This window comes from Watersipora subatra, chromosome 2 (assembly GCF_963576615.1).
Source record: "Watersipora subatra chromosome 2, tzWatSuba1.1, whole genome shotgun sequence".
Taxonomy (NCBI): Eukaryota; Metazoa; Bryozoa; class Gymnolaemata; order Cheilostomatida; family Watersiporidae; genus Watersipora; species Watersipora subatra.
The window spans coordinates 56,316,355-56,384,588 of NC_088709.1; the positions used below are offsets into that span (position 1 = coordinate 56,316,355).

The 68,234-nt window shown below is 32.6% G+C and overlaps 1 protein-coding gene across 1 annotated transcript; it reads left to right on the forward strand.

Moving 5' to 3' along the window:
• The first annotated feature begins 32,952 nt into the window (after window positions 1-32,952).
• On the forward strand, window positions 32,953-42,671 carry LOC137388350 (E3 ubiquitin-protein ligase TRIM56-like). The gene is made up of 9 exons (XM_068074837.1): window positions 32,953-33,116; window positions 33,494-33,650; window positions 35,094-35,277; window positions 36,186-36,382; window positions 37,259-37,429; window positions 38,954-39,062; window positions 39,604-39,660; window positions 42,198-42,272; window positions 42,571-42,671. Exons 1-9 carry the CDS (start codon window positions 32,953-32,955, stop codon window positions 42,669-42,671), a joined length of 1,215 nt encoding a protein of 404 aa, XP_067930938.1.
• Window positions 42,672-68,234: the final 25,563 nt, after the last annotated feature.

The following is a 68,234-nucleotide window of genomic DNA, read 5'->3' on the forward strand; positions in this document are numbered from 1 at the left end:
TTGCCACTGTGTTGTACTTAGTAAACTTCTGGTTTAAAAAGGTAAGTACTTCTTATTCAATGTTGGGTTGTCTACAAATTGTCACATTTTCACTACTTAAACATGTGGCATTTGCCACTGTTGGTGATAGTAAACACGTTCATTTCCTTCTACAGACGAGTTACTCTTATTTCTTTTTCTAGCTATGAGTACTACAGCTATTACAGAACTTGCACGGGTACTACTACTGCATTTTATCCGCTAAAATTCTACTTAAAAAAAGTACTCATTCCATATTGTATTGTCTACAAATTGCCACATCACCACTACTTAAAACGTTGCATTTGCAACTGTCGGTGGTAGTAAACACATTCATTTCCCTTGGCAGCTGATTCATTTTCATGTTTTTTACCTATGGGTACAACAGCTACTACAGAACTTGAACAATACTGATACTGCATTTTACTTACTAATTTTCTACTTTAAAAGGTAGGTTTATCTCATTCAATGTTGTATTGTCTACGAATTATCCCATCTCTACTACTTAAAAACGTTGCATTTGCCACTGTTGGTTACAGTAAACATGCGTATTTCCTTTTGCAGCTGGATTACTGTTTTTCAGGTACGAGTATTACAGCTACTACAGAACTTGCATGGGTACGCCAAGCATTGCGATAGACGATGGTAAGAAAAAAGAGAGCAGCAGGTATTGACTTACTGTCATCCTGTTTTGTCGAAAGGCAGCTGTATTTTGCCTGCTCAAAACTAGGCACAAACTAAAAACTGTTTGTTTATACACCCGACAGAAAAAACAAAAAATGCTGTCTACCTGCAAGTAATGCATTGAATAATCATTGTGTTACTGTTATGTTATGCTATGTTATTCATATTCTGTTGTTCCTATTTATTATCCAAATGCACCATTTTGTAACAAATTTTCTAGTACATATATATATAATTTTTTTCATGCATTCGTTTTCCTTATTGTATTTCATAAAGAAGCTATCATGTTGGTGTTATATTTAATTATTGTAAGGTGATAATGCTGTGTCTGTTTTAGTATCATACTGTCCGTGCTGTTATACATGTAAAATTTATTAACACAACCATATTACTGCCGCATTGTTTTTATATACCATACAATATGAAAACACAGGCTCTAAACAAACTACTAGTTAGCCATGATTAGTGTTTTAAGCATGTAGAACTCTCCATTCATTAAGTGCTAGCGATTGAAAAATATTTTGAAGAATTCTTAAAAGATGCAAATTTTTTCAGTACAGCCTGTTAGAAGAACTTCAGTAGACTACATTGAGGACTAGCTGTAAAACATATTGCAGATTTCCATGGTTCTCCCCAACACTATTGACATGTATGTTTGGATATGTATACGCATACTCTGATCAGGGCAACAACTTCAGTAAACTGCATATTTTGAGTAGTTTTGCAGTATTAAAAAAAACTCTCAATAAACCCTTTGATGTACATAAATCTGTTCCCGTAGACAGGTAATGCAGCTAGTATATTTGGTTATAAATTTATATTTAGGTATACATATATAGTAACTAAAACCAGCTGCAAAAGCATATATAAAGAGAACTCTACGCTAAAAACCCACCAAACATTTAGTGGAGTAAGAAATATTTAAAAAGATATTAAGACGAAAGTAAACTTTTAGTAATTGTGCTACAAATTTGTTTCCTATTTTGGGGTTGGACTAAAATGTATTTCACTCTAATCGCGTCTGATGAGTGCATTGCGCAAAACAAATTTGTTGCACATTTACGAAAAGTTTACTTTCTTCCTAATTTTCTTTTCAAATATATACATGTATATACATGTATATGTATTTTTATGTGTATATACATGTATATATATGTACGTGTGTGTGCGTGCGTGTGTGGGTGTGTGTGTGTGTGAAACAGCTTCTATGATGATGTTATATAACAACTGGGAATGTTTTAACAAGTTCTTACTTTTTACTTCCAGAGCCTTTACATTCATAAGTTTTAGCATTGGAAGTTGTCTTCTTGTTGCTGTATTCATTTCTGCTTCCATATTTTTAAATGCTCTCACTATATCAACCTAAAATTACAACCAAATCATTCTTCTGTCAACAATATTAACAAATTGTTATTTTTATACTTTCATTTACTATGAAGATTTCTAGTAACTTGCTAGGCTAGTCTATATTTTATTCTAACAGTACTAGTAATAGTAATAGTAAATTGTAGCATAAGCTGTTTTAAAAGTTTTAAAAAACTCAGTCAGGTATCGGTAAAATTTCCAACATTTTTTGTTTGTAAATTTTAAAAAAATTAAACAAAACTTTACCAAACTTTGTAAAAAAGGAAAATAATTATGATAACGCACACAGAAACTTTAACGGTTGACTTTATGTTAGGTCAATCAACTATGGATCTGTGTGCTGACTAGCTTTCTAATTGACCTAGAGCTAGACACTGCTTCTAGTGCTTTCTTACATCTGTATGTTTTACATAACTTATGTTTATTGACAGCTGAGCTCACGCGCAATTAACACCATACAGTTCAGGAATTCCAGTAAAATTTGAAAAATAATATTGATAATTTAGACAAAGGCCTCTCGACTGTTATTAAATGATTAAATTACAAATTAAATTTTAATAAACTAATGAATATCTTTTACCAGGACTGCTGGTACCAATACTTTAACTATGAGAACTAGATGATGCAAACTTCCCTTAACTGAGAAGCACTAGACTGCAAATGCCAGCACCAACCATAGATTACCATCTCTGTAATCTGCATAATATGTTATTATATTGTGCCTATTAATTATACTATATAAAATTATATACTACAGTACTATATACTATAGTATTGTCTAAATATTAGTTTGTTTTTAGTTTTAAGAAAGCCTCATTTCTCACTAAAATGTAATATGATGTAATATGTCTTACTTTTGTTACAAGCAAGACAGATTTTTGTGCTGGCTTTAATAATGTTTCATATATGCAAAAGCATGATTATGATCTTCGTAATATAAAATAAAATGCCAATCTATTTAGCAGCATTCTCCAATACCATCAATTTGAAAAAGATGCAAAAAACCAAAGACTGTTGTTCTGTTTTTTTAATGAAAAGAAGTTAATTACAAAAATAAAATACGAACAGAAAAAACAACTGATAAAGCAAAAATATGAGTAGGATGTCTTCTAGAAGACCTGTATATTTGATTGTAACCCAGTTAGGGTAATATGCCTCAAAGCTTAAGTTTAATTTGCCTAAAGGAAAATACAGTTTTGGCTGTTCAGAAAATTTCAAGCTTGCAACAAGTTTTTGCAGATAAAACAAGCAAAAGTACAATTTCTTTTTGGTTTAAAGAAACTAAAAACACTTAACAAATTAACAATTTTACAGAAAAGTAACTGGGCAATGCTTCAGAAAATTTTACCTTATGGTCGTTCTTAACTTTTTTCGCTATGTCTGTCCTCTGACTGCTGATGTTAGCTAGTCTGATACCAATTTCCTCCTCCGCAAACACTGCCATTTTCTCATAAGTTTCTCTTCGTGTGGCAACCAATTCTTGTTCCAGTTGATTGTATTTTGCTTCAATGGCACTGATCTATGCATTATAGAGTAAAGGATAGCAATATTCACTGCTCTCATTTCATTTCACAATTATTGAAATGCATACTGTTACATAAAAATACTGGCCTTACTGATTTTACCTAACATCAATTTTGAGATTCTACATTTTTCAGACATCCAACACAAATGTTTTTTGCATTGCTGCTTGATTTAAATACAGATTATAGTCATGAACTTTTTTTCCATTAGAAAATTTGCCTACAAATATTTGCTCAGGTTTAAAATTTACCATTTTTAAAACAAACCGGTTAGGCCATGTTGCAATGACATTATATGTTTTTATGGTCTTTTGCAGCCTCATCCGCATTCACAAATGTTTAAGTGACTAGCAAGTAGAACAAGCATAGTATTGTAAAGGATTCGCTGTGAGCTTTTGCTGCTCCTCGAGGAACGTAGATTATATGAATTCACTATATGTATTTTCACAAGAATATAAATATTGCAGTTTGTGTATTCGTTCGGTTGATCTTTCATCTGCCAACTCGGTAACAGGTCGATCTTCATCTCAACTGGCTCAGTGGTTGGGCCGGCTATCTTTACGAGCAAACGACTGGCCAGCTAAATTTTTTGGTCAAGTCAATGACCAGTTTGATTTTTTTACCTTTGTCTGACAGTGCTCACAGCAGCACTTTTTAGCCTCATGACTACCACCTCGTGACGATGCTCTTCTTTGGATATGAACCCAATTGTCTATCGCCGCAGTATTCCAACAACTACGAGTTTATCTAAATAATATTTAATCTAGACTACATCTATCTTCAAGTATCTCACAATGTTGACATTTATGTCTCAACTTAAACTAAATTTAATAAGATGCAAAAGTTTGATTAGCACAATGCTGGTATAACCAACAAGTTCTTTGTCATTTTTTCACATAATAGCTTTCTTCACACATCAGCTTTCTAAAAGTGTGTAATAAATTTACTCTAAACAAACGTACATGAGTATTGCAATGCAGTTTTGAGTAATTTCACAAAAGTATAAAATTAGTTACAAAATAGTAAACCAACTATTAAAAAAACATTTCAAGAACCTGTTCATCACGAGTTGTATGTAACTCCTCTAGCATGTTTTCGGTGGCTTTTTCAAAATCAGACATTTCTTTAGTGGCTTTCTTGAGCAACAGGGACAATTTCTCTTCCTTCAATCTCATTGTCTCTTTCAGTCTGTTGATTTTTCCTGTCAGTCTAATGACAAGCTCGTTTAAGTTGAGCAGCTTGTGGGACATCCCTACAGTCAAGCAGTAATTTCAATTTTATTTTATTTTAACATTATCAAACAATAATACATTTTTGAGTTACACTGAAGAACTATCTTGAACTAAAAATAAAGCTGACAGGTTTTATGTACAACAGTTTATTTATATTGCTGTTCACAAAGGTAAAAATTACACTGAGTTCAAAGCTTGTAATTTTAATAGCTAAGAAGCGCTTAGCTTTAATAAAAACTGTATTAGCTATGCTCATTTTTGTTTTTTTTCTATAAGTATCTTCTATTGTTGTGGAGCAACAACAGCAAATGAAGCAACTAACCCCCATAATCGCTGTTTATAACTAGGTTGATGATGAACATATCAACTGGTATTGTCCTCTAAACTGATAAGTTGCAACTTCATTTCTGCAAGTTATATCTTTTGTTAGACATAACTGACCTTGTTTACAAGTGTTTCCAGGAGAGATGCAACTTAGACAAAACACCTGCATGCACTCTTCACAGCCCAAACTGTAAACTTGAGTTTTGTGGTGAGCACAGTTCCTTGTTTCTAATTGGCCAGCTCGCTTAGTATACTCAGTTATAGTCATTGACACATGGTCTTCATGGACATCATTGTGAGACTAAAATACACACATTTGGTTTGTACACTGTTTACTACTGTTAGATTTAGCACACAAAGGTTAGTTTGCACTGTGACGTAATTTTGGGGTTTCATGCTATTTTAGTGCATCGTGCAAAAGTTTTAATAAGTAAATTGTTTTCAATAACCTGCACCTCAAATTCTACAGTCAAACTTTTGAACATAAAAGTTAACAGCCAAAATTATTTCGCAAACTCTTTACTGTTCCACATGAAACCAACAGCTTAGAAAACTCAAAATAGCAGGTCTGAATTAATTTATGCCTAACAACCAGCTTTGTATATTAACTTTTAAACTAGTAAATGCAGAGGTTTTGTGCAAATCTTTTGGAAGACTGTTCCATTGTGATGGTACACTGTAGTTGATTTTTTTTACCTGAAGCGGTATAAAATAACGGTAAGGGTAGGTTGGTTTCTAAAAATCTGGTGTAATAGTGTGAATCATTTTTCGTTTTGCCATCACTTGAATAAAGTTTTGCATGACCTATCAAGATAATTTTATACTGATATTTTTTATCAACAGGAAACACACACTGCTGAACAAATGGGGACCACGATGAAGTTAGTGATGGTTTATTAAATATTATGCGCACTAGACAATTTAGGGATATTATTGTTTTTCAAATAACAAAATTTCCCAAAGTAGTTCCCAACGACTCAAGACAGTAACTAATTTTTGAGTTGATAAATGCTTCGTATATTAGTTTCATAATAATTATAGTATCTAAGTAAAAATTTAGAACCTCTGCTAATCAGTTCTGATATAGATCATATCTGCTTACTTACCTTATTGATGTGTGTAGATCATATCAGGTAACTGTCAAAATAAATCTGTGAGAATTTTTATCAAAGCTGTCTGTTTTAACTTTAGATTTGATATTTTTTTAGATTTCTCTAATTTACTTTTTTTGATGATTTCTTATTACAATGTTTATAGTTTTGTCCATGTTTGCCATTAATTTATTTGTATTACACAATTGCTAAATTTTTTAAGTTCATTATTGACTATATCAATGTCATTATTCATATTGTTAGACTCAAAAAATAAATTGGTTATGTCAGCATATAGAATCGGATTTAAAAGTTTAGTAGATAACATAAGGTCATTAATATAAATTAAGAATAAGGCTTGGCCCAGGATGATACCGATGATAGTGTGATACTGATGCGACAGAGGGCCATGACCAGAATCGAAAAGACCATATTTTTGTCCACCATGGTCACCAGACTGAGCCTTTCTGCCATCGAAAGTAGCTCGGTAATCAATAGGACACTTGGACAACTAAGTTAAATAAACAGAAGACCAAGCATAAATAAATAGAAAGTGGGCAGAGATTAATAAATGAAGAAACATACAAAAAAGGAAGACACTATTACTTTAGCCGAGTCGTGTTGCGGATATGCCATTAGCGTCTACGTTCATGGTTTATGGCTAGAAATTCATGTATATTTGTATATATTATACAAATATATATACATTGTTAGATTAAACTTGGTGTGTGATTACTTGAATGTCTAGTAAAAGTAAATGTAACTGCAGTTTATTTTACACTGGTGGCAGCAGAGAGGTCAAGAATCTCAGCTCCACAAAACTTAGTCTAGCAGGAGAATCTCTGACCACTGGTGGGCAACGTGCTAGAGACAGTTTTACTGTCTCTTGGGTGGCGGTGAGCATTTGCTTGAGTAAGTGGTGGAAAAATATTTGCCCGAGCTTGGGATGCCGCGTTGCACAAGCAACACTGCCAAAGATTTTGGGAGGTTTTTCAATAGAAAAATAATTTCCTTGAGCTCGCTAGGCTGTGTTGTGTGATCATTGCTGCCCTGAGCCTGGTGAGCTTTTTTCTAACAGAAAAAAAGATTTTCGTGAGCTCGGTATGCTGTGCTGCATAAGCAGCACAGTGTCGCATAAGCTTCAAGCAGTGCTGCATAAGCAGCACTGCTCGAAGCTTGGCGAGTTTTCACTAGCAAAATATGAACAGCTAACACCCAATAAGCGCAGATCGAGAAATGGACTAGCTGGCTGATGTCCTTAATTGGCAATGACAGACTAGCAATGACTTAAGCTAGCAATGACAGACTCCTATAAAAACAATGGTAAAAAACTGTTTTGCAGCTCGATCCACCATGCCGATTTGCAGAGACACCTCCTGGCCATGCCGTGGCTACTCTGACAGAAGCGGTGCTTGTCAGGACAAAGTTTTTACAGATCAATGCGTTTATAGAAAATAAAGTTTGAAATAAACTTCTTTAAATTGTTTGCTAAAATTGTCACACAAATATGGGATATGTTATAATTAAAAATGTTAGGTACTAATACTTTGATGGGGCTATGTCCCAGATAAGCCAAAATGATGTAAATTTTTGAAGAAAAAATAAATTTTGTTTTTAATGATGAGCAACCACTTCAATGCTTCTGAAAATATAAACTAGTTTTTGAAAAAACTCAATTAATGCACATATTAGCGCATGTAAATCTTCTTCCTTAAGTACATCTGGCATACATACTTACAGCATTGTACATAATATATTGAATCCTGTGGAAGCTCAATAAAAACTGAACAAAACAGCAGGGCTGGGATAAGAATCAGTCAGGTAAAGAAGTCGAAGTACTCTTATATATTATTTAGTCAATCAGCGTCAGGTTAGCAAAGTGATGAAAAGTGATGAAAGAAAAAAGGATTGTAAGATATTAGGTAATAGTTAACAAAAAATGATAAGCTATTTTTGTAAGGTATCTATTTTTACCACCGGCACCAACCAGTTCATTGCGAGGGAACTCCCATAGGAACAGATCTTGAGTTTAGCATTTATGTTTTACTGATGACAGTGCTTTGCTATTCGGACACAAACTAAGTCAGCTGTCAGTAAAGGCAACACCCTCGTCTCACAAATTGACAGTAAAATTAACTCTAGTCCTGTACAGTGTGATCGCTCTTCGATTTGTTCTTTTTAAAACAACAAGGTGGCTAAATCATTTAGACATCATTTTAAAAAAAAGAATGAAAGGATTACTATATGTAATCAAAATATTTTATTAATCTATGCTAATGGCACAGAGCAGACTTTTCTGTCATTACATATTCTGTCATTCATGGCTAAAAAATTTACAGCTTAAAAGGGCCTGTAGTTCATTTACCTCTTGATGATCTGCACAGTACTTCTTTGAGCAGTCACTGCAGAAGATAACTGCTGGTTTAACGCTCTTCCCTTTTTGAATACATACATCGCAGTCACTCTCACGTCTGCCACTTTCATAGACTGGTAGGTTGCATCCTCGAATACCAACTGATTTACTACAGGTAGTAACATAAAATGCAAACATAAAGCAAGTACCAAAGCATAATCATCTGCTACTTAGAGGTTTTATTTTACTGTTGTATAAATAAATTGATATCTGTAGAAAATCATTACGATTAATAGTCATTAAAGCCATGTTACTGGACAACTACGGTATTTCACAGCATTCATTGATATTCTAGTCTTGATCCAACTTGTTAGAAAATTTGCAAAGGGTATCATTGAAAAATATTCTACCTTTTCCATAAAAAACTGAAGCAAAAACTTGATCACTATTTTTGCCATAGAAAATTGAGTTTTAAAAAGATATATTATTTTTGTTTAACTTTCACTCAGAAACAAGCATGATTAGTTACAAAATGTGACTCACATGCATTCTTTGCACCAGACTTTTTTCTTATCTTGTTGGCAGCTAGCTAAACATTTTCTGCAGGCAAGATGAGAACATGGAAGAACTCGAGGGTCCACTAGTTGCTCGCCTTTAGACAAGCAAAGCACACATTCCACATTCTGCAGTCTGCCTGCTTCCGCCATCTTTCTAGATTGTTGATCAATAAAATACTGTTTAATAATTTTAAAATGACAGACTTAAAGTGTTCACCAGCTTTATGGTGTGCAAATTTATAAAGTCCACCATATTAATCTTATTTCCTCTCTACAATAGATATTATGCAACAAACTTTATGTATTTCTAATGCGGAAAATATCGCCGAACATTTGTGTGTTATGGTCTGCCATTTTTAATGACTTCAAATTTTTTTGGCATCTGTTTAATTTATTAAAATTATCAAGTATTGTAGGAGGTGTCATAGAGGTTTGCTGTCTTTTCTTGTTTTGGTAGTTTATCATTCAAGCATCTAAAATGTTGGACATTGTGAAATTGTGCAAAGTGTATATGAATTAGGCATATATATCATTTTCAAGAAGACATTGGCAACCCCTTAAAAAGGCAATAAGATACAGATTATTAGCTCAAGATAAAGTTCAGTCTAGCAACATGTGTGTTTTTATTTAATATCTAAAACGAGTGTTTTATTCAGTTATCATTCATTACTTTTATCACTAGCTTACGAACTATGTTAGCTATGATTTTTTTTCCTTTTCGTATGATGAGAGCTGCTCATGGTTGACCTGACAGTTTGCAATATTATACCTAATTTGACTACATGTGACTTATACATTAAAAGCCATTAAAAGTGAAATAACAGTAAAACAAAGTCTATAAGATCTCAAGTTACAGACAAACTGTTTAATGACTTGCAGCTTGTTAACAGATTGAAGACGGTGCATCAAACGATAAACTCATCATTTTTGCAGTGAGAGGTAACTTATGGATTTAGAATAGAGGATTTTATTTAATATTTTGTCTTTAAGAGCTGTTTTATTTCGTCATTCAACAATGTTTTAGTAAATAATGCTCTCTTGTATGGATCCCTACCTCTCCTAGCTATTTGGTATTTGATGTTTTAACAAGCACATTTAAAAATGTTCAATCGCAATTAGATTGTTTCTATTTACTACATTATGGCAAACAATTCAATGCATCTTTTTTCAATTTCTTTCAAGAAAAATTGTCTATCTGCCAAATTTATTAGGTTTATTAAAATATTAACAGTATGTAAGTGTATTTGGAACAATTAAAAACATCCTTATAGCACTCAAAATCTATAATAAACCTAATCACGATTGTTTTCTGCTATTGCCTAAACCTCAAACCACATTTATCAATTATTGTATTATTTTAGTGTATCCCTATTTTATGAATGTTCTTTGAGCATTCAGAGAGATTTTAACATGAATGTTAAAGCACCTAAAATATATAATTTTTTTTTATTATAGTTCAATACATCAGAGTCTTGGCCCTCGAACGAGCCTATATTCAAAAACGAAGAGTAATAAAACTATAAAAACAGAGGGTTAAAAGTAGGTCTTGCAATACAAAAACACTTGGTTGGGTTTCCCACAATGTGATGTAATAATTACTATTTAACCTTAGGTAGTCCGATCCCTTTCGCTGCCATTGAGGCTGAGTTTTTCTGACAATCGGAGCACTAATAATAGACTAGGATTCTAGATAATCAACAATGACAGGGGATCATGCTAATGCCTGACCAATGCTAAACACATGTTCTGGGCTAATTAATTATGCTTTAATGAACATACTGTTGCTGGTAAAGGTAATGAAATCCCATCAATTAAATTGTGACCTGCAGCTGCGTGGCCTTAGGACTATATGTCAATTACACTTTTGGGAGATCATGCAATGCTTGAAATTAATCAGTCTCAGTCGTGCTCTTTAACATCACAATAAAAAGAGAGGGCTAGTGCATAATATCATGGGGAAAACATAGTATGGTGCTTGGAATCTGCGTTATTCATCATGGAAATAATCTGTACATAAAGAGCTAATGACACTGATTCCTTTGTCACATTCATTGGTTCTCTGGAGATGTTCTACCTTTGCCTGCCACTAGCATCATTATTATAGTTAATAAATATAAGTGGTAAGCAATAAAATAAGCAGTAAGAGCACACAACACTAAATATAAAAATTTAATATAGAATATATAATTTAATACAGAAATTTAATATAGAATATATTTAATGATATTTTCATATCATTAAATATGAAAATTATGACCTCCCAATTTTCAAACCTATACCATTGAATATTTCTGTGGTAGAGCTCTGGGGAAGTTCTACAAACACTAACCAATGTCTGTTTCACCATGTCACACAATGGCAATTCAAAAGCAAATGACTATTTGATATATATGATAAAAAAGTATGTAATTTATGTGTTTTAAATGAGTTTGATTGGAGTCTTTAATTAGTCAAGTTTTGCAATTAAAATAGCATTTCTCACCTAATTGGGTAGAATACCAATATTAAAAATTTTACCTTTGGCTTGCCATCAGATGAGCAAATTAAACCAATTCAATATAAATAGTATCGCACTGTATTTATAGACCACATGACTTCTATTTGCGAACTGAGCAAGCTTTGTCATTTCTCTAAATAATGTGATTAGCTGTTTATCTATATATATATTTCTCAAAGTCCGTATGTCTGTATGTCTTTTAGAAATCCGGCTATAGCTAATATTCGAACAGCTGAGCTGTACAACAATAAAAACTCAAATTCATAGAATTTCATGGAAATTCATGGAATTCTTACTGTCATTGGAAGCCTATCCTTATTAACTAGCTTAGTGGAGTTTCCATTGGCAATATGCCAGGCCACTAGCTTGAAAAGTACAGTTGTTTGACAAAGTTTTAAAACCTTTACAGTCGTTTTTATTTCTCTTTTAATTTATTTTAACTACACGACACACTTATCTCATGATATGTAGTTTGAAAGTTAGAATGGCAAATGTTGTTATATGTTAAATACATATCAATTTTCTGTCCAAAGACTCTTCTATTACACGGGCAACGCCAGGTGGCACAGCTAGTCTATAAATTAAATCTCAAAGTATGTCATTTGATTGTTCTAGCAATAGCTATTAAATTATAGCAATAAGGATAATACATTCCTCAATTCCGTCATTGGAAATGTGCTAGACTAATTGCAAGTGACATGCAACTTATTTACCTGTTTATATGCTTCTTTTAACCCTTTCACAAGTATATTAATTAATCAAACCTTTGTGTACAGAGTGAATATATTTGCAAAACAACTAGCAATTTGTACATAGGGATACATAAAACGTCATAACTTTTTTTGTTTACAGGAATAACTACATGAAATTTAAAATACATGTAACTCCCACACATACAAGTCACTACTTTAAATATTTCTTGAAGCAGTCACCTTTGTATAACTCCACCGTCGTCGTGGATTATGACCGTAGGTACGTTCAGATTCATCACTATCGCTACGGGTTTCTGACTCTACATTGAAATCATTGGTATCAATATCGCTTCCACTGGAACAAGATTCATCAGTTTCAACCACGTATTCAGCAATATAATTCTCGTAGTTGCTTCTAGTAGCAATTCTTTCAACACGGTCATTTTGTTTGACTTGCCATTGTTTCGTTTCGATAGTAGTTTTAGGCGTAGTAGTGGTTTGCGATAGAAGATGTTTCAGTGGTAGTTGATTGCCGTAGTGACCATTAGAACTTTGTTCTTTTGTTAAGTTTGACTGACTATTATGGCAAACACAATAATATTATGTTTAGTAATATAAAGCAAAAAAAATATTTGAAGTTCTAAACAAAAATAGCCAACAAAAAACGGCTGACAAATAATGGCTTTTGGGATTTCCCAAACGACATAAATGTCTCTTTGCTCAAAACTCCGAGGGACATTAATGTCGCATCACTTACGAAAGGGTTAATACCTTCTAATATATTCTAAAAAGATTTTAATGCATTTAAAGACATTCAGCTAGTTTGTCCATATATATTAACATCATCAGAACTAAAACTTGCACAACCAAACAGAAATGTCAGTGAAAGGTATGAATACCAAAACTGTAAAATCAAGTTTTCAAGTAGCATAAGAAAAGAATCATTTGTTAGAACCTTTGAGTAAAAACAATAAAGTGAAATTACATAAACCAGTATACAGGTATCATATTATACATATATACAAATAAACCTTTGGGCATAAAAAATTAATGCCTACAAGTACACTGGACTTTGGTGGTTTCCCCATTTTTTGGCCGTTTGTCACAATTTGTTTTGGCAAAGACTCAATTATGCAGAGCATTATCAGTTTTCAGCATCAATCTTTTATCAGCATTTCTAAACTTGTTTTCATGTTGCTCCATGTTGTTCTAGTCATTGTTTTCATGGATAGTGCCTGAAGCTGCTGGCTAGAACATATGGCACAAGAAGGCAGAAACAGAGCTACATAAAATTTAGTTGAGGTCATTAATTGAGAGAGAGAAAAAGAAAGAGAAAGGAAAAAAAGAAAAGGCTAGAGAAAAAGAGAGAGGGAAAAACAGAGAGAAAGGGAAAGACAAAGAGAGAGGGAAAGACAGAGATAAGGACCGAGAGAAATAGAAAGAGGAGAAAGAGAGGAAAGAGAAGAGAAAAAGAGAAGAGAAAAAGAGAAGAAAAAGGAGGAAGAGAGAGAGAGAGAAAGAGAGAGAGAGAGAGAGAGAGAGAGAAGGAGAGAGAAAAGAGAGAGGAAAAATAGAGAGAGAAAGAGATAAAAAAGAGAGAGTGACAGAGATAGAGAGAAGAAAGAAAAAGATAGAGAGAGAAAAAAAGAAAGAAAAAAAAAGAAAGAAAGGAAAGAGGGGAGAAAGAGAGAAAGAGAGAAAGAGAGAAAGAAAGAAAGAGAGAAAGAGGAGAAAGAGAGAAGAGAGAGAGAAGGAGATAAAAAAGAGTGAGCGAAAGAGCTAGATAGAGGAAAGAGAAATAGAGAGAGAGACAGAGAGAGACAGAGAGAGGAGAAAGAGAGGAAAGAGAGGAGAAAGAGAGAAGAGAGAGGAGAAAGAGAGAGAGAGTGAGAGAGAAAGAGAGTGAAAGAGAGGAGAAAAAGAGAGAGAGGAAAAAGAGAGAGAAAAGAGAGGAAAAGAGAGAGAGAGAGAGGTAAAAGAAGAGGAAGAGAAAAGAGAGAGAGAGGAAAGAGAAGAGAAAGAGAGGAGAGAAAGAAAGACAAGAAAGAGAGAGAGAGGAGAGGGAGAGAGAAGTACAGAAAGAAGTAGAGAAAGAAGGAGAGAGATTGAGAGATAGAGATGGGCAAGAGAGGGAAGGAGAAAGGAGAGATAAAGAGAGAGAAAGGAGAAAGAAGGAGAAAAATTGAGAAAGAACAATATTTTGAGCAACTTCTAGAAATACTGCAAGTTTGCTGTTTTGGAAGAGTGAATATATTTGCAAAACATGTTATTAGTTGTCTCAAAGTCTCTTTCATATCAATTTTACTTCACAACAAAATATTAACTCTTTGATATACTTAAATTTTGCTTGTTTTGATGCACTGGTAACTTGTAAAGTTAGGAACCTAGTGAAAGATTACCTTAATCAAAAGCTTTACCCGCTCGGTCTTAGACACATGTGGTAACATATTTAGTTTAACTGGTATAAAAACTATAAACTTACCAAACACCATCAGCTTTGTCAGCAATAAATGTGGAAGTGGTCTGATTTTTACAGCGCTTTGGGCTGCACTGATTTCATCCAGTACTTTTTAAAGAGTGTTGTTTGATGGGGACCTCCTAATTGAACAAAGAAAATCAATTTGCGCTTGATGACTTCTATTCACAAGCTGAATGTCAACAAAAGTTTTTATGTTATTCTATTCAATGCAATTTGTGTTTACCCGCACAATGAAAAAGTTCTTTTATGCACCTGCAGCACTTCAATTGAATTTGCTCAACGCATTGTCAATACATGTTTTTCAAAACCAACAATATAGGCTGTATCAGTAGTTGATGTAGTCCCGATAGGCCCGATGCATCTAAAGTCAGACGGTTGTATTGAGTTTGATGATGACTTGGTTCCATTTTGTTCGCATTCAATGGAAACTAGTTTCATATAATAGCCCATTAGCTCTTGAGGGATTATGACAATATTCTTTTAAAAACACAACTGTGCATACATGTATAAGAGCCAAACTGTTCACGTTTATTTATATAAAAGCTACTATTGCAAATTAGAACTGTTGCCAAAACATATCAGATCATTTTGAAGATAATTAGTTATGTTAAACCTTTTTGCTTGTAGTATGAATTATGCCATGAACCTGAAATATTTTCGGTGTTAACTTTCAGAGTATTTCTCTTGAGCTAAGCCTACTAATGTCAATGGCTGTTTATATGCTGTTGTTATTACAAGTTTTCAACAATTTATATTACGTAAAAATATGTTGATGATTTTTCAGTATCATGCATAATAGTTCAGTGGAATTCCATATTTTATCATGCCGATGCTGTCTTGTTAATCTACCGGTTTTATGAGATTGAGAAAATTTTTAGTAACTTTGGTATAAATAAAGTTCATTCATAGCGCAGAGTTATTTTCTCCTTTCTTTTCTCTTCAAATTATCTCCCCTGCCCTGGTGTAGTCAATCTGAATAATTTGATGGAGAAATAAAATTAATTATTGTTTACTTGTGGCCAAAAATTTAACAAACACAATCTTTTTTATCCAAACCCAATAGAAAAGTCCCTACAAAATGGTTTTGCAACTTTTAAGCCATTGTGCAAAGTATTCATCATGTTCTAATTTTCTTAAAAACAGCTGTACAAATTCCATAGTTTTTTTTGCATTTTTTTCATGTGTTTATTTTGATATTATTTTTTTGAAAATGTAATTGCATTGTAGATTAACCGGTCAACGTAGGTAACGTTTCTCTTTTAAAATTGTTGTGAACATTCGAAGATATTGAGTAGTATTTAAGTAAATAGTATTTGAAGAACACAGTATAGTTTATAGCAGTACAGCTAGTGTCTGCTGGTCAGAAGTCATAGTAGTATGTGTTTTCTCTTCAAACTACTCAATATTCAAATGCATAGAACTTATGTCTATTCATGTCTATGCATAGCCTCTTGTTGAAGTACATCACCATTCACATGTACCAACATATAAGGTCAGCACATTTTCATGTTTATTTAGTTGATTTGTAGTCTTACTAGTGCAAAATTGATAAGTTCAAGAAAAAAAACATTCAATTGCAAAGAGAGGAAGAGAGGGAAAGAGAGAAGAAAAAAGGAAGAGAGAGGGAGAGAGGGAGAGAGAGAGAGGGAGAGAGGGAGAGAGAGAGAGAGAGAGAGAGAGAGAGAGAAAGAATGAGAGAGAGGAAAGAGAGGAGAAAGAAAAAGGAGATAGGAAAGGAGAGAGAGAGAAAAGAGAAGCAGAGAAGGGAGAAGGAAATAAAAAAAGAGAGCAGAAGAGATAGAGAGAGGAAAGAGAGAGAGAGAGAGAGAGAGAGAGAGAAAGAATAAGAGAAAGAGAGAAAGAAAGAAAGGAAAGCGAGAGAGGAGGAAGAGAGGAAAGAGAGGAAAAAGAGAGAAGAGATAAGAGAGAGAGAAGAGAGAGAGGAGAGAGAGAAAAGAGAAGAGAGAAAAGAAAAATAGAGAGAGGAAAGAGAAATAGAGAGATAGAGCCAGAGAGCAAAGAATGAGAGAAAAGAGAGGAGAAAGAGAGAAAAGAGAGGAGAAAGAGAGAGAGAGAGAAATAGAGATAGAGAAAAGAGAGGACAAAGAGAGAGAGAGAGTAGAAAGAGAGAAAAGAGAGAAGAAAGATAAGAAAGAGAGAGAAAGGAGAAAGAGAAAAGAGAGGAAAAAAAAAAGAGAGAGAGAGAGAGGAAAGAGAAGAGATAGAGAGAAAAGAAGGAGAGGGAGGAGAAAGAGAGAGGAGAGAGATAAGTAGAGAAAGAAGTAGAGAGAGGAGCGAGAAGGAGAGATAGATATGGGCAAAAGAGGGAAAGAGAGAAAAGAGATAAAGAGAGCAAAGAGAAAGAAGGAGAAAAAAATGAGATAGAACAATATCTTGAGCAACTTCTAGAAATACTGCAAGTTTGCTGTTTTGAAAGAGTGAATATAATCGCATAACATGTTATTAGTTGTCTCAAAGTCTCTTTCATATCAATTTCACTTCACAACAAAATATTAACTCTTTGATATACTTAAATTTTGCTTGTTTTGATGAACTGGTAACTTGTAAAGTTAGGAACCTAGTGAAATATTACTTTAATCAAAAGCTTTACACGCTCGATCTTAGACATATGTGGTAACTAGTAAGCCATATTTAGTTTAACTAGTATAAAAACTACAAACTTACCAAACACGTGTCAGCTTTGTCAGCAATAGATGTGGGAGTGGTCTGATTTTTACAGCGCTTTGAGAAGCACTAACTTGAACCAATATATTTTAAAGAGTGTTATTTAATGGGAACCCCCTAATTGAACAAAAAAAAAATCAATTTGCGCTTGATGACTTCTATTCACAAGCTGAATGTCAACAACAGTTTTTATGTTATTCTATTCCATGTGATTTGTGTTTACCCGCACAATGAAAAAGTTCTTTTATGCACCTGCAGCACTTCAATTGAATTTGCTCAAAGCATTGTCAATACATGTTTTTCAAAGCCAACAATATAGGCTGTATCAGTAGTTGATGTAGTCCCGATAGGCATGATGCATCTAAAGTCAGACGGTTTTATTGAGTTTGATGATGACTTGGGTCCATTTTGTTCGCATTCAATGGAAACTAGTTTCGTATAATTGCCTATTAGCTTTTGAGTGATTATGACATTATTCTTTTAAAAACACAACTGTGCATACATGTATAAGAGCCAAACTGTTCACGTTTTTATATATAAAAGCTACTATTGTAAATTAGAACTGTTTTCAAAACATATCAGATCATTTTGAGGATAATTAGTTATGTTAAACCTTTTTGCTTTTAGTATGATTTATGTCATGAACCTGAAATAATTTTGGTGTTGACTTTCAGAGTTTTTCTCTTGAGCTAAGCCTACTAAAGTCAATGGCTGTTTATATGCTGTTGTTATTACAAGTTGTCAATAATTTATATCACAGAAAAATATGTTGATGATTTTTCAGTATCATGCATAATAATTCAGTGAGATTCCATATTTTATCACGCCGAAGCTGTCTTGTTAATCCACCGGTTTTATCAGAATGAGAAAATTTTTAGTAACTTTGGTATAAATAAAGTTCATTCATAGCGCAGAGTTATTTTCTCCTTTATTTTCTCTTCAAATTATCTCCCCTGCCCTGGTGTAGTCAATCTGAATAATTTGATGGAAAAATAAAATTAATTATTGTTTACTTGTGGCCAAAAATTTAACAAACACAATCTTTTTTATCCAAACCCAATAGAAAAGTCCCTACAAAATGGTTTTGCAACTTTTAAGCCATTGTGCAAAGTATTCATCATGTTCTAATTTTTTTAAAAACAGCTGTACAAATTCCATAGTTTTTTTTGCATTTTGTTCATGTGTTTATTTTGGTATTATTTTTTTGAAAATGTAATTGCATTGTAGATTCACTGGTCAACGTAGTTAACGTTTCTCTTTTAAAAATGTTTTAAACATTCGAAGATATTGAGTAGTATTTAAGTAAATAGTATTTGAGGAACACATTATAGTTTATAGCAGTACAGCTAGTGTCTGCTGGTCAGAAGTCATAGTAGTATGTGTTTTCTCTTCAAACTACTCAATATTCAAATGCATAGAACTTATGTCTATTCATGTCTATGCATAGCCTCTTGTTGAAGTACATCACCATTCACATGTACCAACATATAAGGTCAGCACATTTTCATGTTTATTTAGTTGATTTGTAGTCTTACTAGTGCAAAATTGATAAGTTCAAGAAAAAAAAAACATTCAATTGCAAAGAGAGGAAGAGAGGGAAAGAGAGAAGGAAAAAGGAAGAGAGAGGGAGAGAGGGAGAGAGAGAGGGAGAGAGGGAGACAGAGAGAGAGAGAGAGAGAGAGAGAGAGAAAGAATGAGAGAGAGGAAAGAGAGGAGAAAGAAAAAGGAGATAGGAGAGGAGAGAGAGAGAGAAAAGAGAAGCAGAGAAGGGAGAAGGAAATAAAAAAGAGAGCAGAAGAGATAGAGAGAGGAAAGAGAGAGAGAGAGAGAGAGAGAGAGAAAGAATAAGAGAAAGAGAGAAAGAAAGAAAGGAAAGAGAGAGAGGAGGAAGAGAGGAAAGAGAGGAAAAAGAGAGAAGAGATAAGAGAGAGAGAAGAGAGAGAGAGGAGAGAGAGAAAAGAGAAGAGAGAAAAGAAAAATAGAGAGAGGAAAGAGAAATAGAGAGAGAGCCAGAGAGAAAAGAATGAGAGAAAAGAGAGGAGAAAGAGAGAAAAGAGAGAGAAAAAGAGAGAGAGAAATAGAGAGAGAAAAGAGAGGACAAAGAGAGAGAGAGAGAGTAGAAAGAGAGAAAAGAGCAAAGAAAGATAAGAAAGAGAGAAAGGAGAAAGAGAAAAGAGAGGAAAAAAGAGAGAGAGAGAGAGAGGAAAGAGAAGAGATAGAGAGAAGAGAAGGAGAGGGAGGAGAAAGAGATAAGAGAGAGATAAGTAGAGAAAGAAGTAGAGAGAGGAGCGAGAAGGAGAGATAGATATGGGCAAAAGAGGGAAAGAGAGAAGAGAGATAAAGAGAGCAAAGAGAAATAAGGAGAAAAAAATGAGATAGAACAATATCTTGAGTGACTTCTAGAAATACTGCAAGTTTGCTGTTTTGAAAGAGTGAATATAATTGCATAACATGTTATTAGTTGTCTCAAAGTCTCTTTCATATCAATTTCACTTCACAACAGAATATTAACTCTTTGATATCCTTAAACTATGCTTGTTTTCAAGAACTAGTACATGTAACTTGTAAAGTTAGGAACCTAGTGAAATATTACTTTAATCAAAAGCTTTACACGCTCGATCTTAGACATATGTGGTAACTAGTAAGCCATATTTAGTTTAACTAGTGTAAAAACTACAAACTTACCAAACACGTGTCAGCTTTGTCAGCAATAGATGTGGGAGTGGTCTGATTTTTACAGCGCTTTGGGCTGCACTAACTTGAACCAATATATTTTAAAGAGTATTATTTAATGGGAACCCCCTAATTGAACAACAAAAAAATCAATTTGCGCTTGATGACTTCTATTCACAAGCTGAATGTCAACAACAGTTTTTATGTTATTCTATTCCATGTGATTCGTGTTTACCCGCACAATGAAAAAGTTCTTTTATGCACCTGCAGCACTTCAATTGAATTTGCTCAAAGCATTGTCAATACATGTTTTTCAAAACCAACAATATAGGCTGTATCAGTAGTGGATGTAGTCCTGATAGGCCTGATGCATCTAAAGTCAGACGGTTGTATTGAGTTTGATGATGACTTGGGTCCATTTTGTTCGCATTCAATGGAAACTAGTTTCATATAACAGCCTATTAGCTCTTGAGGGATTATGACAATATTCTTTTAAAAACACAACTGTGCATACATGTATAAGAGCCAAACTGTTCACGTTTATTTATATAAAAGCTACTATTGTAAATTAAAACTGTTGCCAAAACATATCAGATCATTTTGAGGATAATTAGTTATGTTAAACCTTTTTGCTTGTAGTATGAGTTATGCCGTGAACCTGAAATATTTTCGGTGTTAACTTTCAGAGTTTTTCTCTTGAGCTAAGCCTACTAAAATCAATGGCTGTTTATATGCTGTTGTTATTACAAGTTGTCAATAATTTATATCACAGAAAAATATGTTGATGATTTTTCAGTATCATGCATAATAATTCAGTGAGATTCCATATTTTATCACGCCGAAGCTGTCTTGTTAATCCACCGGTTTTATCAGAATGAGAAAATTTTTAGTAACTTTGGTATAAATAAAGTTCATTCATAGCGCAGAGTTATTTTCTCCTTTATTTTCTCTTCAAATTATCTCCCCTGCCCTGGTGTAGTCAATCTGAATAATTTGATGGAGAAATAAAATTAGTTATTGTTTACTTGTGGCCAAAAATTTAACAAACACAATCTTTTTATCCAAACCTAATAGAAAAGTCCCTACAAATTGATTTTGCAACTTCTAAGCCATTGTGCAAATTATTCATCATGTTCTAATTTTTTTTAAAACAGCTGTACAAATTCTCTAGCTCTTTGTTGCATTTTGTTCATGTGTTTATTTTGGTATTTTTTCTATGAAAATGTAATAGCATGGTAGATTTACTGGTCGACGTAGTTGACGTTTTCTTTTAAAATTGTTTTAAACATTCGAAGAGATTGAGTAGTACTTAAGTACATAGTACTTGAGGAACACAGTATAATAAATAGCAGGACGGCTAGTGTGTGCTGGTCATAAGTCATAGTAGTACGTGTTTTCTCTTCAAACCACTCAACATTCAATTGCATAGAAGTTTTGTTTATTCATGCCTATGCATCGCCTCTTGTTGAAGTACATCACCATTCACATGTACAAACATTTAAGGTCAGCACATTTTCATGTTTATTTAGTTGATTTGTGGTCTTACTGGTGCAAAATTGACAGGTTCAACAAAAAAAGCATTCAATTGCAAATAGTTCTAAAACTACTTCTTTGTGAACACAGATTAAAGTCAGGCCGCAGTCAGAGTCGCTGGGCAGTTACTGCTCCGCGTTGTGAATGTGTGGCCAAGCCTTTAAAGATGAGCTTGTAAGAAATTTTAACAGTTTTCTTTAAAAATTATCAGCGTACTTTTCTTTCATATTAATTTTTTTTATGTTTGAGGTGATGATTGCTTGAATTTTTTAAGATTGAAATTGAGAACCTTGGTTCTAGTCAAAATGCTCAGTTCAAGCAAAAATGTGATTGTCAAATCTTCGTGTATATTAGCAAAGAGATTAATCGAATTAAAACGTGTAACACAGCAACTTGAATGCAATTGCCGATGTGTAGTACAACAACTGATATTACAAGTAATATTATATTATTTTAGTGATATTTTTAATAGTTTAGTAACCACAAGTTTGGTCAATTTGAATCTCAAAACATCTTGGCATTCAGATCACCTCAAACAGCAAAAACAACAGCAAATGATAGGGAAATAGTCATGTTTTCCAAAAAAACATCATATAATTTTGTTTGATAATTTTTGTTAGATACATGGGCAATGTTTTTACTTTGCCTTAAACTGAAGCTATCTAGTTTTTGCCAGCTGCAACCTCTAAAACAAAAATGTGGCAAAATAACTTATGCAATTTAAGAGAGACTTAAATATTAGCTATGATTTAACTTTGCAGATTTAATATATCAGCTGCAGGCTGCAGCTGATATATTATATCTAAGTTATGTTGTAGACTAAGATATATGACTATATATCAATAAAATAATAACATTCAAGAGGAGCCTATTGAAAGCCTGAGAGACGTGAAAACGAGATGTTTTATAGGGCATTGTATAGCCTTTGGATTTTACTCAGTGTATTATTCACAGACAAATAAGAAGTTCATAGTTACTACTGTGCTCTATTCTGTATACAGTCATATAATACCAATGCTTATAACTGCAGAGGTATTCATGGAAACAGTTGGTTGAAGTCAATAACTCATGAGGGTGAGTTAGTTTTATTGTTTCAAGGCTTGTTCCCAATACATTGCCGTATGTCAGTGTTAATCTCACAACACTTCAGGGATTGTCTGTAATGCCATTGTTTACACCATCCCAATCCCAGTGACACTTACTTCAGAAAAAATTTCACAACATAGTGTTCTTGTATTAAATTACGGTTGCAGAAATGATGAAATATTTTTGCCACATGAACGGTCATAAAAGAAAATATAATTTTTGTCATTTTTCATGACCAAATACCATTGTCGAAGTGGTACACATTACACAAGTTTTGATCTTATCCTTGATCTTTGACCTTGTCTATATTTTTAATAGTCTTAAGAAGTTGGTTCCAAAACTGGCATGCTAGAAATCCACTCCAACAGGATCCACTAGTTATCCAAGAAAACCACTCCAACAATATTCTTCCCGATGGCCTGCACGAGAACAAGAATGTGAAAGATTTAGATAGGAACTTTAGCATCGGGTTTGATGTTTTGTGCGAGGGATGTAATTGCAATAAAATTCATGCTGGGCTAAAACTATAATGCGGTATGAATATAATGATCTAATATGTAGTATGGATGATGATTTGAAAGAGGTTTGGTGTAGGTGCGATGGTTCTTTTTTTTGTGAATGGCTCTTATCATGCACCTTTGAAGTGTTATCAAGTTTGTATGATGGGTGGGAAAGAGCGTTGCCCCATGTTTCAAGGCATTATAAAAGTTTGGAACTAACCATAGAATTGTATAGTAAAAGCAAACGTTTGTGGGGTAAATATTAAGATTTGCGGTAGAGTAAGACTGATAGGGGTCTCAGTTGTTTAAGCAATTATTTGAGGTATTTTTTCTAATTGAGATTAGAATAAAAGAAAATAACTAAGAATTTTGTGTAATCTTTCAAACCAAATGGTTGTTAAAAATTAAAAAAAAAGATGATTGTTTGCTAAATGAAATTTTTTTTGAGGTTTTTTAGTAATATGAAATTAGTTTTATCAACATTTAAGGTGAGTTTGTTAGAAGTGCACCAGTTTTGAATAGCATAAAGTTTGTTAGTTAAACAATCTATGTGATCATTGATGTTAGAGGATTTGAAAAAAAAGATAATCGTCATCTGAATAAAGCGAAGAAGTGAAAATGTTGGCGACATGTGTTATATCGTTTATGTGATTAAAAAAAGAGTTGGACCAAGGATGGAACTTTGATCTGTACACGACATGTTAGATCTAGTATGGAAGATAAAGTGTTACCAATAACAGTGTGCTGTTCACAGTTGGTTGGATAGTTTTTAATCCAGTTAATTGCAGTGATGTCAAAATTAGAATTGTTGAGTTTTGTGTACAATCTATCATAATGTATTATGTTGAAAGCTTTACTAAAATATAGAAATATGCCAAGACCGCATTTGCAATCGTTTAAAGACTTTAAAACACTGTTATTCAATTTATTTAGTGCATCCTAGCTGCTGGGCTTTCTCCTAAAATCATTTTGCCTATCGTTAAACAGTAAACTAACCTCAAGGTATTCCATAATTTCATATGTGTTAGCTCTTCACGGTTACGGTTAGACCTTTCAAAATTTTGTTTTAGGACAAACACTTGGAAGTGAAATAGTTATTAAATTGTTGGATCTATCAACTTCGGTAATCAATTCATTTTCATTGCGTAATATGAATTTTGGCGCTGTTGATGATTTAGTTTTGCCAATGTCATTAAATTTGTGGCAGAAGATTTTTTTATTAGAGAATCGAATTAGTTTGATTTGGCGTTGCAAAGCTTCATGGTTATTTGATTCCTCACTTTCTTATATCAATTTTTTAATTTTGAGTTAAGTGGTGAGTTAAGTGTTTGAGAGGAGAGGTAGTCTCGCTTTAAAATAAACATAAATATATGAGCTGAAATCTAGGGTTTTCTGTTAGTTGTTTGCTTGGGTGAGGAAGGTGTATTAATTTAATGAGCATGCTTGTTGCAAATTGTTTCGAAGATGTCTGAGAAAGCAGTATACTTTTTTAGTAGAATTTGTTTCATATATTGAGTGTCATATGGTATTAAAAAGTAGAAGTAAAAGCTTGTTTGTCAAAGGTTTTTGAAAGGTCCATGATATGAATGATTGTTTGAGAAATTTTGTCTGAAGTTAGTGGGGTGTAGAGCAGTAAAAGTTGGCAAATGGTCACTTATTTCAGTATGAATGGTACCGCTCTGTATAGAAAGTTTTTCAAAGTATATGATGATGTGGTCAAGACATGTTTTATACCAGTAGGAACAGTGACAATATGGAGATAGTTGGAATACAGTAAACTGTTATTATACAATTTACTCACCTGAGTGAATTTTAAAATTTATTTTTATTATACTGAAAATAGCTTTTGAGCTGTAAATCAGCATCTTAAAACAAAATACTCAATACACTAAATGCGGTCACTCTTGCAGGGTTCGTAATAAATTATTTGTATTAGTGTGTGTGCTAAGACTGTTTCTGAAAGCATTTTCTGCCACAAGTAAACTATTATTTCTAATCTATAAATTGAGCTTTTATAACAAAAGTAAGATATCAGTTGCCTTTTTTGAATAATGGCATACAATACGTGAAAACCTTTTCAACTGCAATCCTAAATATTTTCCTAACTAATAAAAACAATGGGTGTAATTTAATCGCAACAAAAACATTTGAAAGCATAAAATTTCTAAAGCATAACATTTCAATTATTTTTCAACTAAATATTTAATGTGATTTAAACAATATTAAAAAAAAAGCTCAGAGCCTAATAATACAAGCCAATAAATTTAAATGTAGGTGTCTTTGACATCAACATTTTATACATAAAATATGATATTCATTAAAATAAAAATCTGTTTAGTGGTGATTGCAAAAAAGCAGCAAGTTAAAGACAAGTTAAAATTAAAGAAAAAGTTGAAGTTTGTTGTATTAATCAAAAAAATATAATGTAAAATTCTATCCGGCGTAAAAAAGAGTTTTGCAGTTTTACACAAACTGCAAAACCCTTTCAAAGATTATAGCGAAAATGTTTTTAAACGGGTGACCCTAGCATTTTCTATTTGTCCGTAATTGGTTCTAAGACACAGTAAAATCTGTGACAATAAAATTTATAATCAACTTACAACGAGCTCAATAAATCACAGCATATTACCCAATAAACAATCAAACAATTCTTGTTCAGCATAATTAAAAAAAGATGGCAACAGTTTTTAAGAAATGTAAAATAAAATCTGACCTGTGCCTTCATTTAATTTAAACAATATTCCTTTGCAGCATCTTTATCAGCATATTATATATTATATATTATATTATATATTATATTATATAACAAGTATATTTCTAAGTAGAATTTTGTCCAGCTCAAGTTCAGTTATAAAATTGGTAAATAAGAGGCTAGCGAGGTGTCTTTACTTATTTACTTAGTAGGCCCATTCAGGGCTGTTATTGGTCAAACAAAGAGGCCTCTAGATGCAGAAACAAATGATGAAGCTGTTTAAATATAAATGTACAGCTACTTATTGTACTAAAAAACGGCCAAGTTCAGTGAAATATTAATACAGCTGCAAATACAACATTTTTTGGCCAAAGTTTATTTTGTTATTGATAAGTTGAAACTAAAAGAAATATATTACCGAGAGTATGATTGAATTGTTTTTCCTGATTTGATTTTCCTTTGTTCTAAAGTATACGTGCTCCAACTTTCTTTTAATAACTTTATTTACCTATAATGTATTCTTACCACAATGGAAAAATTGCAGCAAAAACATACAATTATTTATTAACACCTTGTTAATCTAGCTCTTAACATAAAACTCAGTTTTATTGATTTATTAAGTAAGTTTTTACAGTTTATTTATTGCATTTTAATGCTGTATGTTATGTAAAGTACTTGTCATCAAATTGCATGGTATTTGCAGAATGTATTAAACATTAGAAAATTTGTCTTTATGAAAACTTTTGCTCCACATACAATGAGTTGGAAACATAGCACTATTGTCAGAAGAGATTAGGGCAGTCACATTTTTGTTCCAAAATGATAAACAATGTTGAAAATATTTGCAATAGTAATAATAATTAAATTAAAATTAAATTAAATTATACCACAAACACGGTCGTAAAGTTTTGTGTATTCTATTCGTGTAAATATTGTAATCATAGTTGCTAAGGAATTAGTTTTTTTGCGTCATGTGATTGACGTAAGCGCTGTGCTTGATGAGATTTTTGATGAGATTTTTTTCTGACTCGCATAAATTAGACTTGCAACTATTATTCAACTGTTAGTGATTATATATGTGTATATATAAATCTCAAAGTATGCATGTCCTTTGGTATGGCTGTGAGTATTAAAATTTTAACTTAAACAATCTGGGTGACAGACGATTTATTTTGCATGCTCCTATTCACAGCCCAATCTCTTACCAATTAAACCACACGATCTTTATGAATTCATTGGGCAATGTATGTCGCTACGTGGAGAAAAACTTTCTACCGCTCCTTGATATAGCGCAACTTCATTTAATGTATTAGTATTACTTAAATTAAATAGGTTCCTAAAAACTTACCTAAATTGTTCATTGGCAGTGTGCAAAGAGGGCAGCAAATGACATTGTTTAAAGGCTGAGTTTATATGTGTACGACTGCTATCACTGTTCATAAGCTGGCTGTTAATAACCATGCAACTTTAAGTATTTCACTAGTATACATGTATATAGACTGTATGTGTATATATATATATATATATAAATATACTTATATATATATATAAATTTATAAAAATTATATAAATATTGTATCTGGATATCTGTTGGTTTTCTGATATATATATAGGAAAACCAACAGATATACAGATATACGACGACAGACCGACTTGTAGAAATTTACATATATAATTATATATATATTTACATTTATAAATGCATACATATATACATATAAAGAATTATATATATAGATCTATATATATATATATATATATATATATATATATATATATATATATATATATTGCTACAAGTCCATCTGTCGTCGTATATCTGGATATCTGTTGGTTTTCTGGCTATAGTTATTATTACAACAATGGAGCTGGACAACAATTCAGACAACAAAGCAGAATGGTAAGTCATGGCTTACCATCATTGGAAGCCTCACCTTATTACCTAGCTTAGTAGAGTTTTCCATTGGCAATATGCCAGGCTACTAGCTTGAAAGGTACAGTGGTTTGACAAAGCTTTAAAACCTTTACAGTTGTTTTTATTTTTTTTTTAATTTAGTTCAACCACACAAACCACTTCTCTCATGATATGTAATTTGAAAGTTAAAATTGGAATGGGTGTTATTTGTTAAATACAAATCAATTTTCTGTCCGAAGACTTTTTTATTACCCAGCCAATGCCGGGCAGCACAGCTAGTATATAGTATAGTATATAGCTAGTATATAGTATAGTATATTACTAGTATATATATGTATACATATATATACAGTCAAACATGGATAACTCGGCCACGGATAGCTCGAAAACATGGTTAATTCGAACAGTTTCTTTGGTCCGTTCCCACGTAATGATAAATTGCTATAGATAACTCGTACTCAACACTGTTAATTCGAACTGTTTTTTTGCCCAACGGCTACCGAAACGGTTGTTATCGCTTTAGAAAATCACTTTATTCAAAGCCATAGAGGTAAACCTCATATTTTCGTAATTCATAAGCGTTGTTATTACCACCATCGGCAAAATAATTTTGTCAACGACTTTTCTAAAGGTTTGGTCCAATTTGATTTATACTGCTATACGATTAATAGCACGGGCTTGCCGGGTCACGCGCGCTAGGATATTCGCCACGCACATACAAAACAAAAACAGCATGTTGTTTTGTATGTGCGTGGCGAAAATCCTTGAGTGCGTGACCCGGCTAGCCCGTGACGAATAATTTTCCGACGTTGATTCCGTGTTGAATCAACGTCGGAATGTTGAATGTTTAAAACGTCTTAAAATTGTTTTTTATTAAACGTATACGTTGTCTTAGCTAAAAAAACTATTCATCGTTTGACCTAAACACAGAATACGTGTGTACATTCAACAAGTATCCATTCAAAAAGCGTGAGTGATATACAATGTACCGTTAAACCTCGTAAAACCTTTAATTGAACTGCCTCGGAGTGTTGCTCCTAACGAATCCCAGGTAAAGTAAGAGATTTTTCTTTGGTAACTTTTTCTTGAAGTTGCATTAACTTCAAGAAAAGTCGGCAAAATTGATCGTGGGTAAAACGCTCAAAAGAAAAAGATGTCTTTTCTTTTGAGCATTTCAACAACGATCAAGTTTGCCAATGTCAATCTAAAAAAACGTCCTGGCAATAACATCACCTCAAACAACAAACCAATCTCAAGTGATAGAAAAATCTCTATACTTTTTGATAAAAACGTTTTAAACTTTACATTAGAAGCATTTAATTTGAAACAAGCCATTTGTGCTTTTGATTTATATTATAGTTTGCATATGTACATGTATCTACTAATAAATAAGTAAATACATGGACTTGTGACAGTGCTCTGATAACTTGAACGCTCTGATAATTCGAACACTTTTGCTCGGTCCCGTGAAGTTCGAGTTATCCATGTTTGACTGTATATATATATATATATATATGTATATATATATATGTATATATATATATATAAATATATATCTATATATATATATATATATATACATGGAACCAGCTATCATCATATTATGTACATATAAATGAAGAAAAAATTGAAGTGTTAAATATTGTGGATCACTAAACTATGATATGCAGTTCATTAGTTTGTTGTTTTAACTAATTAATTAAGCTACTTGACCATATTTCAAAGTCTCAGAAATATTGTGGCAGTATTTGTTTCATGTGCATTGTGACAAAAAATGCCAACATACCTACGGAAAGACAAACAGAGAGCAACAAAAAAATAATAATATAAATGATATATTTAATACTTTAACTAAGTTCGGACTCAAACCCGTAAAACTCAGCTTATTAGACTGATAACCTAACCAACTGAGCTAATCATCTATTTTTAGGGACTTCAAATTTATCGTACAAATACTGATTATCTGGGTTTGTGACTAAAAAAGAGCAAGCACTTGGATGGTCATTTAAATGAGCAATTTCAAAAATGGATGTAGATACTGTTATGGCTCAAAACTTTTGCCTCTCTTTCTTTTTTGGCCAAAATCACCATTGAGTGTGAAGTACTCTTGGAAACACCTTTGTGATAAGTTAAGCTCTCTGCAATAAGCAAGTCTCTCATTCCATCTGGCCATCATATCTGGCTGAACTCCACAGTTTGGAGTGGATGGTCTCGCCTCATCACTTATTGAGAGTTCATTTCTGAAGCAATTACCAGTGTAGTCCAATCATAGTATCTCGTGAGTACCCGCCCTGGAGAGACTGTCTAGTCATCAGGCTATAACATCTGCTTGGACCATCAGTGTATAACTGCTCATTATTACATGTATATAGCGCTTAGTGGGTAACTGTCTCAAAGGACAATTGCTGGAATATTAACACTTAGTGAGAGTGTTAGCAATCCTTTGCATATATATTGCGATGTCTGCCTGGCTGAGGGTGTGCATGTAAGAGCTTTATGGCACAAAAATAAGCTTTGTGATATTTGCTGAGCATGTATGACTCCAGTGACAAATGAATGTTGACACTGGAGACGTGCCTACTTACAAAGAGCAAATTAAGGTTGGATGCCATTTCAGTTGCAACCAGAGGCCTTTTTAGGGAGTAGAACCTTTACCTACTGTTTGGAGGCCATGTGTTCCAAACCACTAAGTCATAGCTGCTATTTGATGGTGCTATTAGGAGACGACAAGGGAGTTGTGGAACAAAAAACTCGAACATATCATTTAAAGGCTGCCAATTTTAAGGAACCTCAAAATTAAAGGTTTTATGGGTATTTAAGCGGAAATCAACATATAGCTTTTAAAAGACTGGTGGACCTATAACAAGGGGCTAGCTTTCAGTTACATAACTAAAACATATAGATAGCTGTTTGTCTTAATGCCTATTTCTATTATAATTTAAAACACAATTCGCAATAAAACTTGCTTGCATTGAAAATGACAAAAATATAACAAGTTTGGTGTACTCTACTAATCTAGCCAACCATAGAAGCTTTACTGCTAGTTCTATTAATGTACAATATAGTGTGCATGTTTAAAAGATGCAGTTCCAAAGCTTCCAACAGACTAACAAGCCACTTCGTGACTAAGCTTTACTTGTGAATGGGAGTCATTGAGTTTGTTTTAGTAAAGAGATCGAGTTTCTTTTCTTGTCTATTTACTCTGGGAAGAATTCTTTAGCTTGTAATCAATTGGCCTTTAGTGATCAATTGATCTTTAGTAGGACTAAAAGCTTATTTCAATGCGACATAGCAGGGGGTATTCTCTGACCATTCAACCTAAACAATGATTAAATAATAATGGCTATCAGCATCAATACTTCAAGCAATAGGCATAGTCAGATGACTACAAACTACATTGTTGAGAAGGCTGGCAGGTGCTCCGTAAGTTGTAATCTTTATTCTTGTTACAAAAATTGCTGTTAGTCTTTCTATTTAAACATTATGTGTGCTTAAGAGAGGGTTTCTTGCATCTTTTATTTGATGTGATACATTAACTGGCTTTACATTGACTGCATTTGAAGCTTGTCTAACTGGTCTATGACTTGACTTTGGTCAAGCTTGTCTACCTAATGTTTAAATTACGACGGTGAGCTAACTGTATTTCAGAAGTTATAATAAATGATATTAACAAGTACTTGAAACAAATAGTTCTTGTTTATAAATATTAGGAATATAAAAATATTGAAACCAACTAGTAACTGTCTCCGTAAAAATGTTGATTTTGTCAGATTAAAGAATAAGAAGACACCATAATGTATAAACTACACAGCATAGTTATCATAACAATCTCAATAAAAAAATATCAGTACTAATGTTAGATAGTTGATATCATAGAATAAAATAGCATATATAACATTTGACACTTTTTTCCTGTATATAAGGCCTGCAGTGAGCTGTAGTAGCTCCTACCAAAGTTTATTTCCGGTAAAAAAAAACGTGTACTACACTTTTAGTAAAGTTTAATCCAAGTTTTTTGGTATTTTTCTATCATTTGCGATTCATTTGTATGTTTGAGATGGTCTGATGGCCAGGATGTTATGCAATAAAAATACATAAAAATTGGTTTGTATTAAAAACCTTAGATTATGCATATGTGTGATTATGGCTTTTATTGTTGTGAAGAAAGTGACAGAATGGAGATGCGTAACGCTGCAACGTAAATGCAATAGCCTATTTTAACAATAGTAATGATGTGAACTATTCATTTCGTGCTGCTTATGTTTCGGTGCTTTAATCAACCGTAATTTGCCAATTTTGATCATGAAAATCCTGGCAGTCAGATAACCTCAAACCTCAAAAGCAATCGCAAATGATAGAAATATATCGATGCTATCTAATAAAATTTACAAATACGTTGCTCAAGTTAGTTTAAACAAAAATATTAAAATCAGATGATTATCGGCTTTATTTGTAAATACAAGCAAAAGCAAGTTATCCAATAACAAATAAAACCCTATAAAAAGAAAACAATAACGCTAGAGGGTTACTCAAATAAAAAAGGTTCTGAAAGCACCATTTTAAGACTTTAACATATTTTCTATGAGAGGTTTGTCAAGGTTGTTGTGGTTCTGCAACTGTTTAGGTAAAATTTAATAGTGGCTGAAGCTTCCCAAGATACTATCAGTAACGATTTTAGGAGACAAGCTTCATACATCTGCTTTAAGAACAAAGGCAGATGCAATAAGTTCAAACAATTTGAAAACTGTATTTATCGTAAACCCTCAGCAAATGTAAATTGTATTCGTTGCGTTGATAAATATATATTGTAAATTTTTAGATAAAACTTCTGCTGAGAAATTTTTCTTGTGCTGTGCGTGTGCTTAGACTATGAATGATAGTATGGTTGTCTAAAAGAATAGTTAAAGACAAATACTTCTCAGTCAGTTGCAAATTGCTTTATTTGAATTGCAGATAACAAGAAAATCCTAGACTTTAATGGTGATGAATTATTTAAACTTATCATTTCAAAAGGTCAAATAGTTATTCAAAATTTTATTCCCATTCTAGAAAGATGGCCACGGCCAAGAAACTGCAGAATTTGGAATGTGTATTTTGCTTGTCTAAAGGCCAGCAATTGGCTGACCCTCGAGTTCTTCCATGTACTCATCTTGCCTGTAGAAGATGCTTAATTGGTCACGTAGAAGCCCAGAGAGCAATCAGGTGCAAAGAATGCAAGTGAGTCACAATTTTTTAGCTAAACATGTTTGTTTCTAAGTGGAACTTAAGCAAATAAAATACTTTTTTCTATAAAACTTGAACTTCTTTGACAAATGTAAGGATCAAATTTCTGCTTCAGTAGCACATGGGAAATATAGAAAATATTACATCGATTTCCTTTACCTCTTTTATTAACAAATGGTACTACATGTATAACAAGAATAACAAATGACACTGTAAACTATAATATTAGCTCATTTTGGTATAAATTTTTCTTCCATTTGTTCATATTCCATTTGCCATATATTTTTGAACATTGCAATAATAATTTGAATCTTAACAGTCCTGTGACTTGATAGTTCTCTATTATTTATGCTTTGTGTTGCTGTTTGTAGTGAAGCGTTTCATGTTCAGGTTGACAACTTACCAGCTCATAATTCTGGTATCCCTGAGCATGACTGTGATGTATGTATTAAAAAGGGGACAAGTGTCAAGCCAGCAGTCATTTACTGCAGAGACTGCTCAAAGAAGTATTGTAAAGCTCATCAAGAGGTAACTAAACTGAATGGTGTATTTAGATAAAATCCATAATGTTTTTGGCAATGGCTGACAAAATATTTAATGACACAGCATTCAGTTATACATAATTGACAATGCTTGATAAAATGCTGGTCATACTTAGTAAACCCGTTTATGTTGGTGTGAAACTCACACATTCCGTATCTGGTTTTTACTGCCCCACAGTGACCTTCGCAGTATTCTGTTATTATTCTTTCAGGCTTCTTCCATGTACTTCACATGAGGAACCTTTCAGCCAATTTTCAATGCCACAACTTTATACAACATGCTCCTTTCTTTTATAGCTACCTTCTTTTTAATCAATTCTATTAGAGTCTGTCCATTTACATGTACAACCCACTCATTTACTACCCGCTATTAATCATTTTTGATAAGGCATCTATTCACCACTTGTCTTAGCTCTCTAACATTATTGATAAAATGATTTCAATGTCTGTCTTGGCCCTTTGTCCTTAGTGATTAAATCATAAAGTTAAGTGGCATAAATGTAAGAACATCAGTATGTAGTATATATTAGGATACTAACTATACAAATTGTCTCATCACTAGAACATTGTTTCCGGTATCATGAATTCTTGGCCTCTCATTTCTAACCTTGTCTTCCATTTTTATACTTCTACTATTTTCAACTCATTGTCATTGCAAAGTGTTAAAGAGATTAACTATCTAGATTAACTTGAACGGTTAAAGACAAGGAAGCTACGACAAACTCTTTGGGTTGAGTAAGATGCAATCGATCAGAGGGAATTAAGAAACAAGAGGATTTGGTTAACCTTTTGAGTTAACCGTATCTCCTATGTCTTTTCATTGCATCTGATCAAATCCAACTACTGCTAATCTTCCATCTTTTTTTTTACTGGCTCGAGCTATGATTTTCTCTGAATCCTAAATTTATTGCATTCTTGCCTCTTTGACTGTATCTTTATAGACCTTATTGATAACGCCTCTTCCAGATTATCACAGTGCTTGAGCAGCATAAATATATGTTCATTGATTGTCCTAGGTTTTAAGAAAGAACTTGCCTAATGCGTCAGAGTGTGTATTGGGAGGACTTAATTTCAAGCCCCTATTCCTTTCAACTTATTAAACGATATTTAAACTGTAAACGCAGCTTTGGAAAAATGCACTGCTATATTATCACGTTTTAAAGCTATTCATGGGTATCAGCTGATGTCATCTTAAAAGCTAGTCTTTATTAAAGACGAGCTTGGTATGGTAGACTATTATTTTTATTAAAAACTTTACCGTTAAATAATTCACAGCACCAACTTCTTAAAACCATAAACTATCACAAATAACTTCTCTAATCCTCATTCAAATAGTATAGAAATCATCAATAATCTCGCAATATCAACTAACCTTCATCTCCTAAGTTTTTTATAGTATGTGAACACAGAATAAATGCATATATTTTAGTCTCACAATGACTTTCATGAAGACCATGTAGCTGTGACTATCATTGAGTATACCAAGCGGGCTGGCCAATTAGAGACAAGAAACTGTGCTCAACACAAAACCCAAGTTTACAGCTTGGGCTGTGAAGTGTGCCTGCAGGTGTTTTGTCTAAGTTGTATCTCTCCTGGAAACACATGTGAAAGAGGTCAGTTATAAGTACTAAAGGAGAATATAATGTATAGAAATGAAGTTTGAACTTATCAGCTTTGCTGACAATACTGGCTGATATGTTCACCATCAGTCTAGTTATGGTGAAAATACATGTATATGTTCTGGTTAATTGCTTTGTTCACCATTGTCGCTCGACAAAAATAGAATATTATTATATAGAACAAACCAGAGATTGACAAAAACTAAGACATTGGGTCTTTCGGTAACCGCAATAACACGTTAAAAAGATTTTTGAACTTTCTACAAAGCAAGATTGACAAACAAATTATATTTCAACAGACACATATTTAATACTTTAGTTCAAAATATTGCTTCAGGGTAATTTAAGAATTTATTATTGTTCAATAATGTTCCAAATAATATTGCAACAATCTTTTGTAGATTTTTTCAGCAATTGTTGGTATTTTCCATCATTTGCAATAGTTTTTGATGCTTCAAATGATCTGTCAAGAAGTTTTAAGATTAAAATCAACCAAATGTGAATCTAGTTAAAACAACCAGAGGAGCAATACAAGCAAAGTGATGTCACTAGTTGCTATAGTAGCTATAAGGGAATTTTATATTGAAGTACATGTATAGCACTTCTTTATTTTTTTAGTCTTTTTGCAACTACAGACATCACAATTTAACATAATCTCACTTTCATAGTCTTTGTCACTTAGTCACTTAGTCACTTTTTCACTGGGTTTGATCTAAGCATATTAACCACAATTACGTTTTTTCAATTTTAAACTTGAAGTATCCTGGCTTCGAGATCATTGCAAACATAAAATGCAGTCACAAATTGTACAAAACATATTAGGATTTTCATATGAAACCTACAGTTTCCTGCAAGTTCACCTTTAACAGCAAATAATGTTGTTATTGATCGCTTGATTGTAGGTCAGCCCCACAATCTACTCAACTTGGGAGAGCTGGTCACTAGACTGACAGGAAAAATCCATAATCTGAAGGCGGAGATGATGAAAAAGGAAGAAAAGTTGTCTGTGTTGCTTAAGAAAACCAATAAAGAGATGTCTGAATTTGAAGTCTCTACCCAAAAAATGCTGGTTAAGTTGAATGTAGCTCGAGATGAACAGGTTTGTTAACGAAAAACTTACCACAAAAAGCTTTCGTATATTTTATCGGAAATTATTGGCATGCTTTAGTTATTCGCGATTGCTGGTTATTTTTGAAGTCATTTGACTGCCTGGGCGTTTCCAGATTAATATATTGGATAGCACTTGATTATATTTAAATGCTAAAAAGAAAAGTATGTGCCTAAATCATCAGCTTTTGTATAAATACTCATTATTGACTTGAAATACTAACATAGATTAGTCTTTGGTTAGTTTATCAGATGCTTTTAAACAGTGGCATATGTAAGCTAACTGCATGTTTAAGTTTTTCCAGATATTTGACGTAGAAATTACAGATACATTACTGATAAAAACAGCATACTTTCAACTTACTTTTCTTTCTAAAATGCTTCTATTAAAGGTTGACATACAGCTTCCAGCACTATGACAAACTTGAAGATACATGTATATGTGGACAATATGAGGTTTATTCGAGAAAAAGTATATTGGTTAAGATGCTATTTTTTCCATATGCAAGCCATTTAAAAACTTTAGGACTCGAATTGTTATTTCAATAGAACTCGGTAATATCATCGCAATGTGGCTTGACATGTTTTTTATGATAATATATGTAAAAACTTAAAGATGATTTGCAAATAAAAGGAAAATATAATGATAAGCTTTGGAAGGTTTACTTATAGTAGTGTTTAGATCACTTGTCACAAATTATACAAGACAGAAGTAGGGCTATGCCTTGTGTGTGAAAACTGTAAGATCACTATAAAGATATTAGTAAAGGATTGCTAACTGAGTAATTTTTAATTAAATATCTAGAAAACAATCAGAAAATGATTGAGGATTAGTGAATATTGCTAGCATTTACTCTATGATGCATAGATCAGTGCCATACAAGCCAAATACAAGAAGCTAGAACAAGAATTGGTTGCAACACGAAGACAAACATATGAAAAGTTGGCAGTGTTTGCAGAGGAGGAAGTTGGTATTAGACTAGCCAGCCTCAGCAGTCAGCGAACAGATATAGAGACAAAAGTTAAAAACGACCACCAGGTAACAGCCTTTGAAGCATATCACGCCTATTTTTCTGTCTAATTGTTGCTTTTCTCTCTTTTCAACATTGTCAACTTTAAATATTTGTAGACGTTTCAAGAGAGATATAGATAAAATTAAGGGCAGGTAAAAAGTTCCAAGGAGAAACATGTGTTTTTTTTCTCATTGATATCAAATAATGCATTCAAACTGCAGCATTATTTGTCTCTTCTTTGCCGGTCTCCTTACTTAAATAAATCAATAAACATCATAATTTCACTTTCGCCTAAATCTGAGCATTTTAAGAGAGAATCTCATTCAAACTGTTATATCTGTGGATTGAGTTGGCCTACAAAAATAAATAGTGCATCAAATTGAAGCTTGATGTGATAGCTTTATGTTAATAATATTTTCATTCACAGCATTTCAATGATTTAAGTTTCCATCTGAATGTAGTGTCCACTGAATCAGAGAAATCAAGGGCATGAATAATTCTTGCTGAATGTGTCAGGACAAAAAGACACACTCTGGCATTCTAAAGATAACATGTAATTTTGGAATGCTGAATTTTCATGTACCAAATAATGAGTTGACATAGAAAAATATTAAAAAATTATGTAGTTAGTGTAGTATATTATATAACACTATAGATTTCATTTTTTCTGATGCAAATGAACTGACCCATCTAATCAGTTTTGATTGTAATATAAAACAAATAATATTGCAAGGGTGAAATCAAAACATTGAATAGGAGACTATTGTTAGAATATAAATTTGCTTCACAGCTTGTATAGACATCCCATCAAACTTGCAAAAGAAACTTCACAATACTTAGAAAGATTTCCACTGAATATAAAAGAAAGTTGTTTTAGATTTTTGACCAATATTTTACGTAGAACTTTATAAACTTTGCGGACGTTTTGTGTGACAGAATGGAAATTTGAGTTTGACTCCAAGTCTTGGTTACTTTTATACTAAAATTGTTTTACATGGACAAATAAAAATCTGAATTATATTTGCTTGAAGTTTACTCTATAAACATTAAAGGTTCTTAGTAAATCTTACGCACTGAAACAGGTGGAAACAGTTGTTTTGTTCCATTTTCCAGCTCACCCTGTAAAATGAGTTTTTCTACCCAAAGTACCAGTTTATACAGTTCATATACTTCCAGAATAAATAAATAAGTTTTAGAGGTCCAACTTATTTTCCTTGACCTCAAACCTTTTGATAATTTGTAATTTAAACTATGAGAAAACATTTTTACATCAAGCACTGATAGTTCAAACTGTGCTTCAGTTGAGAAGTTTCTAGCAGATTTTGCAACTATATAATACTAGTCTGCTAGCAGCTGTATGTTTTGTGAGAGTTCATCATATGAAATAAGTATGTAAACAGTAATTATGTTCATACTATTGCTTTAACTATTTTTTCTATGGAAAGCGGACTATTTCAGGTGTTGCTAGATAAGCTTATGGTAAATAAAAATATACAAACATGAAACTAATAGTTTTGTTGAAATATGACTGCATTTTGTTGTTATTGCAGGTTGATATAGTGAAAGCATACAAAAGCATGGAAGCAGAAATGAATACAGCAACAAGAAGACAACTTCCAATGTTGAAAGTAATGAACATAAAGATTCTGGAAGTAAAAAGTAAGAGATATTTTGAAGATTTGTTTAAAAGCTGGTATATAATGTCATAGCTTTGGCTGCTATGTAGAACCATTTAGCTAGAAGCTATGTGGCATCGTGGTAATATATGCTTTGAAATGTCATTTTAATAGATGTTATACATCATTGTAATATCTGCTATATAGCAACATTTTAGTAGCCTTACATAACATCTCCCTAAAAGCTGTGATATCTCACCATTTTAATAGCCACTATTTGGCGTCATTGCTGCCTCATTCACTAACAAGAATGTTTAAAAAAAAACTATATGGATGAGCGTTGTTTTTTCACTTGGATAAATTAGACTTGCAGCTATCATTCTACTTCTAGTGATTATATAGACAGCTTTTGAACAGCAGTTTTATAGCTGGACTGGCTGAATTTGTGAGTGAACACTTTTATAATCGGAAAAACTTAACATCGTCTTTTGCCACCTTTAGACAAAATTCTCATACTTTTATGCAAAAATATTTTAATTGTTTGTGTGACATCAGTAATATTTTGTAACTGTTTTTAATTATAGGTGCTGACTCGCAACCTGGTGTTGGGGAATCTGATGTTACTTTAGGCCAAACCCAAGGTGAGGAACATTATTTCAGCTACTAAAATATTATTTGTTTAACTTGCTATTTGATTTGTGATCGACAAAACTGAATACGAGCTACAAAACGTCAAAACTGAAATGGCTGTTTGCTTAAAATTATTTTGATTGCTAATTCATATATAAAAACACTGAATCTACACAAAATTTAATTACGTTTTTTATAGAAGTCAGTAATCAAATGTTTCTGCTTACTATATTGATAATATTTTGAGCTGTAAAGCAACACTATAAAGCAAAATGACCAATACATTAAATGCGATCACCCTTGTGGAATAAGTTATAAATACTTTGTTTTAGTGAGCTGTGTTAAATAATCTTTTAAAGCATCCGGTGTCGTAAATAAGCCGTCTATAACCTAAAATTTTATGCCTAAGGTTAGATTTAGGTTTGATGTTAGGTTAATTTACTTAATAATAGCATATAGTTCTTAAAAACTTTTTCAAAAAAATTTGAAATAGTTTGCTAATCAATAAGAGCGGTGAGTGTAACTTACTTGTGATGAAAGTTTTTTGCAACATAAAATCCATTTTAATAATTATTTCTTAAGGTAAATAATTAGTTTGATTTAAACAATACCTAAAAGCAAACCAATAGCCTAATACAACAAACCACTAGCTTCAAATTTAGCTGTATTTTGCATCCACATCATATACATAAAATACGATGATCTTTAAAATTAATGACAATATGTCTAGTAGTCTATATTGATTGCAAAGGAAAGCAGAAATTAATTTTAAAAAAGCAAGAATTACAAATGGTTAAAAATGGTTAAAGTAACTACAAACTTTCACGTAAAAATTAATCTGATATATAACAAAGGGTGCAGTTTTAAACATACCTGATTTTTTTTTACAAATTAGAGTGAGAACGGCTACAAACGAGTTGTTAGAATTCTAAATTTACCCTTTATTGATTCTAACAACCTGTGAGACCTGCGACAATAAAATTAGTTACTAGTTAAAAATCGATCACAAAATATTACTAGTTAACAATTTAAAGAACTATTGTTATACCTATATATATATATATATATATATATATATATATATATATATCATATATTTATGTACATATATATATATATATATATCATATAGTTATGTACATATATATATAAATACATGTTTATATATACATATATATATACTAATACATATATTTATATATATACACAAATATATATATTTATATATATATATATATATCTATATATAAAGATTGTGCATTAAAGTATAATTGATAGATCTTCATGCATAAGTTCAAAGATTTTAATTGCTGGAACTGGACATACCAAACTACAAACATACATACACTCATATATAAGATGACAGACTTTGAGATTTATATATAAATATATATAATATATATGATATAAATACATGATATATAAATATAAATATATAAATATATATATGTATATAGATATATATACATATGTGACAGACATGCAACGTAAATGCTGATATTACTTTAAATAAATTTAGTTTACTAAGCACATACTCGGAGGAGTTTCGATATGTATGTTAGCAAATTTTAAACTTTTAACGTTATTTTATCATTGTGATACGTTTTTATTATTACAGATACTGGATATACCGTGTAACGGATACGAATAACCCTCCATAAAAATTTCACCGACGCATATATTTCAATAACATATATATATATATATATATATATATATATATATATAATCAGTTTACTAATCACCAATTTTTAGGTTAGAAATATATTATTGTCGATATTGTGGGGCAAAATAAATCATCCTTTAAAAATCAAGAAGCATGGTTTTGCACAAATTAAAGCCTAAAAAAAGTTTATTAACAGAGGTTTTGTAACACATGGATGCAAGGCTAAAATACTTAGCACTCACATGGACTATCCGGTATATGAAAATTTCTTTGACGAATATGTCGTGGTAGCTCGATGGTAGATCATTTGGATAAGTAATCTGTTAATGCGTAGTGAGTTCAATTCCATGCAAATGCAGAATTTTAATATCAAGATTTGAATAGCTATAGCCGGAATGACATTTGACTTATGACATGCTTCGAGAAATAAAATATATTTATGTATATTACATATAATATACATATGTATATTATACATAATATACATATGTATATTAAACATAAATATAAATAATATCTAGACATATATATGATCTTTGTTTTTAAAAATATAAAAAGATTGCATATTCAGATATATATTTATGCAAGCTAAGTTATGATGCGAAAAACTAATCACATGTTATGATTTAATCATAAAAATTAAGGGTGAGATCATGGTTTTCTTTAAACAGAACTTTATAAACATGGTGAATAGTTTTCTTTTCTATATTACTAAGCAAATTCGAAGGAAATCTAACCAAAATATTTAGTATAATATATACAGCAGAATGCTCTAATTCTGTACGCTTTAATGTTGTAATTTATATCATTTACCATATTTTCTGTACAAATGGCGATAATGCAGGAAATACCTTGATTTCACATCGTTTATTGTTCTTGTAGGTATTTCACGCGGTGTTAATAGATCGCGAGGAAGAGGACGCTCATGTCAAAATTATGGTGGCCGACGCTTTAATGGTGAGTTGGACAAATATTACACCAATTTAGATAGCATGTAAAACATGTTGAGAAAATTGATCTTTTTAAGAAACTGCTAGCCAAGCCAAAGCAAAAGAGGTAAATTATGTAAAAGAGTTTAGAATAACCCATGATAAGCATTCCAACAATTTTACAATAAACCTGAGTTTTTTACAGCATGTGCATCGCAGAGACAAAACAATGGCACAAACTTTTGTAGCCTGCGAATTCAGCAGAAAAGTTGCAACTTGAGAATTCGACCACGAAGGTTATTTTTATATCAATCTTATTTTTACAGGCCGAGATGATTTAATCAATCAATCACCTGATGTTCAGTCTCTAAATTCACCACCAAATACACAAACTTATATCGGTGAGTCAGTCTGCTACAGCTACTGACAAGTGTCTGGTGTAGTATACTCCTTATCAAATGAGACACATTCTGTAAACCACATGTGTGGGATTAGTTCATGCGTGCATGTTCATATCTTTGCTAACTCCGGGATTAATATATTTATTCGTCATTAAACTTTATTATTTTGTAACTTAGAGTGTGTCAGAAGTGATTGATTTATACATCACTTACAGCCTTTTACACAGTAGCTCATCATATTTTACTGAAGTACGAAAGTGAACAAAAAACTTTCACTTCTTAATAGCAAAAATTTTATTTGATTCATTTGCCATGTGTCTGATCACAATACTTGTTTGGCTAGTTTTTGTGATGTTGTATTTCAATTGTCTGCCTTAAAATGGCAATATTTTAAGTGTTTGGGAGACAACGGTAATAATATGAAAATTTCTTTAAACATAGGCGCTGACTCTCAACCATTCATTGGAGGATCTGATGTTACTACAGCACAAGGTGAGAAACCTCATACTAGCAATACAAATGTGATTTGTTTATGTTGTTGTAAGATTTCTGATGTTCTGCTGCAAAAGTTTAGAACTTAGTTGACTGTTTGCTCAAGAATATTTTTTTTGTAATTTATATACATAAACTCTGAACTGAGAGCAAATTTTGTAAAAGTCAGTAAGCATTACTAAATTTTTTATAGAAGTCAGTAAACTAATGGTTCTACTTACTACATTAAGAATAGCTATCTACGTAGCTGTAAATCACCACTTAAACGACAAAATAATCAATACATTAAGCCTAACTACTCATGTGGAGTACATAATAAATTCTTTGTTTTGGTGAGCATACATGTATTTAAATATTCTCTGAAAACACCCGCAGTCATAAGTAAACTATCTACGTGTATAACCTAAACTTTTATGTTTAAAGTTGGATATTGGTAGATTTACTTAATAATGGCATAAAATTTGCAAATACCTTCTCAAAAATGTTCTGAAATATATTTCTATGCAATAAAAGTGGTGAGTGTACTTCAAATGCAATGAAAACTTTCAACAACATAAAATTTATTTGAATTCTTTCTCAGGTAAATACTAAGCGTAATTTGAACAATAACTAAAAGCAAGCTAAGAACCTAATACAGCGGACAACTAATTTCAAAGTAGTGTACCGTAGTGTGCGTAGTATTTACCATCAGCATCATATGCATAAAATATGATGATCTGTAAAATTTAAATTTGTCTAATAGTTATTGCAAGGAAAAGTAATTTTTTTAAAAGAAGTCAGAGTTAACAGAAAAATTTAAACTGGTTATAGTAAGTTTAGAATATATTGTAAAAACTTATTTGATATATATAAAAAGGAGGCCATTCCAAACAAGCTGGACAACCTTTTGTATAAATTGGAGGATACTTGCAAACGAATTGACGTTAGAATTTCCTATTTATATTGTATTGGTATTGACACGCCCTAAAACCTGTGACAATAAAATTAGTATTCAGTTAGAAACCAATCACAAAATATTACCAGTTAACAATTTAAGCAACTATTTTAATCAATACATCATAGGTTTATCTGTATCATATATTTATATATACAAATATATATCTATATATTTATACGTTTTTGTATATATATTTATATATATTTATATATATATATATTTATATATATATTGATATACTCATGCTACAGACAGTACTGTTTCGGCTATTGAAACCTCATCAGTGAGGCTCAGAGCTTAGGCAAAGGACACAAATCCCATTACCAATGAGACTTGACTTCCTGCCATGAAACAACTAAGTTGCCTCACAGACATTAAGAAAATCAATGTGCTAGCACCAGATTGCGCAAATCACAAAAGTGATGAGCTTTGTACAAAGGCTAATAGTGCCGCACCTCTCACAGAGTGCTCAACCAAACCGTATACTCATGAGCGTATACTCAAGCTACAGACAGTACTGTTTCGACAATTGAAGCCTCATCAGTGCAGCTCAGAGCTTAGGCAAGGGACACAAATCCCATTACCAATGAGACTTGACTTCCTGCCATGAAACAACTAAGTTACCTCACAGACTTTGAGAAAGTCAATGTGCTGGCACCAGAGTGCTCAAATCACAAAAGTGATGAGCTTTGCACAAAGGCTAATAGTGCAGCACCTCTCACAGAGTGCTCAACCAAACCGAAGTGAGGGAGCGTATACTCATGCTACAGACAGTACTGTTTCGGCTATTGAAGCCTCATCAGTGAAGCTCAGAGCTTAGGCAAGGGACACAAATCTCATTACCAATGAGAATTGACTCCCTGCCATGAAACAACTAAGTTGCCTCACAGACTATATATATATTTATATATATAGATATAAACATATAAATTGTTTCCTTACCCCGGTTAACCTGTATGGGTGTTAATTTCTGCTCTAAATCGGGTCTCCTACCAGAGACCTGGGAGCTTGAGCACTTGTCTCAAGGTTTTAGCTGTTCTCAATACCACACTTTTCTGCAACTCACATGAGTTGATTGCTGTCGGTAATTGAGCAAGCCACATTTCATGTGCCGGTGTTATTGCGCCCAGTGCCCAAATAACTACTGGGATTACAGTTGTCCTTACAACCCAGAATTTTTCAATCTTTTCTCCAAAAGGGAGATAGTTCTCTACCTTTTCTCTTTCTTTGCTGGCTATATTGTAGTGTTTGGGTACTGCTATATCTATTATAGTCACCCTTTTGTTCTCCTTGTTCACCGCCACTATATCTGGTTGGTTTGCTAGTACATGCTTGTCAGTCCGGATGTAGAAGTCCCAGAGGATCTTAGCTCGGTCATTCTCATTGGCCTTACCAGGAGCTTCCCACCAAAGTTGTTTATTTAGGTCATACTCATCACATAGACTTCTATACACAACACCTGCAACATGATTAAGCCACTCAGTGCACGCGTTTCCTGCTAGCTGCTTGCATCCACTGATGATGTGTTGGTTGGTCTCAGATGCATCTTTGCACAGTCTGCATCTAAGATCAGACTGTGCAAATTTTATCTTTATAAATTTATTAAAGATATATATATATATATACATATTTATCTTTATATATATATAAATATATATATATATATAATGCGTCGACAACTGCCGTTGACGCACTATTGTGACTTTCCTAGCAATTGCGTAGTTACCTAATTTTATTATTTGTTGACAACATAACCCACGGTTTTTAAGACTTTTATGAAATTGACAGTGTTGTTCGAGAATTTTTCTATAAAATTAGCTTAAAACAACAAAGCAATTTTGAACTTTTGTTTGAGAATTTCTAACTTTAAAAACCAACTTTTTTTGTTCGAGTTCATTAATTACCGTATGTGAGTGAGAAAACTGGTAATCTGATATGTTGATGACATTATAGCAAATTCAGATTTTTGTGATTATACAAATTATTAAAGCAGCAGCACTGTATCTGATAGTGTTGAAAGTAATATTTTTGTAAGAGTAAAGAACATTATTGAAGATCGGTTTAGTCTCGCTGTTCACATAATTTATTTATATCTATATTTATTTATATTTATTTATAAGATACATAAAATACATATATATATTCTATAGCATGCATATAGATACATATAAAAACTGTGTGTAAAAATTAAAGGAAGATTTTTGTGCCCAAGTTCCAAGATTGTAATAGCTAGAACTGGACATACCGAACTACAAATTTACATACAGACGACAGACTTTCAGAACTATATGTATATATATATATATATATATATATAAATATTCTTGGGATAGAGCTGGCTCTGTAGGACCTGCTGAAGGCATTTCTTGTATTCGGTAATGGCTTTGTGACGTACCTCGGCTTCGTGGTTGACGTTGCTCTGCACAATCCCCAAGTACTTGTACCCTTCTTCTACATCTTTGATGGTACCATTTGGCATTGTTAGGCCATCTGTGAACATAGAATGGTCTTTCTTAAGAATTAGCCTTCCAAATTTCTCAATACCAAAGGTCATTCCGATGTCCTCGCGGTATACCTGAGTGAGATGTATTAGCGAATTAATGTCCCTTTCTTTGTTAGCATACAGTTTGATGTCATCCATGTAGAGAAGTGTTTATCTTGGTGCCACTCTTAAACTGGTACCCATATTGAATTTGCTCCAGCATATTGCTTACAGGGTTTAGGCATATGCAGAAGAGCAGCGGTGATAAGGAGTCACTTTGAAAGATGCCTTGCTTAATTTTTACACTTGCCAGATTTTTGCCATTAGCCTCCAGTTCCGTCTTCCATTTGGTCATTGAAATATTGATGAATGCCACAAGAGCAGGGTGAAAATTTTACATGCTGAGGCACTCAAGTATTCAACTATGGGGAATTGAGTCATGGGCCTTTTTTGTAGTCAATCCAAGCCACGACAAGATTGGTATGCCTTCTCCTGCAATTTTAACCGACCGTCCGATCCACTAATAACTGATGTTTGGCTCCTCGGGTGTTGCGCCCAATTCCTTTCTGAGCACTGGTTGGTCATATAGAGACTCATGTGCTTTTCCAGTTTGTCTGCAACTATTCCTGAGAGGAGTCTCCAGGTGGTGGGCAAGCACGTTATTGGTCGATAGTTCTTGGGAATCGTCTCCTGCTTTGGATCTTTTGTCAGAAGTACAGTTCGTCCTTTGGTCAGCCCTTCTGGATGGTCACCTTGTTCTATTTGGCCACCTTAGCCATTCTAATGTGAAGTGATGTCAATTTCTTCAACCAGAAGGCTTGAGTCATGTCATGGCTTGGTGCTGCCCAGTTCTTCATACGCGGCACTCTGCACTTGATGTCCACTTTTCTGATGGTGAGTCCTTGCTGAGCCACAGTTTGTTGATAGCTCTCTTTAACCCTTTTGAGCCAATTTGCAGTGGTGTTATGAGTAGTTTCTTCCTCCCAGATGTCTTTCCAGAACTTTGAAGTGCTGGATCGGGGAGGATCTGACTCTGGCCTCTTCAGTTCGCTTTTGAACTGGTAATACACTCTATATGGATTATTGGTGAACAGTTTGTTCATTCTCTTGTTATCTCGCTCTTTGGTCTACAGCTTCAGTCGTGCCGAGAGTGCTACTAACTGCTGTTTAGCAGATTTCAGAGCTTATATTGTGGCTTTCTTTTTTGGACGCTCAAATCTGTGGTTAGATCTCTCACTGAGCCTACTAACTTTCTTGCACAAGTCCTTGATCTTATTTTGTAGCCTCAACTGCTAGGATAGAATGGCTTGAAGCCTTGTTAGCAGTGGCTCCTCCCATCTCCTCCAAGATGACGGTTGATGTACTGTAGATTAGGGCATTATTCTCACTGATCGATCAAGTAGAGATCAACCCCGCGCCAAGTAAATGTCTTCTAACAGCTTCATAGGTATGGCCTTGCTAACTCTTTGTAGTGGTACCCTGCGTCCATAATCATTAGCAGATTGTATCTTGTTGATGATATTTTCCGTAAGCTGTTTCACCCTTGGGTCAAGGTCAAAGTGCATGTCTTCTTCAACCAGTGAGTCAACAAAAGACTGTATGTGTGACAGTGTGTGTTGATATGCACTCTTCGTTGCTTGAGGTTACTTGGGTGAACTGTTCCCTAATTTCATCTACACCAAGTTGTGATAGGAGGTGCCGCTTGATTATGTTACTCCTCTGAGCTACAAGTCGCTTAGCGGTTAGTGGCAAACCAGGGCAGATGTTTATCCACAGTTGACGCATCCTTTCCATGTAGCCCCACTTTTGAGGTCCACTCAAAAAGTGGCACCGCATGAGGTCCATGTTATCAGTTCGAGTCCATTTTATTCGTTTTGGACCAGTAGCCCATTTTTCACTGCCTTGTCCTGGTTCAGCTACAGGCAGTGCTTACCTTGTTTGACCGGGCGACGTCCGAGCCGGCATGGTTTTGGTTATTGCACTCATCATAGAGGTTGTAGACATTATACAAGCAAGGGTATTGTCTAAGGACCACCAGAAAATTGCGGTTGTTGGGTTTGAACTGAGGACCTAATGATCACTGTCCAGATACCTTACCAACTTTGCTATCGGTCCTGTCCATATACATATAAATAATAAATATACATATACATGTATATACATATAAATATATATATATATACAAATATATGTATATACATTTATATGTATATACATATATATGTATATACATATAAATATATATATATATATATATATATAGTAAGAACAGATACAGAAATATACAGATACAGATATATATATGTATATAGATATAATATATACTTATGTGTATGAGCATGTCCTTGCAAACCAACCAAATCGTGCTGGACCAGGAGAACTAGAAGGCTATCATAATATATATAGCAGCACCCAATGACTACAATATAGCCAGTCAAGAGAAAGCAAAAGTAGAAAAATATCTCCTTCTTGGAGAAAAAATTGAAAAATGCTGAAATGTAAAAACAACTTAATTTTCAGTAGTCTTTGGGGCACTGGGCACAATAACACTGGCACATAAAATTTGACTTGCCCAGATACCAACAGCAATCAACTCAAATGATTTGCAGAAAAGTGCACTATTGGGAACAGCTAAGATATTGAAGCAAGTGCTCAAACTTGCAGGTGTATGGTAGGAGACCCAAGTTAGAGCATAAATAACCATCCATATGAGATAACTGGTTTGAAGAAATATATATAGAAGTATAGATATATACATAAAGAAGTATATAGATATATATTTATAAATATATATATATATATATATTATTAGATATATATAATTAAATATGTATTACATGTCTATATACATATATATATATATTTATTGATATATATGTATATATATGTATATATATATATATATGTATATATACATACATTTTGATTGTGTATATACACAATTTACATGTAAATTGTCCACAAAAGTATATTAATTTATGCAAGTTACTCTATGCTGTAAAAAAAACATCAAATGTTACGACTGAATCAAAAAATAAATTGCAAACTCATGATTTTTTATAAGAATGTTATCAACATGAAAATATTTTTTTGTTTGTTTCTAGTTAGTTAATTTACAGATTTTCTAACCAAAAATTTGGTATATTATATACAATAAAACACCCTAATTGTACGAGCTTTTAATGTTTTAATTTGCGTATATCATACAACATCTTGTCTGTACAAATGTACAATCATGTAGAAAAATCTTGCTTTTACGTCATATAGTAGTAACTTTGTAGATCTTCAACTTGGTGGTAATAGTTTGCGAGCAGAAGTTTACCGTCGAATGTGCAGTGCCCGACACTTTATTGGTGAGTTGCACAAATATGACATCGGTTTATTTATAACAAATATTAGATCAATTTAGCTAGCATGTAGAACATCCCTAGAAGATTGATCGTTTTAAGAAACTGCTAATCAAGCAAAAGCATAACAGGCAAATTACCTTTATGTAAAAGAGATTAGAATAACCCATGATAGGCATTCCAATAATTTTACAGTAAACCTTAATTATTTTACAGCTCGGGTTTGGCAAAAACTAAACAATAGCACACATTTTTGAACTTGCAGATTCACCAGAAAAGTTGAGACTTTATAATCATAAAGCCCACTTTCATATCCATCTTATTTTTACAGGTCAGGATGATTTAATCGATCAATCATCTGAGGTTCAGTCTCTAGGTTCAGCACAAAATACACAACCCCATTTTGGTGAGTCATAATCTGCTATGGCTTCTGATAAATGTCTGTTGTAGTAAACTCTACAAAATTAGACGTACTGGGTTCACTCCAAGTCTGGCCCTAGTTCATGCATGCATGTTCATGTGTTAGCTACATACAAACTTTTTCTGGTTATTCATGAACATTTTTTGTTCTGTAGTTAAGAGTGTAACAGAAATGATTAATTTAAAAAATTTTTACAGCTTGTTAGACAAAATTTCATCATGTTTTAATAAAGTTTAAAAGTGACACAAAAGCTTTCACTTTTTTAATGGCAAAGAGTTGACTTTTTTCATATTTCAGCTGTGTGACCACACTTTTTTTCTGCTAGTTTTGGTTTTTGCTCTATGTCAACTGCCTGTTTTACTGCAGTTTGATTTATTTTGATGTTTCAGGGGATACCCGAAACATAGAGGCTAGAATGAAATCAGCCAACAACATCATCATCAATTGTGATTAAATAATTGATGAAAAATTTTCCTTGGTCTGTGGTGCCAGTCAACTTCCTTTTAAGCAACTTCAGTACGAAGAACCATTGGTTTAGATTGACTAAAATAATATGCATTTAAACAATGCATTTTTAATTGTTTAACGCTAATCAAACGTAATTTTTAATATAACCTTATCTTAAATTTAGTGCAGCTCGCCGAAAAACACTAGAAATTATAATTTCAAATGAGAAGCTCTGATTTGTCTTACTGGACCACGCTGACTCTTACATGTCAGAGTTTTATAGACAATGATATTATTATGTTTTACATCCACTTTAATCTAGCAGTTCTAGTTTTTTGTCAGTTTTTACTGGTTTTAAGCATGTAGACTTTATGAAGTGTAATCTGTTCTTTTCACTAATTGCTATATAAAGTTGACTTTTTGCTGATCCTCAGATCTAGTTTTACTTTGACACGCAAATTAAATAAATGTATTTTAACAGTAATTACTAGCTTACCCATTGTATTACTGCTGTGATGCAATGTGTCTAAAAGCATATTGATTTTTGATAAGCTAAAACTATCTTACATAAAAATTTTGCTCCAAAAAACCAACAATTTTTTGTTTGTTTATAGTTTAGAACCATTTTATACTCTACAGCACGGGTTCAACTGCTGCCTTTTTATGCTGTTCTCTGAGTTATGGGCTCTTGCAAACTCATTCATATATTTACCAGTTGGCAGATAGTCAGATAGAGGAACATGTGACCATTGTCTTTTAAATAAGGCATCTTTCTAAAACAGTTTGTATTTGTGTTTCACAATGTATAAGCTCGTAGGTCTCTATAGGGTGTGCTTTATTGTGATTTGTAACACTTGCGAAAATGCATTCCTTGTTGACACCTTTTCCTTTTATTCAAGTACTTGCTTTGATATTTTCCTAGTTTGCTTATTGACATTGGATAAGCTATCTTGTTATTTTATACATGTAATTAAAGATACAATTTTACTTGTCCAACATTTTAACCAACGGCGCTAATTGATCATGTTCCAATATCTCAGAATATTGTGGCAGTACTAGTTCTATGTCCTTTGTGACAGAAAATGCAGATAAACAAATGTAAAGACAAACAGGTAGCAACCAAAAAAGATATAAAAACTGAGATGTTTAAAACTTTTACTTATTTGAGACCCAAACCGATGAAATTCAGCTTATTAGACTCTTGACCTAACCAACTGAGCTAATCATCAAATTTCAGAAGCTTCTAACTTGCTGTATAAATTCTGATTCTCTATAATTTGTGTTAAGGAAAAAGCAAACATGCAGCTGGACATATCAATGAATTGTAGTAAAAATGAATGTAAATAATGAGATGACTCCAAGTTCTCTATTTGATTCTCTATGGCAAAAAATCACTGTCGAGTGTGAAATACACTTGGAAATAGTGCGGTGGAATGTGATCCACTGAGAGCTGAGCCTAGGGCTGAGCTAAGCCAAGCTGGCCTGTGATCAGTCAAGCAAAATAGCGTGGTGAGAGTTAAGCCAGTCAGAGCCAAGCCTAGCCAAGCTGCGTAGAGCCAAGCCAAGCCGAACCGAGCTGAGTAGAGCCAAGCCACGCCAAATTCGAGCCGGGGTCAAGCCTAGTCAAGTAGAACGAGAGGCGGGGCCCACCTGCTATATAAACCAGAACATTTGCGCTAGAGAGCAGAGCTGTGCTGGGCCTGTTCATTGGATGTGCTTGACTATTCTTGTACTGTTATGAACAAAGCAGAAATACATGCATAAACTTATGCATCCAGTCTTATAGTGGTGGAGTAAGTAAGGGTGGCACAAGAATTTTACAACAACTTTGCGATCAGTAATGCTTTCTGTTAGAGACAAGCTTTTTATCTCATCTGGCATTTGTATGTGGCTACAACTAAACAGTTTAGAGTGGATGGTTTGGTCATAGTAGTTGGTAGCAGTTTGTTTCAGAAGCAGTTACCTGGGTAGCCTAATTATAGCATCTAGCGACTACTCATCTTGGAGAGAGAACGTCTGATCACCAAGCTATAGCATCTTGTTGGGTCATCACTGTAGAGATGTTCATAAGATGTAACACCTAGTAGCTATATTTTTCTCAAAGGATGTCTTCTGAGATGTTTGGTGATATTGTTAGCAATTCCTTACATATCAATTGTGATATCTAACAAAAGCTGTGCATTTATGGGCTTTGTGCCTGTTTTGGTAGAGGAATCATAACTTGCTGTTTGTAATTCATGCATTCTAGACCACTAGGTAATAGCGACTAATTAATGGTGGTGTCGGGTGATGACAAAATAGGCCCGGAGCAGGTAATCCGACTATAGCATCTGACGGCTTCCAACTTTGAGGAATTTCCAGAATAAAACTTATATTGGTAATCTAGCAAAATTCAAAATATGGTCTCTAGAAGACTGGTGAACCTATGACAAGAGGCTATCTTTCAGTTACATGTAATATACAATATGTTACAGTATATACATATAAATAGATGTTTGTCTAAATACCTACTTCCATCATCATCTAAAACAATACACGATAAAACTAGTTTTCATTGAAAATGACTACAGTGGAATCAAGCTTAGGGTAATCTACTAATCGAGCCAATCATAGATGCATTACTCCTAGCTCTATTAATTTAGACCATGGTGTTTGTGTTGAAAAAAAGGCAGGCACAGCGTTTAAGTTGGGCTAACAGGCTGCTTCATGACTAAACTTTGCTTGTGAATAGGAGTCGTCGAGTTTGTTTTAATTGGGATTTTCTTTCTTATTAAATCACTCTGATTAGAGTTCTATAGCTTGTATTAAACTGATCTATAGTGGTCAATCGACCTTTAGTGGAGCTAACACCACATTTCAATGTGGCTTGGCTAGGAGATGCCCTAACTGTTTAAGCCCAACAGTGTTTAAATAATAATGGTTATCAGCATCGTAGCTTCAACTGCTGGGAATAGTTAAATGACTTCAAACTACATTGCTGAAAAGGCTGACCAGTGCTTCGTAAGTTTTTAATTCTTTATTTTTGTTATATTAACAGTCATTAGTAATTATATTTAAATGTGTTGGGTGTCTAAGAGATAGGTTCTTGCATCTTTCATTTGAAGTCGTATATTACAGATTCCCTAACTTTGTATTGAATTCACTTGAAGTTTGTCTAACTTATCAAGCATGTTTATCTAAGATTAAAAACAAGGAATAAGCTAGCTGTATTTCAGATGTTATAATAAATTAGTTTACCAAGTACTTGAGACAACTAGCAACTTTGTGATAATAAATAATATTAAAACCAATGAGCAACTGTTTCGTAAAAGAAGATAAATTTGTCAGATTAACGAAGTAATCATGTGTAACTTACACAACATATTCATCATAACAATTTATATAAAACTAGACTTATACTCTTGTAAGATGTTTGATATCATAGCATCAAGCAGCTTATTTAAAATTGATACCTGTTTCCCTACACAGATTGCTTGCAGTGAGCCTTTGTAGCGTTTGCCAAAATTCATTAATGTTAAGCACAAACTTGTACACAACATTTAGTAAAGTTTATCAGAGATTATTTGTATTTTTCTATCATTTGTGATTGATTTGAAGGTTTGAGGTGGTCTGATGACCAGGGTGTTTTGCGAATAGAATAGATAAAGCTTGATCAATATTTAAATCTTCAGATCATGCAAAAGTTTGATTATGGCATTTGTAGTTGCAAAGAGACACACAGAATGGAAACGCCTAATGCTACAATTTGAATGCAGTAGCTGATATCAACACACGCAACAACATCAAATAGTGAAGTCAATTTGCACTTATTTTTAGCGTTTTAACTGAATTTTGCCAATTTTAATTCTGAAACAGCCTGGCAGTCTGATTACCTCAAACATGAAAAACTATTATAAACAATAAAAATACGCTGGTACTTTCTACAAAAAGCTACAAATAAGTGTAAGTTAATCTAAAGAAAAAATGTTAAACACCACTGATTCTCTGTTTTTTTAAATAAAAGCAAAAGCAAGTTATCCAATAACAAATAAAACATACAAAAGAAGAAAACAATAAAGCAACAGTGTTATTCAATTATAAAAAGGCTCTAGAAGCACCATTTCAAGGCTTCTATTATCTTTACTATGAGAGCTTTGTCATGGTTTTTAGCACATTTTAGCAAAAAACTAATTCTGGGAGTTTTCCCAAATCCACATCAAATGCACTGTGCCAAAGGAACTAACAACAACTTTTGGTAGGTGTGTCACCATTCAAAATTGAAGGTTATTACTAACTGTGGTTGTTTGAGAGCTTGCTTAATTTATGAACAAAAGTCAGATTTTCTATAAAAAAGTGAAGTCTGGCAACTAAATACTTTTCATTAGCAAGTGGTTTTGCTTGAAATGCTGATAACAAGAAAATCATAGACTTTAAAGATGATGAATTATTTAAACATATCATTTTAAAATATCAAATAGTTATATGAATTTTGGTCTCCATTCTAAAGAGATGGCAACGGCAAAGAGACGGCAGAATGTGGAGTGCATTTTTTGCTTGTCTAAAGGCAAGCACTTAGTGGATCCTCGAGTTCTTCCATGTACACATCTTGCCTGCAGAAGATGTTTAAATGGTCACCTAGAAACCCTGACAGCAGTCTGGGGCAAAGAATGCCAATTAGTCAAATTTTTTCACTGAACATGTTTATTTCTAAGTAAACGTTAAACAAAAAATTATATTTTTTCTATCAAATTAGAAATTTTTTGACCAATTTAGCAATCTAATACTTGCTTCAGTTTTGCTTGGAAAAAGTAAAAGATATTTAATTGGTATTTTCTACTGCTTCTATCAACAAATTGTACCAGAACGAAAAAAGCAAGGAACACTCTAAAATATAATAATAGCTTATTTTGGAATAAATATTTATTTTGTTTGTTTCTATAATATTTGCTATCTATTTGTTTATATTGCAATAATAATTACAGTGGAACATACTTATGACTTGGTATTTCCTTTTTATTTATGTTTTATTTTACTGTTTGTAGTGAATTGTTGCATGTTCAGGTGGAAAACATACTAGTCCATAATTCCAACCATCTTAAGGCTGACTGTGATGCGCTATCAATCTCTTAAAAGTATAGATTACTAAAGTAACTTTCCAACCCTCATTCAAATAGTATAAAAATTATCAATCATCTTAAAATGATAACTAACCTCCATCTCGTAGATTTCTTATATTATATAAGCACATAATAAATGTGTGTATTTCAGTCTCACAATGATGTTCATGAAGACCATGCGGCTGTGACTATCACTGAGTATACCAAGCGAGCTGGCCAATTAGAAACAAGGAACTGTGCTAAACACAAAACTCAAGTTTACAGCTTGGGTTGCAAAGAGTGCCTGCAGGTGTGTTGCCTAAGTTGCATCTCTCTTGGAAACACGTGTGGAAGAAGTCAGTTATATGTAATAAGGGAGAATATAGTGTACAGAAATGAAGTTCAAACTTATCAGATTATTTGACAAAACTAAGCTAATATATTCACCATCAGCCTAGTTTTGCACAGCATATAAATTTGGTTAGTTGCTTTAATGATTGTTTTTGCTCCAGAAAAATGGCCTTATGATTTGACACAGGAAATTGGAGATTGACCAAAATCTATGCAATATGTACCTTAGTAACAAGAACAACACATTAAAAAAATTTTTTGATTTTTCTAAAATGCAAAATCAACACACAAATCAGTTTTCAACACTCACAGAGTTATCGATTTAGTTCAAAATACTTGTTCAAATACTTGTTTAGTTCAAAAAATTATTGTTCAATACTGTTCCAGACGAGCATGCGGAAACTATTTGTAGAGTTTATCAGAGAGTATTTTATCAGATATTTTTTTAATATTTGGTTGTTATGTGTAATATTTGATCTGAATGTCAAAGTGTTTCAAAATTAAAACTGGCCAAGCTTGTTGTGGTTATAACACTCAGAGGTAAAACACATGCAAAATAGTGCTATTAGTTGCTATCCTTGCTATAGGTGAAATATTTTAGTTTAAGCATTGCACTTCTTAATTCTGTCAGTCTCTTTACAACTACAGACATCATAATCCCGTTTTTGCTTGATCGGAGTATTTTAACCAAGATCAAGTTTTGGCAATTTTAATCTTGAAATAACGTGACAGTCAGAATATCTAAAACAAAAAAAAGAAATCACAACCAAATAAGAATATTTTCAGATGAAATTTACAAGGTTTTTTCTGCAAGTTCATATTTAACAACAAATAATGTTTTTATTGATCCCTTGATGTAGGCCAGTCCCACGAGCTACTCAACTTGGGAGAGCTTGTCACTAGACTGACAGGAACAAATGGTAATCTGAAGGGAGAGATGAAAAAAAGATGGAAAATTGTCCCTGTTGCTTCCGAAAGCCACAAATAAGATGTGTGAATTAGAAAGAGCTACCCAAGAAAGTTATTCAGTCGAAGGCAACCTGAAATGAACTGGTTGTTCATTAAAGAACTCCCAAAATATTGTTGTGGATTTTGTCAGAAAGTATAAACATTTTTCAGTAATTTGCTATTGTTGTTGATGTTTGAAGTGATCTGACTTGCAGAATGTTTCAAGATAAAAATATACAGTGAAACTCGGATAACTCAAACTTCATAGAACCGAGCAAAAGTGTTCGAGTTATCAGAGCGTTCAAGTTAGCAGGACAGTCATAAGTGCGCGTATATATCAGTCGATACATGTACATATACAAACTATATATAAATCTAAAGCATAGATTGCTTGTTGCAAATTAAAAGGTCTATCGTGTGAAGTTTTAAAAAATTTTATTCAGAAAGTATAGATCTTTTTCTATCACTTGAAATTTGTTTGTGGTTTTAGGTGATGTGACTGCCAGGACGTTCACAGATTAAAATTGGCAAAACTTTATCGCGATTAAAACGCTCAGAAAAAATACATACGTATTTTTCTACCGAGCGTTTTAAACCAGATCAAATTTGCAGTAAGTCAGTTAATACAAAACTGCTTTACTACTAAAAACCCATTATCAATTTTGCCGATTTTACTTTAAATTTATCCGAATTTTACCTCGCTTTTCTTGCTTTCAGAGGGTTATTGCTAAGTGGATGTTTGGTAAAATTTGATTTTTGCAAACCTTTAGAAAAGTCGTTAATGAAAATATTTTGCCGATGTTGGTAATAACAAGGCCTAAAAACTACTAAAAGTCAATGTTTATCTCTATGGCTTGGAATAAAGTGATATTCTAAAGCGATAGTAACAACCGTCTCGGTGGCCGTTTGGCAAAAAAACTGTTCAAGTTAACAGAGTTTCGGTCGAGTTATCTAAAGCCATTTATCATTGCGTGGGAATGGACCAAACAAATACATTGAGTTAACCGTGTTTTTGAGTTATTCGTGGGTGAGTTGTCCGAGTTTCACTGTGCTTAAAAGTATACTTTAATTCTTTAGATCTGCAATAATTGGATATACCCAATGAAACTTACTGAATAGACCAACATTTTTATTGTAACAGTCAAATTATAATTATGCTTTTGAGCACATTAAGATATTCTGGAGCTTCTGCAATATTGCATAGTCATTTTTGATAACAAAAGCCAACAACATCAAGTAAATTTAGTTTTTAGTTTATTTAGATAATTAGTTCAAAGATGAAGCCTCAAACTCTGGGTTTTAAGCAAATAATCATAGTGTAGTATGAACCTAACCTGCTCACAGAGACTGTGAAAGTATGATTGATATAGTGTTACATGTTTTACAGAATACTACTAAATATTAGTAGCTTTTATCACAACGAATAAATATTTCCATATGATTTACACTTGTTTTTGATGTTTGAAGTCAATTAACTGTCAAGATGTTTATCAAATTAAAGGCTGAATTTTCAAGTATCAAAAAATGAGTAGTATTTTCATAGTACATGAATCTATATACACCATAAAACCTCTAATTGAACTTCTAATATCACGGCGCTGTATTTTTCAACTCTTCCTTTATAAGGGCGGTCAATTGAAGGTGGCGTTCAAATAGAATGAGGTGAACTATTTTATAATCCTTTATTTATAACGGTGATCAGTTGGAGGTGGTGTTCAAATAGAGGGTGTTGCTTTATTTTTTTACTTCTTCTCTCATAGTGGTGGTCAAATAAAGGTCGGGGTCATATAGAGTTAAAGGTTATACAATTAAAGATTATACAGTACATAACCTAATATATCTACATGTAAATATTTCATTTCAGTTAGGCTATTGTAGAGTCCCATTTCACACATACAACATCATAAAACAAATAACATTGCAAAAGCCAAATGAAAATATTGGAAATGAGACAATTGCAATAATTTAATGTCATCTTACAGGGTGTATAGACATCTCTATAAACTTGAAAAACAATTTCATAGTAGTTAAAGAGCTGAACAACTGAACATAAAGAGAAAGTTAATTTTAGATCTTTGACATGTAGTTTAACTTTTAACCAATTTTATAGACGCTCTCAATGTTTTGTGTGACAAAATGAAAAATTAAGCTTGATTCCAAATCTGTGTTATTTTTATCCTACAAGGGTTTTACATTGACAATTAAAAATCTATATTATACATTATACTATAGTTTTTTTGATTATATATTCTACATTATAAAGTAGTTGCTTGAGGTTGTAATCAGTAAATATTTAAGAGTTCTAAAGAAATTTTTAACACTGAAGCAGGTGAAAACACTGGTTGGTTCATTTTTGAGATAACCTTGCAAAATAATTTTTTATCTCAAAGTACCAGTTAATAATATGCAAATACTATCAGAACAAAAAAAGTAAGCTATAGAAGTAAAAAAAATATGTCAATAACTTCCAACTATTTGATTTTTTTAGCTTAGACACTGAGAACGGATTTCGAACATGAGCACTGATAGCTTAAACTGTGCTTCAGGTGAGAACTTATGAGCAGCTTTCGCTAATATATAATAATAGTATGCTGGCACTTGCTTGTACCATGAGAGATTGTCATGTGTAATATGTATGTACATAGTTATTATGTACATAATATCACTGTGACTTATTTTACTATGAAAAGCAGACTACCTGTTGTTGCTGCTAAACAAGCTAACAACAAATACAAGTATACAAACATGAAACTAATTATTTTGCCGATAGAAGATTGCACTTGCCTGTGGTTGTAGGTTGATATAGTGAAAGCGTAAAAAAATCTTGAAGCTGAGATAGTTACACCAACAAGAAGACAACTTCCAGTGTTGAAACTGATGAACATAAAAGCTCTAAAAAACATAAAAAACATACGCCTATATACATATAATGTATATAGGCTTAAATATTTATATATGTTTGTGTACATACAATATGTATAATGTATTTATGTTTTTATGTAAAATAACTATATATTTATATATAAAGACAAATACATACATATTTGTCTTTATTTATATAAATACCTATATATGAAAAAAAGTGTAAATTTATGGTTTTAATCAATTAGAATGGTATAAAAAGGATAAATAGTTTTACTCTATTTTAATTAACTTAATAAAAATATATCCAGTCTAAAGATTTAATATATGTATGTCAAATAAACATTACTACTACTGCGAGATTTCATTCTTCAAGTTATATTATATAACAAATCTCTTCACAAGTTGAAAACCATGTAGAAAACATCTTGTTTTCACATCATTTAATAATTTTGCAGATGATCAGCACTTTTCCTACAGACAGCAACTTAGGCGCCCTCCTACTTACTCAGACCAGCAAAATTATAGTGAGTAATGCGTACGTAAAACCAACTTAGCTTGAATGTAAAATGGTAGGCACTTAAAATATCTTAAGGCATTTGACATATTTAAGAAATTGCTAATCAAGGAAAGGGGAAGCTGATCAATCATGAAAAAAAGATAAGTAACAACCCATAAAAAGCTTTCTAATGATTTTAATCTCTAATCTTTTTCGTCTGTGAATTCAGCAACAAACTTGCAAATCGATTATGAGATCAAAAAGTAAGCTGTTTATTAATGCTTTTCTTATCAGTCTAGTATGAAACAACTAGACAATAGTCCAATTTTGTTTAGGCTGCAAACTCTGCTGAAAGTGCTCAACACAACTTTGGTTATTCATGGTCTGCTATGGCTTCTGATAAAGGTATTTTTTAGTATCCTCAACAAAATAGTTCACAAACTAACATGTATGTCCCATTTTTTAGAGATGGTACAAGTACATGTGTGTTCAGGTCGTAGCTTGGATGTAGCTAAGTCATGAAGACACTCGTATGAACTCACAAGTTAATGTATGCCTGTTCCTGTCTTACCTACATCCAAGGTTGATCTAGTTATTCATGAATACTCATTCAGTAAATGAGGAGTGTAGCGAAAAAGTAATGATTGATTTTAACCACTTTTACAGCCATTTAGACAAAGGTTCATCTTGTACTTCTGAAGTATAGGTGTAAAGGTGAAACTTTCACTTGACATTAAGAAAGATTTTAATAGGTCCATTTTCAAGTGTATGATCACAATCTTTTTCTATTAATTTTTAGTGTATATCAAATGACCACTCTATTGTAATCAAGTTTCTTTTCATGTTTTAGGGGAAACACAGAACATAGAAGCTAGAATAAAAGTGGTCTACAACATAATCATTAAATGTGATTAAGAACTTGACTATCAGAAGTTGTATTATCAGAAATTTCAGTCAGCCTCCTTTTAAACAACTTCAGTATTAAGCAGACTAGTTTAGATTGACCAAAATTATACACTTGTAAGATATTACAACAACACTTTTGCAATTTCTTTTATAGTAATCATATTTGTTAGCCAAAATAAGATTTTGCTAAATGTAGATAAGTTTGTGGACAAACACTATAAACTCAGATTCTAATGAATCAGCTTTGGTTCACCCTGACTGAAATTTACACAAATTGAACCACTACTGAGTTCTCTCAAAATGCTACTGATTTATAGAAAATGTGATTGCTTAGTTTTAAATACACTGCTATTGAACAACTCTTGTTTATTGTATATTTTACTCTTCTTTTAGTCATGTAATTTTTCTGAAGTAAACTCCACTTTTCTTGCTACATAAAGTTGATTGATCGCAAACGTCCTGATCTATTTTAATTTTATACTGAAAGTCAATAAATGTGTTTGGATAAAAAATACCAAATTGCAGCAAGGCTACCTTTAGAGGGCTTCATTTTTATGTGTTTAAAATTACATTTATACAATTACTAGTTCATGCCTTTTAATCAAGTTAATAGAAATGTTTACCAATGCTCAAGTCTCTACTCTCTAATTCACTCTAAGATTCTTCAAGAAAATATTGCACTGCACAGGAATTGAACTCTGACATCCAGCATTGCATCCAAGAACACATGCAGCACTAAAATTCACTGCTGCATCACAGAATAGTAGTACACATATTTATTACACATGATGATTTTTCATAGCACGCAGAACAGCTAACGTGTTAGTAAATAGTAGAATCTTTTGACATATCTGCCATAAATTTAGTAGTTTAGAATTCTTAAACAGCATTTTATAATTTTACCATTACTGTACATAAAAGTGCATCTACATGTCCTGGTACGTACAGTATACTCGGATAGTAACTGCACATGCCCTGGTACGTACAGTATACATGTATTATAGTGCATGTCAATGTCCGGGTACCTGCAGTATACTTTTGTTGTGCATGTCGATGTCCTGGTACCTGCAGTTTACTGTTATAACACATGTTCATGTCCTGGTACCTATATCGTATACTTGTATAGTACAAGTATGTTATGGTATGTACAGTATACTTGTATAGTATATGTATGTTTTGGAATGTGCAGTATAATTGTATAGTAAGTGTACATTTCATGGTAGGTACAGTATACTTGTATAGTACCTGTACGTGTCTGGGTACCTACAGTATACTTGTATATTACATGCACATGTGTGGGTACCTACAGTATACTGTACTTGTATGGTACATGTACATGTCCTGGTACCTAAAGTATACCTGTATAGTACATTTCATTAAGAAACGCAGTTGAGCATCCAATTTTACTGATAATCTTGCGCAAGATATTAAATATTATTTTGGTGAGTCAACTCCCTTATTGACTTCGTTTGCACTTTAATTAGGAAAAAGAATTCTGTACTCTTTATTTTTCAAGATCAATATGCTATTTATTGGTTTATTTATATGTACATACTCTGTAGAAGCAACAGATTTTAAAACATTTTAATTTATTCAGCATGTAGCTTTCCTCACTATATTAAAAGTTATTTTTGAGCTGTAAAGTAGCACTCAACGTCAACACAACTAATACCTTAAACACAATCATTACTATGAGTTTTCAATGCTTTATTTATATTAAATAACACATTTTTTGTAGAAGTAGACAATTATGTGGAAACATATTGCTTTCACATCATTTATTAATATTTTTTAGTTGTTTTTGTTGTTAGTAAACCACAAAATATATGTTAAATACAAGCTTATTTTGACCAACAGTTTGATGGTAAGTTGCACAAATATTGCACCAACTAAGCTAATATGTAAACAATGAACAACTAAAATATCTTTAAAATATCACCCTTTATAAAAAATTGCTAATGATAGAAAGACAAATAAAAAACCAAATAAGTAAGTCAAGTAAGAGAGATTGAAAGCTACCTATGACAAGCTTTCCAATAACTTTACAATAAACCTAAAACATTTTCAGCTTGGTTATGGCAGAAACAAAACATTGGCACTAAGTTTTTAAATTTTTACTTTTTTCATTTCTTCATGTTCAGCAAAAAGTTGCAATTTGTGCATCCAATCACAAAGCTTACTTCAATCTCAATCTTATTTTACACGTTCGTCTGGTTCAATCAATCAATGGCCTCGGCTTCAGTTTCTAAAATCAACAAATAGATCCAAAATCCAATTTTGGTTAGTCGTATTCTGCTACGGCTTCTGATAAAAGTCTATTGTAGTAAACTCCATAAAATGAGAAGCAATATGTACACAACAGTTCTGACACTAGTTCATGTGTGCAAGTTCATATTTTAGCAACATACAGGCTTATTCTAGTTATTCACAAATCATTTATTATTTTGTAGTTTAGGGTGTAAAGGAAATGATTGATTTTCACAACTTTCACGATATTTTAGACAATGGTTCATTATGTTTATTGGTGTATAAAAGTAGAAAAGCTTTCACTTATTAATAGCAAAGATTTGATTATGGCAATTTTTCTGGTGTATGATCACAATACTTTTTCTGTTTTTTTATTTTTGTTGTAGGTCAACTACCTGCTCTATTGTAATCTAATTCTCTTTTTTATTTCAGTAGAAGCACGAAACATAGAGGCTAGAATGAAATCAGCCAACAATGCCACCAACAATTGTGATCAAAATATATTTTTCAAATAAGTCTTTTAATTGGAGTGTCTGTCAACCTCTTTTTAATCAACTTCAGTACCAAGCATATTGGTTTAGATTGACTAAAAACAATATGTAGTAAAACAATAAGTTTATATTTTTGTTTCATGCTAATCAAACTTAATATTTAATATTAAATTCTGCTGGATTTAGTGGAGTGCACAGACAAACCCTAAGAATTAAGATTCCAAATGAGCAGCTCAAATGTTTCTAGCTTGATCACCCTGGCTCTCACATGCCATAGTTTTATAGACAATGCTATAACTGTTTTTTAGATCCATATTACTCAACCAGCTCTAGTTTATTGCTTTTTTGATTCTATTTTAAATAATGTAACTTTTCTGAAGTATGATATATTATTTTCACATTTTGCTATATAATGCTTATTGGTAGGTTATCATCTGATTTTCTCTTATTTTAATACACAAAGTAAATGAAAGTCTTTGATAACAGGCTAGCCGGTCGCATAACTAATTCCTTTACAAGACCTGTGACAAAACCAGTGAGTGTCAAAATATAATTATACAATTACTGTAAAAACTCTGTTTAAATGTCATGGCACTCAATTTTTTAACTTTCCTTCTATAGTGGGAGTTTATTAGAGAAGAGGCTCTAATAAAAGATGGTGCTTTGTTGTTAGAATAGAACAAAATAATTTTAGGACGATTACACCATTCTTTTTTTACAGAACAACCAAATGTTGTGTCTATTTTACACACTACTTTGGCAGAGCAACACAAACCTTTTTAGATGTATGAAATTTGTTATAACTGACCTCTGACTTGTTGCAGATCTCCAAATAACTAGGCATTGGAAAGCTTAATAATTGCTCTACTAGTTGGCATCTAATGTTTGCAATTAATTTATAAAATCTAACTTATAAGCTAATATAATTATATGTTTATATATTTATAATATTTATTGGTTTTAGTGTTGGCATCATAAATCAAAAATATTGTATAGGGTACCGAATTCTTTAGTAATTATCTAATGCAAACTCTTTGAGGAAAATTATCAAAATTTCATATTCCTAATTTACATATTAAAAATTAGTAACACAATAGAAAAGTAACTTAGTTAACTATACATTGCTACATATTCACTGGCTAGCATCTGCATTAAAGTGCAACAATGTTTTTTATAGTGCGTACAGTACTGCATAGAGTTCTCACTTTTGAGAATGAGGCAGTGGCTAATCGCCGTGTGATAGAGACTTGTCCAGCAACAAGTTTGGTACACTAGACTTTTTTGGTGCTACCTAGTATAACATAAACTTTGAACTTACTTTGAATGAATTTAGCTCATGAAACACACGCACACACACGCACACATGCACACACGCACACACACGCACACATGCACAAACACACCCACACACGCACACACACGCACACATGCACACACACACTTAACAGCTAAGCTTCTATATTGTTATTAAAATTAACTTTAATTTCATCATCTTTTGATTCTTTATTTCTCATGTCCGGCTTGGTGCACCTTGCTTCTCACTGTATCCTTTAGCCGACTTTGTTAAAAAATTTTTTATTTTAATTCAGAGAAAAAGACCAAGCAATGCTGTATAAATTTCAGTTTCAAGAGAACATGTTGGTGTCATATGGTTGAAAAAATGCCGTAACAAATCATTTAGTAAAATAATGCTATGAAGCAGATTGTCAAATGACGTTACATATCAGGTGATACAATAAAGTTATAAAGGGCATTTCTAAAGCGTCGTTAGATGTCTCATTTTTGACTTCCGAAGCATTCACATTCATCAGCTTCATGATTGGAAGTTGTCTTCCTGTTGCTGCATTCATTTCTGATTCAATACTTTTATACGCTCTCACTATGTCAACATACAATTGCAACCAAATGCAGTCAGCAAAATTGTTAGTTCTATGTTTTTATATTTTCATTTAATGTCAGCCAATCTAGTAACAATTTAAGCTAGTCAGCTTTAAAAGTAAAACCAATAATATTAGTATCATGTAGAGTAGTAGCAAAAAATGTTCCAAAATTCTCACTTTCAATCACTATCACTGACAAATGTCAAAATTATTTCTCACGCTTTAAATTGCAAATCAAATAGCTTGAGAGTATAACAAATTTTTCAGACTTTTATGACTCGATGTTTTAGTTCAAATAGTTTATAAGTTTTATAAACTGATACCTTGGATAGAAATATCAATATTGCATTGCAACCATAAATTTTTAAACAAACCACTGCGCTTTCATTTGCTTCAGTGCATTAGGTGTTTTCACATCCTTTATCTATTCATAAATTATGATTTTAAGCAATTATTATTCAGAATTTCATTGACAAAAATGTTTTTTTTATTCTACATGTAAAACGTAGGGAGGATAAAAGTAACAGGGATGTGGAGTCAAACTGAACTTTCTATGTTGTCACACTGCGTCTACAACAACTTAAAACACTACTTGAGTTTGTCTGTATATGAAGTGGAAAGCCTTTTACGTATTTAAGTTAAATTTATTTTCTAAACACGATGACTACTGAAGCTGTAAAATTACATTAGATGGTAATAATCTCACCTTCAATGAAGCAGTTTGGCCCCATGATATCATTCGTTTTCTTACACATTAAAAACCAATTCTGTAGGACAGTACAATAGCATTAGCAAAATGAGATGTCTATGTATATTAGACTGTACAATGATTGTACTAATATACTAGTATATTATATAGCAGATATATTGCATTATTAGGCATACATGTATCAAAAGTACCTAACACTGAAATAATATATTATTGCATTGGTAGACCTATGCAACCACGAGATATAATAGTTGGAATGACATTCTCTCTTGAAATGCTCAGATTCAAGCAGAAGTGCAAATATGACCTTCATAGTGACATTTCAGCTAAGAGACCAACAGAATAAAGACAAACAACAGCCATATCAGTAACAAGAAGGCCAGGCATATGTGCATCTAGTGATATCATTTTGGTACGCTTTTTTCTTTTGAGCATTCCAACTGAGATGAGGTTTTTAATTTTAATTTTGAAAATTCTAGCAATCAGTTTATCTCACCTTAATTTGTTTGAAGTGTTGGCAAACCCTAATAATCCTAAAAGTACATTGAGTGCAAAAGTTACGTAATATCATTAGCTTTTGTTATCGGAAACCGGATATTTGATACTGTGGAGTGTAGATGCTCCAAAATAGCTTAGAATACCCAAAAGTATGGTTTTGATTTGCCGAAAATAGAACAAAATATTGGTGTTTTTTTCACAAGTTCATAGGATATCACTTTTTATATAAAAAGTAAATGCATAACTTTTATGCAAAAAGTAAATGCAAAAATAAAAGCATAACTTTTAAAATGAAAAGCATTGACAACATCGCACAGGATAATATAACAAATATATAAATCTCACTAGGTTTCATATGTTTTAAAGGTTGACTTGCAAGAAAATTCACCGTGCAGTCATTTGGTCTCAAAAGGTTCACCATGTCTTATTCTGCTGTTTTGTAAGAGAAAACATGTGGAAATGTCTTTACAAGCTAGTAAAAGCTCAAAGATGAACAGGTAACCTACACGTAAACCACCACAGAAATGCCGCAGGCTGGAATCCCTTTATTTCGATGACGTACTCAACTCAGCTTGGTTATTGTTTTGACACATGTGGTTATCATGTGCAATGAAATGCCAATCAAAAGCTCAATATAAAACTTCTTGCAACACTAGTTTATGACAAAGACTTTGGGCTTTACCAGAAAAGCCTTATCAAATAAAGATGCTCATTAATTTACAGTTTCATTTCAGTTTGGTCTAATCATCTAGTCGTAATCTGGTCATGTGGCTCATAGTTCCTGCCAATTAGCACGAACAATTTCTGCAGCACTCGTAGACTATCACAGGTGACCAACGGGCTCCTCAAGTTTATCAGATATTGATATGCACTCCTTCGAGCTAAGGTTAAAAAATCTACTAAATTTTTGGTAGGTTTTGCGATATCGGTGCTCAAAGTGGCAGCATTACAATGATTATAAAATATACGTGCAAAGACAATATACATGTTTTTTTTA

Coding starts and splice junctions, on each gene's coding strand:
- LOC137388350 (XM_068074837.1), top strand. CDS start 32,953: ATGGCCACGGCCAAGAAACTGCAGAATTTGGAATGTGTATTTTGCTTG. Junction 39,661..42,197: donor TACTTTAGGCCAAACCCAAG/GTGAGGAACATT, acceptor TTGTTCTTGTAG/GTATTTCACGCGGTGTTAAT. Junction 42,273..42,570: donor TGGTGGCCGACGCTTTAATG/GTGAGTTGGACA, acceptor TTATTTTTACAG/GCCGAGATGATTTAATCAAT.